At 37.0% G+C, this 72,089-nt stretch overlaps 5 protein-coding genes across 8 annotated transcripts; 1 reads left to right on the top strand and 4 right to left on the bottom strand.

Moving 5' to 3' along the window:
- The first annotated feature begins 14,703 nt into the window (after nt 1-14,703).
- On the top strand, nt 14,704-20,013 carry DRP3A (dynamin-related protein 3A). Its single transcript, XM_079051555.1, has 19 exons — nt 14,704-15,214; nt 15,947-16,229; nt 16,329-16,357; nt 16,478-16,579; nt 16,666-16,734; nt 16,827-16,886; nt 16,959-17,072; nt 17,156-17,204; nt 17,300-17,409; nt 17,503-17,595; nt 17,682-17,774; nt 17,849-17,986; nt 18,081-18,194; nt 18,307-18,402; nt 18,526-18,577; nt 18,673-18,815; nt 18,897-19,046; nt 19,213-19,365; nt 19,456-20,013. The coding sequence occupies exons 1-19, from the start codon at nt 14,828-14,830 to the stop codon at nt 19,735-19,737; spliced, it is 2,517 nt and encodes an 838-aa protein (XP_078907681.1). The 5' UTR covers nt 14,704-14,827; the 3' UTR covers nt 19,738-20,013.
- Nucleotides 20,014-23,771: 3,758 nt separating this feature from the next.
- LOC145117015 (GATA transcription factor 24-like) lies at nt 23,772-26,296 on the bottom strand. 3 transcript variants are annotated; one of them, XM_079053318.1, is made up of 8 exons: nt 25,554-26,296; nt 25,260-25,343; nt 25,031-25,164; nt 24,775-24,882; nt 24,635-24,706; nt 24,430-24,535; nt 24,276-24,352; nt 23,772-24,187 (listed from the first exon to the last, which is right to left on the bottom strand). In XM_079053318.1, exons 1-8 carry the CDS (start codon nt 26,007-26,009, stop codon nt 24,151-24,153), a joined length of 1,074 nt encoding a protein of 357 aa, XP_078909444.1. In that variant the 5' UTR covers nt 26,010-26,296; the 3' UTR covers nt 23,772-24,150. The 3 variants fall into 3 exon arrangements, with proteins under 3 accessions (XP_078909444.1, XP_078909443.1, XP_078909445.1); XM_079053317.1 differs by having other exon boundaries at nt 24,281-24,352; XM_079053319.1 differs by lacking the exon at nt 24,635-24,706 and having other exon boundaries at nt 24,281-24,352; nt 25,554-26,295.
- A 5,681-nt stretch (nt 26,297-31,977) lies between these two features.
- On the bottom strand, nt 31,978-40,832 carry LOC145115285 (KH domain-containing protein HEN4-like). Of its 2 annotated transcripts, none has more exons than XM_079051554.1 (6): nt 39,986-40,832; nt 38,780-39,223; nt 38,425-38,697; nt 38,046-38,306; nt 37,831-37,974; nt 31,978-32,239 (listed from the first exon to the last, which is right to left on the bottom strand). In XM_079051554.1, exons 1-6 carry the CDS (start codon nt 40,592-40,594, stop codon nt 32,102-32,104), a joined length of 1,869 nt encoding a protein of 622 aa, XP_078907680.1. In that variant the 5' UTR covers nt 40,595-40,832; the 3' UTR covers nt 31,978-32,101. The 2 variants fall into 2 exon arrangements, with proteins under 2 accessions (XP_078907680.1, XP_078907679.1); XM_079051553.1 differs by lacking the exon at nt 31,978-32,239 and adding an exon at nt 37,338-37,719 and having other exon boundaries at nt 39,986-40,829.
- Nucleotides 40,833-66,649: 25,817 nt separating this feature from the next.
- Nucleotides 66,650-69,442, bottom strand: BETA-UP (beta-ureidopropionase). Its single transcript, XM_079052829.1, has 6 exons — nt 69,244-69,442; nt 68,318-68,425; nt 67,943-68,131; nt 67,640-67,867; nt 67,339-67,563; nt 66,650-67,201 (listed from the first exon to the last, which is right to left on the bottom strand). The coding sequence occupies exons 1-6, from the start codon at nt 69,379-69,381 to the stop codon at nt 66,836-66,838; spliced, it is 1,254 nt and encodes a 417-aa protein (XP_078908955.1). The 5' UTR covers nt 69,382-69,442; the 3' UTR covers nt 66,650-66,835.
- Nucleotides 69,443-70,650: 1,208 nt separating this feature from the next.
- On the bottom strand, nt 70,651-71,055 carry LOC145113134 (uncharacterized). Its single transcript, XM_079049257.1, has one exon. It carries the CDS (start codon nt 71,053-71,055, stop codon nt 70,651-70,653), a length of 405 nt encoding a protein of 134 aa, XP_078905383.1.
- Nucleotides 71,056-72,089: the final 1,034 nt, after the last annotated feature.

The following is a 72,089-nucleotide window of genomic DNA, read 5'->3' as shown; positions in this document are numbered from 1 at the left end:
ATATTGTAGCAAAAGACTGGTCTAAAATCATGTCTTTATGTGAGACATCATGAATCGTGTACCATTTGCTTTGGGTACAGGATCGATTGCATGTGCTATAATATTTGTCATTTCTAAATTTTTCCAAATGACCAGAGGCATTAAGAAGGGAAAAGGTCTAGAATTGGATATGACTAAAATGATTAAGCAATTGTCGAGGACAATCTGAGGTTTACCAAAGATTGGTTGCTCAGGGACAGTTGGAAGTATAGTGCTAATTTTGGAAGGACCATATTGACATATTCTGAAAAGAGGTATCTCTTATTCAGAAGTGATAGTCAAAATGAGAATATGGAGTTGTCTCCATAGGTGGAAGTTATCTGTGTAAGATTAGAAAACTTAATGCAAGAAGCATGTCCAAAGCAATGTACTTTGAATATGAGACTTAGTTTCCATGGAGTTGATCTCCATTGGAATACCTTATAATGACTGTTGACAAGTCTTTGTGTCTTTGTACATATTCATTACAGGAGGGTCAGTGCATATAAGTTTAAAATCTAAACAGATTTCGATAAATGATAGAAATTTGAAATTCTCACATTTTTCGATAAGGATTTGGGAGTGTGAAATTAGAATCATTGAAATTATGTTCAATTGGTTTATTTCACAAAGTAAGGATCATAGACAAACATAGAGTGCATACTTGGTGTATGGCAAAGCTATTGTTTAAGAAAAACATAGTGTGCATGCTTGGAGCATGGGACAACTAGTGTTTTTAATTCAAGTATAAAGTTGATAAAACCGAAACAATGAATAATGAGTAATCAGTATGGTGATAAATAAAAGTGTTTATTTATATTCATAGGGTTTGATACCATATTTGATTCATTTATTCTTGTGTTTCACTTTGCATGTTTTGACTTCCAGAAATACTAAGTCGCTCTTCCTGAATGATTAAGTTATTCAAACCATCCACAGTTGGTCATATGTTGGAAGTAGATATGAATCAAGACTGTCATGGGTTGATTTGTAGAGGTCCAAGTTGGTGGACAAAGTGGTGCTACAACACTCATGAGTGCTCATAAGTTCTGAGTATTGGATTCAACCCACGCTCATTTGAATCACTTCATGAATTTTATCACGAGTGATCATGAGACGATAATATCTTATATTCTTAAAACCTAGAGATATGAGTTGTTACTATGAGTTGGTTATACATTGATTGCACGAAAACGCATTGGTAACTCGATGTTATAAAACATGCCTTTGTGTATGATTCAACAAGTAATAGAACAAGCCATATGAGTCGAAGTTTATCCGTTCCTTTTACCTTCGGGATAAAAGTGATATATGTGGGCCCCTCGATGATTTAGCGATGACACATGTGAGTGCTTGGCCAAGCCAGGACTGATTTGATTTGTTCAATCAGTCAGTCATCATAAATCGAAAATCAGGAAACAACAAATGGACAGAGAGAATGATTATAATCCATGTCTCAGTCCATATGATATCTAGAATGGAGGAATATATGATCCCTTATCTAATGGACAAGTCATTGACAAGGTCAGAGTTCGACAACGGCTTTAAGAGCTACGATTGCCAGTTAGGTTTTGAAGTCATACTCAATAATAATTTTAGACTTATCCAAGTGGGAGACTGTTGGATTAATGTCTAAGTCCATAACTATATTTGGTATGTACTTGACCCGACCCGGCATGGTCCATTTGGGTTGCACTTCACCGGCACAATTTATATGGATAGTCTTTTGAGAATAGTATATTTATGATTTATATTAATATATTATAAGTTCTAATATATTAATATGGAATCATATTATTTAATTAGTATTGATCAAGAATTAATTTAGAATTAATTAAGTGATCAAAAAGAACTAATTAAATATGGACTCTTATATATATGGAATGGCCAAGTTCATTTAGGTTGGGCTAAGCTTTCATGGATGGTCCATGGAGCTTTTAACCCATGGATCCTATGTAAATGAAAGGTCATGGGTATTAGGGTTTACATGGATGTAACCCTAATCCTCCATAATATATAAAGGGGTCCTTGGCTCACAAAATTGGACAAGTATGTGAAAATAAGAGTGGGCCGATTTTAGTGTGCATACATATTCTCTCAAGTTCTTCCAAGGTGTTTTGGTGATTTGTGATTCCATTTGAGGCTTCCACACTATTGGGGCTAAACTCTTAAAGCTTGAAGACATCAAGCTACATCAAAAGGTATGTCATCTAACTAGAACTTTGTAGTATAGGTGCTTCATAATATGCTAGTTAGGATGAAACCTTGGAATAGTTAATATTTGCATGTATAATAGAGAAAACATAGATCCAAGGTTTATAGGGTTGCATGTACACCATAGGAGTGTTAGAATGCTCAAAACCCAACATGACCTACCCATGTCGAGCCATTATGGGGTGCTGACTACCCTTCGGTCCTAACAACCGAACCTCGGGGACTATTTCACCCCTACTACTACTATCGCATATATCATAGCATAATCTACTGTCAGACATATCTGGGGTGTCCGACCTACCCTTCGGTCCTAACAACCGAATCTCGGGGACTATTCCCCCTCCTACTACCTCTAGCCCATGTAACATATCATGCTAGCAGCTAAACATATCATAACATACTGTTAGGCATATCTGGGGTGCCTAACCTACCCTTCGGTTCTAACAACCGAACTCTATCACTATCACATATCATATCATGCTAGCATATAACATATCAGGTAGTAGCAAAACAGATGGATATCACAAAGACAAACATCTATCATACGATTCCTACTGGTGGGCCGGCATTGTGGCCGTAGACCCACCGCTACTGGAAGGTAACTCACCTCGTAGTAGCTGCTGATCTGTGCGGGAATCCTCTGACTGCTGCCGCTGCTGCTCCGGAAATCCTCCGGCTATAATTCCCACAAAACACTTAGTCATACACTGCTAACTGTTCTTAGGGTAAAATGACCATTTTACCCCTGACCAAGTCAAAATCAAAGTCAACTTTCCAGTTGACCTGACTCGCCGAGTTGGCTTGCCAACTCGCCGAGTCCCTATCGTTACTTTTGTCCTTATACCCGTCTCTACTCGTCGAGTTAGGCGATGACTCGACGAGTTTTCCTTCTAATAGAACATCGACTGAATTTTCATCCGACTCGCCGAGTTGTATGAACAACTCGTCGAGTTCATCTTCAACTGATACACAAGTTCTGTCTTTGACTCGTCGAGTTGTATGAACAACTCGTCGAGTTCATCTTCATCCTTAGAAGATTGCCTTGGACTCGCCGAGTCCGTTCATGCACTCGTCGAGTCCCATGAACTTCCAGAACGATGGCTTAGTCCAGAACGTTGGGTCACTCCCCGGGACTCCCTAAAACCTTTCCACACTCAACTGGGTCATTTTGACCCTCAACCGATATGGGACAGAACCCTTGGACTCGCCGAGTCCAAGAATGGACTCGTCGAGTTGGTCACATCCTCTCACTAAATCTTCGATTTCTGATGTACAACCCTTGATCAAAAGATAGATCTATGCTTCTACAATCGATCTAGCACGTAAAGTTACAACCTTTACGTGCTTGCATGGGACTTTGAGCTCAAAAGGTCCTAAAACAAGCTCTTACAATGCATGGGGCCTTCTTTGAGTGCAAAAGCCACTCCTTTCTGCCTTGTAACCCCTCTAAGGACCTAGATCCGAAACATCAACCCCAAACCATGCTTGCAATCATGGTTGGTGACCAAAATGGCTTAGAAAAGCCCTAGAACTCCACAAAATGGGATCTATCAAAAGAACAAACAAGGTATAGACTTTATACCTTCTGTAGACTGCAAATGATGCTCAAAATCGGATCCTTCTAGCCTCCTCTTGATCCTTCAAGCTTTTCCTTCCTTCCTTGGGTCACAAAAGCACCAAAATCACTCCAAATGCCTTAGATTGCTTCAATAACGGCTAGGGTTTCAATGAGAGGTGTTTGGGAGCATAAAGGGGCGATGGACGTTGCATAAGGTCGTTTAAATAGGGTGCAAACCCTCGGGTTAGGGTTTTTGTCCAGACAGTGTCTACTCGCCGAGTACATCACTTAAATCTCGCGTCCCGTCCCGCTTCTACTCTGCGAGTTGGTCCCTCAACTCGCCGAGTCCAAGGCCAAAAATGCAAAATACTTAGAAAGAAATACGTACCAAGAAGCAGGTGCTACATAGTTGAAGTCTTTACAAATATATGATTTTTTTTAAATATAACAATAACGTTGTTGTTAAATTTGATATAATAATTTGTATACTAAATTGATATAATGTATTGATTATTTTGAATTATATGATAATATATACATCTATTATTAATTCATAATCTCAATCGTTTGAATGACTTCTATCCGCGAGTTACACATGAATAAAATTAAATATAATATATGGTTTAATGTTATTTATATTTGTTGTTATTATTAATTAACTTTTTAAAATTTATTTGTTTAATATTTTAATTTCTATTATTATAATTATTTAAAATATCAAATATTATTTTTTGATTTTAAAGGTAACAATATAATCATTTATATAGAGTTATTTTTAGATATTGTTATTGTAAGTTATTTTAAGCTACTTATTTAAAAAATTTTAACGATTATAAAAATATTTTTAGGAAATATTTTAGTTTAATTAAGATTACAATTTAGTTTTTGCATTTATCACTACAATTTATTATTTTTAACTATTTATAAAATATTTTTTGGTTTTGTAAGTGGAATTGAAATCTATATTTAAATTGACATTGTAACGTTATATTTAAGTTTACAATTTAAGTATTTTGTCAGAACTGTTCAAAAGTTGTAGCTTTAAACTGATATTGGTTTATATATAACAACATATTAAATCTAATAAATTAAGTACAACATGTTAAAAGTTAAAGACATAACTTTATAAGTAGAAGTAAAGATATTATTTTAAAATTGAAATTTAGTTTATTTATGATTACATTTTAGATTTGATATTTATTTAACCTTATTAACCAACTTATAATCATTATTAGAAAGACACTACAATTTACCACTTTCAACTATTTATAAAATATTCTTTGGGTTGTTTAAGTTAATTTAAAATTTATATTTATGTTGACCATGTAATGTTATATTTAAATTAATAATTTAAGTATTTTATACAAATTGTTCCAAAATTGTATCTTTAAAATGATAATGGGTTACATCTAACGATATATCAAAACTAATAAATTAAGTATAATATGTTAAAAGTTAAAAAACATAACTTTATAAGTAGAATTATAAATATTATTTTAATATTGAAAATTATTTTATATATGATTACGCTTTAGGTTTGAAATTTATTTAACCTAATTAACCAAATTATAATTATTATTATAAACAAACTGAAAAGTCATGGGAGTTTCAAATGAATGTGGTGAAAGGAAAAATGCATGGGAGTTTCAAATGAATGTGGTGAAAGAAAAAATGTTTCCTTTATAAGTATATAATGAAATGATAATGATGATAATCATATCACCATACATTTATAGATCGATCTGAATAAGGGTTATATGTGTATGTGGACGCACTACAATCATTTGACATATTAGACGAGCAACAACCTAGATCGTGAAGTATGATATTGTTCTAAACAAACCTTTGATGGTCCATTCATTGGTTGGGGACGATACATCAATATATTTAAGATTCATAAATAGTATATATCATAGAGTTGAGGTCTAAAACTGAGCAACAAGTTTCATTAAGAAATTGGTTTGGAATGCAGGAGGTAGACAAAGATATTCATAACTAGTTGGGTTTTTATTATATCTCGTAGTTGACCTTAGTTGTTCATGGAGTGTCTTCTTTTTTTGTGTTTGGAAGTATATGTTGTAACGTCCCAAGGTTCATAACCAAATAAGTTTGTTTTTATATTAAAGAACCCATCAACCAAACATGTTCGACAAAACCATAAAGTATTCAGAGAATATCAATAAACATCCCAAAAGTACAACAAATTCTATAAAGCGGAAAATCATGGTGCGTGCAATGCGATCATCCCGAGCCCTTCCATTTCGAACCGGAAGTACCTGAAACATAAACTGAAAACCGTAAGCACAAAGCTTAGTGAGTTCCCCAAAATACTGCATACCATACATATATGCCAGCTCAAGGCTGTACCAGGTCTATTTCACCCTGAGTCTATTTCAACTCGTATGTCAACAAAAGGTTGTACCGGGTCTATTTCACCCCCGAGTCTATTTCAACTCATATGTCAACATAATGTTGTACTGGGTCTATTTCACTCCCACATACATATAGAAAACAGGCACACAAGCATACAACAAGAGTCACAAAGACTACAAGAACATACAATCCCTGGTGTCCTACAATATAGTGAGTAAACTCACCTCAGTCTCCTGACAGTCAAATAAATGCTCGGGCTGTTGAACCGGAGAATCCCCGTACTAACCAATCAAATAAAACCCTAATTAATAATTGGGTCATAAACCATAATCAGGACTTTAATAAACTAATCCCGACTCTCAAGGTAAAAGACAATTTTACCCTTTCCCTCAATTGGCCCAAAAGTCGAGGCCCAAACTCAATGGAACAAAAGCCCCAAATAATGGCCCAATTCATAAAGGACACTCAAATCCCAAATATGGGGCCAAATCTAAGAAGGCATAAGGCCTAACAATGACCCAAAATCAAAAGACGTGTGGCCCAACAAGGGCCCAAAACCTTAAAGCCCAATGATGGGCCAAAAGTGTAACATCCATAAAAATCATACCAATTTCAAACTTTTTCAACCATTCAAAAACCATTAATTATTACAAAGTGTTTTCAAAATAGTTTCATATTAGAGTATCCCAGAAACCAAATCATAAAAAGCATGAGGAGGTGCACGATCACGCCTTCGTCTTTCCGCAATCATCTGAAGTACCTGAAACAAAATCAACAACTGTAAGCCCGAAGCTTAGTGAGTTCCCCAAAAATACCTGCACAACATATAACATATATACAATAACAACATACTATGGGCCTAATCAACCATCAGGTTGGAATTCCCCAAGCCCTCAACCATCGGGCTGGAATGCCAACATACTATGGGTCCAATCATCCTCGGGATGGTATACCCTCGGCCCACAACCATCGGGTTGGAATGCCCACATACTATGAGTCCAATCATCATCGGGATGGAATACTCTCAGCACACAACCATCGGGTTAGAATGCTCAGGTCTGTTGGCTCATGCACAAGCAGATGCCACAACCACCAATCAAACATGTGCACACATATCAAATAACCACATAACAGTCTACAAACAGTCAAGATTATCTACAGATCACTAAGCATAACAACATCCTATCTACCAGGATACCGATCTAACAGATCATAATCACATAGGAACATCCTATCTACTAGGATACTGATCTAACAGATCATAACAGTAACAAAACAGGATAACAATCCAAAGGGCCGACCTTGGTGCCTTAGACCCTTGAGTATAGTGAGGAAAACTCACCTCACAAGTAGCTCGGTATGATAATGTCAAACTCCCCAAATACAACTCCAACTCAAACACCTACAATTAGCATGGAACCAATTTTGTAACGCCCGTGTTTCTAGGCTAGGCATTAATGATAATGTAATAGTCTAGGTCAACCTATGTAACTTGTTTTGAAGTAATAAAGATGTACTATTTGAGTATTATGTGTTTTATACTTAATTATTATGATTTAATAAAATTAAGGATAAAAATAAGCGTCGAAAATAAATTTTAGATGAACCCGATATCTATGAAGAAATTTGTAGTGGTTGAAACAAGGATTCTAGAGATATAAAGAATACCGAAATCCGAGTTATAACGAAGAAGTTATGACATGTCGAAGTTTCGCGACAAAACCGGCACGACGATGTGTGACATAAAAATTGAATTTACGATAAAGTGCTTTTTAGCATTGGTGATCTAAACGAAAGTCGTAGTGTTTGTTAAACCGAGAGCGTGCATAAAAAGAACGCCCAAATCTGACTTCGTATGAGGAAGTTATGATTTTTCTAAAGTTTCGACTTAGCAGTATGTAGCCCGAAACTCGAATTTTGGATCGACTGATTTTTAGGCGAAACAACCTAAACGAGAATCAAAGATCTTGTTGATAGTAGTTCAACGGTAATTTGTTATTAATGTCCGCCATCAGGCCTCGCCTAGCATCGAGCCTAGGGGTGTAAACGAGTCGAGCCTAGCCCGAGCCTAACCAAGCTCGAGCTCGAGCTCGATTCAAGCCTTAAAATGAAGCTCGAGCTCGACTCGTGAACAATTTAGGGAGCTCGCGAGCCTAAACGAGCTTAAACGAGCCTATATATATATAAGCTCGTTTAAGCTCATTTAGGCTCGCGAGCCCACTAATTGAAGCTCGGCTCAAGCTCGTTTACTTCGATCTCGAGTCGAGCTTTTAACGAGTCGATCTCGAGTAGCTCGGCTCACTTACACCCCTAATCGAGCCCCGCTCGGTATACATATCTGTTTCTCCTAGACCCCGCCTGTCACTGGGCCCCGCCCGCTATACACATACAACAATATCATATAATCATGCTAACACATAAAGAATCATACACAATAATATATGTTCCAGTCCTAAGGCCTCGCCTATCATGGGCCCCGCCCCTACTCTACTAATGATGAGATATTGAACCCCGTCCACACTCAGCTAGTGATGAGATACGAGACCCCGCCCACACTCACCTACCTACCAGGCACATAAAAGCATCACAAAGACAACAAGTATAACTAAACATGCATACATTCATCGGGTACCACCCTACATCGAACCGTAGACCGGAAACATACATATAACCATTCATCGGGCCACACCCGACATCGGACCGTAATCCGGAAAGCATACAGACATTCCTCGGGCATCGCCCGACATCGGACCGTAATCCGAAAACATATGATACAGACACAATGTAGGAATCACGAATACATCAGGCATACCAACCTTCCTCGGGCACCGCTCGACATCGGACCGTAGTCCGGAACATACAATCATACATACATACATATACAGGCCGGCATCGGTGCCTTAGACCCATTCACACAAAGGGAAACTCACTTCGAATGCTGAAGCTCACTGCACGAAATCCTTAGCTGCTGTCCTGACAATTCCTCGAGCTACCAATACCAAAATATCTCCCAATTAGCAATTAGGTTCCAAACCATGTTCCATAACCTTACTCGGGGTGAAATGACCATTTCAGCCTTGGCCCAACAAGATTCACAACCAAGGCCCAAAACTTATAAAATCCATAAAAACCCATCAATGGCCCAATTTTCCAAATTGGGTCTAAACCCTTACATGGGCCTTCCCCTAAAGCCCATTTACTTTTCTGAACCAATGATTTTTACGATGACCCAAAGGTCTAAGCCCATTGGGCCCAATCAAGGCCTAACTACATTGGGCCCACTAAGGACCAATTCATCATCCAAGGCCCATTAGGGCAAGCCCAGTAAGGCAAGCCCAACCAGAAGTCCACCACTCTAAAATCCTTAGTCCATTATTAGCCCAAACCAAAGGATAAGTCCAATACCAAGCTTGTAGCACCTGGTTCTTGGTACGTATTCTTTTGTTAATTCTTTAAAATATTTTGCATTTTGGCCTTGGACTCGGCAAGTTGAAGGACCAACTCGCCGAGTAGAAGCGGGATGAAACGCGGAGTTTAAGCTGTGGACTCGACGAGTCGGGTCCCGGACTCGGCGAGTAGGCCCTGTCTGGACAAAAAACCCTAACCCGAGGGTTTGCACCCTATTTAAACACCTTAACTCGGCCTCCTTCGTCCCATTTGCTCCCAGAAGATCCCCATAGCAAACCCTAGCCGTTATTGAAGCAATCTAAGGCATTTGGAGTGATCTTGGTGCTTTTGTGATCCAAGGAAGGAAGGAAAAGCTTGAAGGATCAAGAGGAGGCTAGAGGGATCCGATTTTGAGCATCATTTGCAGTCTACAGAAGGTATAAAGTCTATATCTTGTTTGCTCTTTTGATAGATCCCATTTTGGGGAGTTTTAGGGCTTTTCTAAGCCATTTTGGTCACCAACCATGATTGCAAGCATGGTTAGGGGTTGATGTTTCGGATCTAGGCCCTTAGAGGGGTTACAAGACAGAAAGGAGTGGCTTTTGCACTCAAAGAAGGCCCCATGCATTGTAAGAGCTTGTTTTAGGTCCTTTTGAGCTCAAAGTCCCATGCAAGCATGTAAAGGTTGTAACTTTACGTGCTAGATCGATTGTAGAAGCATAGATCTATCTTTTGATCAAGGGTTGTTCATCAGAAATCGAAGATTTAGTGAAAGGATGTGACCGACTCGACGAGTCCATTCTTGGACTCGGCGAGTCCAAGGTTTCTGTCCCATATCAGTTGAGGGTCAAAAGGACCCAGTTGAGTGTGGAAAGGTTTTAGGGAGTCCCGGGGAGTGACCCAACATTCTGGACTAAGCCATTGTTCTGGAAATTCATGGGACTCGGCGAGTGCATGAGCAGACTCGGCAAGTCCAAGGCAATCTTCTTATGGATAAAGATGAACTCGACGAGTTGTTCATACAACTCGGCGAGTCAAGGACAGGACCTGTGTATCAGTTGAAGATGAACTCGACGAGTTGTTCATACAACTCGGCGAGTCGGATGAAGATTCAGTCGATGTTCAATTAGAAGGAAAACTCGTCGATTCATCGCCTAACTCGACGAGTAGAGACGGGTATAAGGTCAAATGGAAGGATAGGGACTCGGCGAGTTGGCGAACCAACTCTGCGAGTCAGGTCAACTAGAAAGTTGACTTTGACTTTGACTTGGTCAGGGGTAAAATGGTCACTTTACCCTAAGTTCAGTTAGCAGTGTATGACTAAGTGTTTTGTGGGAATTCTAGCCGGAGGATTTCCGGAGCAGCAACGGCAGCAGTCAGAGGATTCCCGCACAGATCAGCAGCTACTACGAGGTGAGTTACCTTCCAGTAGCGGTGGGTCTACGACCACAATGCCGGCCCACCAGTAGGAGTTGTATGTTAGATGATTGTCTTTGTGATATCATCTAGGTTTGCTACTACCTGATATGTTATATGCTGGCATGATATGTTATATGTGATAGTAGTAGAGTTCGGTTGTTAGGACCGAAGGGTAGGTCAGACACCCCAGATATGTCTGACAGTATGTGATGATATGTTTATATGCTGGCATGATATGTTATATGTGATAATGGTAGTAGGAGGGGAATAGTCCCCAAGTTCGGTTGTTAGGACCGACGGGTAGGTCAGCACCCCATAATGGCTTGACATGGGTAGGGCGGCACCCCAGAATGCCTGCGCGGGTAGGTCGGCACCCCAGAATGGTCGTACCGGGTAGGTCGGGCACCCCAGAATTGCCCGGCAGTGTGTATGTTATGTGATTGTATTGGTATGTGGTACGATGGGGGAACTCACTAAGCTTCGTGCTTACAGTTTATAGTTTTGGTTTCAGGTGCCTCTTCAGCGAAGGGGAAGGAGCTGGCGTGGTAGCGGCACATCATACACACACATTGTTTTCCGCACTATGAGTTATTCTGGGATTTGTACTCTGACATTATTATGTTTTTACGATTCGGTTTTCAGACACGAGACATGTTTTATGAAATGACATGATTGGTTGATATTATGTTACAAATGTTTTGCAAATCACTTAATCAAAAATGAAATTTTTGGACGTGAAAATTTGGGTCGTTACAAAGCTAGCCCACAATCAAAGAGCCCAAAACTTGCACAGGTGATGCTCACGTCGTGATCACCTTCTGCTCACGTTGTGAGATCGTGACTTTGGCCCAGAAACTTCCTCGAACACGCTCTCACGTCGTGAGGCTTCATTCCTCACGTCATGAGTTCGGATCTGACCAAAAAAATTGAGCAGTAAGCTCCTAATCCATTAAGCCTTAACATAGGACAGTCTAGAGGGTCTTCCTTGACCCCAAGGACCATAAAAATCGAAGCTTTCTGTCACATATGTCCAATACATGACTTAAACACCAACTTAGATGAAAATGAAGGAAAAAGGGCCAAAACTCAAACTTGGAGTCCAAAACTTGCACCAAAATCCAAATCCAAGGGTTCTAACACATCAAATGACTCAATGGTCCATAAAGTTGCTAACTTTATGGACCTCATGCATGATCATTTAAGATCCCATGCAAATAAGGTAACCATAACATATATTTAGCAAGATTAGAAAAGAAAGGTGGGATCTTTGAGACTTACAGAGGCTTATGAGCTTATAAGTGCCACAAGGAAGAGCTTATATTGACAAAAAGGAACCACCACAAGAGCTTCTTCTTCTTCTTCTTCTTCTTCAAGGAAATCAAGACACCAATAACACACCAATACTACCAACAATGGCTCAAGGGCTCAAAAGGGCCGAATCTAGGGTTTTTCAGTGACTTGGGAGTGAAGGAGGCTGAGGAGAAGCAACCCTAATCATCTCATACTTTTAAATACCCGAAAATTAGAGTTTTGGTGCATCAGACGCTCCTTACATCGTGAGCACTTCATGCTCACGTCGTGAGCCTTAAATGAGCTTGGTCAACAAGTCAACGATCACTCACCGGAACTACTCCAACTTCCAACGACCATAACTTATTCGTTTCAACTCCGTTTTTTACGTTCTTTATATCCACGGAAAGGTGGCGAGAAGCTCTACTCATCTATAAACTTATCATCACCTCAAAACATTCCGATCAAAAATCCAAAATTCATAAAGAGCTCGAATTGCCACTTTACCGATATACCTCTTGGCTCCAAGGCACAACCCAAACTCCCGAATCACCTCAATTGCATTATCCGTACCTAAATGGGTGTAGATCTCTCTTTTCCAAAGGCCCTAAGCCTTATGATAACCTATCTTCAGGCCACATTCCCGAATTAGGAAAGCGATTCAGAACAGGGCGTTACATCTTACGCATGAATTTGAAGCTAGTTTTTGTGTCTTGCATTTGCCTCTAAAAGAAGAAGAAGCTTATTCCTCTTCTTTCACCTTGCTCTATTTTGAAGTTTGTTTTGGTGATTAAAGTTTTTCTTTGTGTCTTCCTTTAGTGCTTATTTTGTCAAACACTTAAAGGCTTAAACAACAAAGTATAGAAAGAAGGAAACTAGCATTTCTTGGTACCTTAATCTTGGTGATGGATACTTGTAGAGAAGATCATCCTCTTTGATATTTCCATATTCATCAACACCTCAAAACCAAGTGGGTTTAAAGGCTCCAAAGGTTGTTATACTAAAACACCATATTGTTGGTTTTAATATCATTCTAACATCTTTAAAAAGATTTTTGTTGGTTTTGTTTTGAAACATACTCGAAAAATTCTAATGAATTTTTAAAGCTTCCGTTGCGGTTTTTGTGAAAAGTTTTCTTATTTTATGTATCAAAATCCATCATTAAGAACCCTGCACCCATTTTTTCGTCATGTTATTCAAGCTACTGATATTTTATAATCTTCATTTTTAATACGTAGTGAATTATGTATTGATATTATCAATAACTTTCTTGTAAGTTTACAATATATATAGTTTTAAGAAATTAAAAAATTCAACAAATTTAACGAACCGGGTACCCGGTATTGGAACCGCTAACCGCCGGTTCCGGTTGTGGTTCCAACATTTTAAGAATCGCCAGTTTTGATTCCGGTTCCGATTTTAGATAATTAGGACAGATACCCCTTATACTTATCCCTAAATTTATCCATTAGAAACTCTAAGAGTATAACCTCTCTTGTTCTTATTCTAAATTCGACTTAGAATTTGGGAATTTCCCAAATATGAAAATCCTTTTAGGATTAGGATATGTTTTGAATAGGCTTCCATTAAGTTTCAATCATTAGATCATCAACATAGTTTCATTATACTTTTACATGGACTGATTTTGAGTTTAAGTGTTATTTTGAAGCTTAACCCCGTTTGGCCCAAAATCTTTCGTTTAACCTTATTTACTTTACTTTTAACTCGTTTTATTTTGTTTATCTTTATATATTACACTAGTTATTCAAATACAAAACGTATATTACCTAATGACTACTTTATGTTTAATATTTATTTTTTATAAATAAAAAAGTAAATATAGGGCAATTATTTCGAGGCTCCAGAAGGGTATTCGAGACGGAACTTCCCACCCCCGAAAACTAAACGGGGGTAAAACCCTCACCGCTTCCGCCACCAAAACTGAAAACACTGTAAGAATAACTCTCGTATGGAAACAAGATCACATAAGGGTTTTTGAGATTTCTAACTTTGAGGTAATCTATTTAGAATTTCATGCAACTAAAGAAAAGTATGAAAGGCAAGAGTTTAGATACATGGAAGATAAGTACATCCTAGACGAGACATGTATAAATATAGAAATCTTTAGAAATTTTATTTCGAATTGAAGTTGAAGCAGATCCAAAATAAAATATATAGATTTTATGATCATAGAAAATTTATTTAAATCACTAATAATACGTGGAAAAACGACATGTCACAATTCAAATACCAATCAGTGTTGCATAATTGAATAATATTAATCTCAAACCAAAAGTAAATTAACGAAGATAAATGTATATCCTGAAAAACCAAATTCAAATTTCGAATGTTTTAAATCGACAAATTGGACAACACGACACCACAATATATCAATTTCACCCCCTATAAATTGAAAAGTTTCACTTTATTCCCATCTGCTTGGGCGGCACGAGAATCTCCCACATCTCTTTCTAAACTATTTGCAACACAAACCACTTTCTCTCCACCTCCCTCGTACCTCTAGGGTTTCACACACTCAAATTCGATCTCACCACCCAATCCAGTTCAATGGCGGACGAACCAGTAGTCCCTTCGTCGCCTCAACAACCACCATCTTCATCCAACTCCAACGCCGCTCCTCTTGGCCACAACGTCATCCCCATCGTGAACAAGCTCCAAGACATTTTCGCCCAGCTTGGAAGCTCCTCTACTATCGAGCTCCCTCAGGTCGCCGTTGTTGGTAGCCAGAGCAGTGGTAAGTCCAGTGTGCTTGAAGCTCTCGTTGGCCGTGACTTCTTGCCCAGGGGATCCGACATCTGCACTCGCCGACCTCTCGTGCTTCAGCTGCTTCAGACGAAGCGGAAGCCTGACGGCACCGATGAAGAGTATGGTGAGTTTTTACACGTGCCGGGGAAGAGGTTCTATAATTTCAATGAAATTCGTAAGGAAATTCAGGTACTTCGTCGCAACAGCAAATTTGTTACTTTTTATCATCATCATTATAGTTTTTATATTACTATCTGAGTTGACCTAGCTTGAACTGGTACGTTAAACATTTATGAGTTTTCTCCAGTGAAATTAAAAAAAGCATTTCTTGCGCAGATGCACTTTTTGTTACTCAAAAAGATTTCTCATGTATATTTGAGATATTTTGTCTTTAAAATAAAGGGCTTTGAATACTTAGACCAAAAGCAGTTTTTTCTACCTACCAAGATTAATAACACACTGCCTGAATTCGTCAACTTCAGAAAACTCAAAACTACATGTCTGATAGAACCCTGAGTGTATTTTACTGGAGCTTAAAGAACGTGACATTTTAATTGATATGGATAATAATTCAGAATTTGTCCAACTGCCTGTTAAACCTAGCAACATGAGTCTTTGTCTTTCAGGCCAGCAAAGCATCTAACCTCTCATGTTCAAGTAATTTTTGTATATACTCATAAGCTGCACATCGGCTAGGTGATCAGATTATTCAGGGTTAGATGAGATCATGAGAGTGTCTTTGGTATAGCTCATCTGAATCAATTGTATGTTTGTGTATGAGGATTCATTAAGAGCAAAAAATGTTAGAGCTCTGATAAGTTTGGATTCTTTAAGCCTCTATGAAAAAGCTAAACTTTATTTTATGACAACCAACACAAAGTCTGATCATTGACACCTTAATTGGGTGTCTGAATACTGTAGGCTGAGACAGATAGGGAAGCAGGAGGAAACAAGGGTGTCTCTGATAAACAAATTCGTTTAAAGATTTTTTCACCTAATGTACTTGACATCACCCTTGTGGATTTACCTGGTATAACAAAAGTTCCTGTTGGAGATCAGCCATCAGACATTGAAGCTCGTATTAGGACAATGATAATGTCATACATTAGGCTTCCCAGCTGTTTAATCCTAGCTGTCACACCCGCAAATGCTGACCTTGCCAACTCAGATGCACTTCAAATCGCTGGAAATGCAGATCCTGATGGTAGGCACTGATTTCATTGAGTGATTTTTGGTAGAAAAACTAGAAATAGAATGAAAGTTCACCTCTTTAACATGGCTTCTTTTCTTTTTGTGCTGTTAGGCTACAGGACAATTGGTGTGATCACAAAGGTATACTATAAGTCTATAACTAACATACATGATTTCAGTTTCAGTTTATTCTTACTTCTCTTCCATTATTTAGTATTATACTTCATTTGTGACACAATGTTGTCCTTTTCGATGCTTTAGTTGGATATTATGGATAGAGGAACCGATGCACGTAATTTTTTGCTTGGAAAAGTGATCCCCCTTCGACTTGGCTTTATTGGTGTTGTAAATCGTAGTCAGGAGGTAATATTCTTTGTTCTATTATTACATATAATGTTAGTTTTCTTTAACTTTTAATCTAACAATGGTTTCCATATTCTTAAAAACAGGATATTATGTTCAACCGAACTATTAAAGATGCACTTGCAGCCGAAGAGAAATTCTTTCGCAGTCGTCCAGTATGCAACTTTTTCCTCCACCTTTAATGATTTATATATCTCTTTTTAAAAAAATATATTTTCATATGGTTTAACTAATTTTTATAATGTAGGTGTATAATGAGCTTGCAGATCGTTGTGGGGTACCCCAGCTGGCAAAAAAGTTAAACCAGGTAAAACTGTATTAGGGTTTTATCTGCTCATTAAGGATGAAACTTTATATTAACTTATGTCCTCTTTTGTAGATTTTGGTAAAACATATAAAAACAGTGTTACCAGGGTTAAAAGCACGTATTAGTGCTGCATTAGTTTCTGTAGCAAAAGAACATGCTAGTTATGGAGAGATTACAGAGTCTAAGGTTTTTAATCTGCTTATCAATCCTTTTTTCAGACAAGTTTTTACCTTTTTACCTTCTAACATTTGCTTTTTCATAATTTATAGGCTGGCATGGGAGCTCTTCTTCTAAATATTCTTTCAAAGTATTCTGAAGGTGATACTGGTCTTGTTGTTTTTATTTTTAAAATAAAAAGTACATGTGTATGTTTGGTGAATCTCATAGATGATCTTCATGATTTCTTTAAACAGCCTTTTCTTCAATGATTGAGGGTAAAAACGAAGAGATGTCAACATCTGAGTTGTCAGGAGGAGCAAGAATACACTATATTTTCCAGTCAATATTTGTCAAAAGTTTGGAGGTGTGTCATTTCACATTTTCACCTATTAATATTTAACACCCAAAATTCTTAGTTTGCAATAAGTATATTTAATCAATCGAGTTACTACTGCAGGAAGTTGACCCTTGTGAGGACTTGACTGATGATGACATCAGAACCGCTATACAAAATGCAACAGGCCCTAGATCTGCATTATTTGTACCTGAAGTAGGTTTTATTTTTATAAACCTCTCACTCACAAATCACAAGTCACATCTCCATACTTTTCTTTAACTTAACATTTTGTTACACAGGTTCCATTTGAAGTTCTAATTAGACGACAAATTGCTCGTTTACTAGATCCAAGCCTTCAATGTGCAAGATTCATTTACGATGAATTGATAAAAGTAAAACCTTTCTCAAAATCTATCTGCTCAAATTCTAATTGGAGATTGAGTTGACTGATTTGTTTATGCTTTAGATGAGTCATCGATGCATGGTGAATGAGTTACAGAGATTTCCTGTTCTCAGAAAGAGAATGGATGATGTGATAGGGAATTTTTTACGCGATGGTCTTCAGCCTTCTGAAACCATGATTGGGCACATAGTTGAAATGGAGGTATGCATCCAGCATCATTATATGTCTCTTTTAATTTTTTATTTATTTTTATTGTGACATGGTTGAAAGTGTTGCTGTTTTTTTTTTTGGGTAGATGGATTACATAAACACTTCACACCCGAATTTTGTGGGTGGGAGTAAAGCTGTGGAGGTTGCCTTGCAGCAAGTGAAATCTTCTAAGCTTGCAACAACAGTATCGAGGCAAAAGGTGTGGTTAATGGTTAATATAGTTTATAGTTATAATCTTATGTTTTATTGTAAGTTTTGTGGTTTTGGATGTTTACTTATATATTTTTTTTGATTGATTTTGTATTTTGTAGGATGGAGTTGAGTCTGAAAAAGCTCCACAATCTGAAAGGGGTATTAAGTCACGTGCAATTCTTGCTAGGCCTGTTAATGGAATTGTCACAGAACAGGTTTTTATTCTTGCATTTAACATTTAAACCCGTTTTAGCATTGTTGTTGGAGAATATTTTAGAGAAGCAGATTAAAAAAAAAAAAAAAAAAGTTAACATAGCTTTCGAATTGCATGTTTACAGCATAATCAACCAGGGTCTCGAGCAGTTGGTGAGGTTGAGAAGCCAATAGCTGGTAACCTTTTGTTTTAACAAAAACAAGATGTAATAACTTATAGAACCTTTTAGTAGCATAAAAAAAATTAAATGAATTTATTTGTATTTTTCAAGGAAGCACAAGTTGGGGAATCTCATCGATTTTTGGTGGGTCAGAAAGTCGCACTTCTGTGAAAGAAAATCCTGCAAACAAGTTGTTTAATGATGAACCTATTCAGGCTATGGATCATTCATTTTCTATGATCCATTTGAGGGAGGTATGTGTTACGTATGTAAAAATTCCATTTTCTTCAAAGATTATAAAATGCTAATAATGTGTGATTAATTTCCAATAATAGCCCCCAACAGTGTTGAGGCCCTCGGATGCCCCCCATTCAGATCAGGAATCCGTTGAGATTCACGTTACAAAGCTTTTACTAAGGTCATATTATGACATTGTCAGAAAAAACATCGAGGACTCGGTGCCTAAAGCAATCATGCACTTTTTGGTAAAATTACCATATCCACCCTCTTGACATATTTGTTCTTTTCTTCCTGTTGTTCTTGAAGCTATATATATATATATATATATATATATATATATATATATATATATATATATATATATATGGTTGATAGTTTTGATGAATTATGATCTATATATCTATCTATCAGGTGAACCATACGAAAAGAGAGCTCCACAATGTGTTCATCAAGAAGCTGTACAGAGACGATTTGTTTGAACAAATGTTACAAGAACCGGATGAAGTTGCTACAAAAAGAAAACGTACCCGCGATATGTTACGTGTTCTTCAGCAAGCTTTTCGTGTAAGTTTTGAGTTTTCCAATCTGAATTATAAAATAATAAATATATATAAAAGTTATAAGAAGTTGATTATATTTGTGGTTTTGTTACAGACATTGGATGAACTACCACTGGAAGCGGAAACAGTGGAGAGAGGTTACAGTTTGACAAGCAACGACACAACGGGTCTCCCAAAGATCCACGGGCTTCCCACATCATCTTCATCATCATTCTATAATGATTCATATGCAGCAGCTTCACCCAAGAACCAAAGGTCAAGAAAGTCAACATCTAATTCAGGAGAGCTGCAATCACCTTTTTATGGGAATGTAGAAGCCAATGGAAATAGTCGCAGTTCCCTACTTGGTTTCTATCCTACACTCGATGATCAGTAAACCCTCTCCTCTAGTCCCTCTCTATCTGAAAGAAATGATTCGTTTAGTTCCAGTGAAGTTGTTGATATTAATTAATATTAATATATAGAAAAATATAAAGTGCATTGTTTTGCTGACAGGAATAGGGTTTATTTATCTCAGTTTTGGAACCCATTTAAGTTCCATATTTTTTTTTTCACCAAACAAATCTCATAGCGCATTAGGAATAATTACTTGTCCTTGTTTCGGAGATTTACAAAGGAATTTCATTTATTGTGGTTTTTGCTTCTTTCTATACGCACTGGAATTATTGACTTATTGTTGTTATACCTGTTATATCATAGATCGGATGGAACAGAATAAATACAGGATATATAATAATTAAATAAACAAGGTAACAAGGTAGTTATATATTTTTTTTTATCATGTTTGGTTAAACATATTTTTTAATGTTGTTTGTAAATATTATGTATACTTCTAGTTAGGGTCAATCACCACATTTTCTGACGAATACTATAAAACGATATAAGCGTTTTGCAAAAATAGAGTTCCATACTTTTTTAAATTGATGTCTGTAATGGAATCTTTATGTGAAATTAAAAAAACATTTTGTATTTTTTTTGTTAAAACTAATGATATTTTTTGTGATAATGTTCAAAATATGGTCATTTTATTTAGTTGACCAACTCGTAATTATATTCTACCAAATTTTGGTGGTGGTTAAGGAATCTTTTATTTACATAATAAATCTTATTAGAACCAAAAAAAGAATATAACAAGCTTTTTCACTTTAGACATCTAAAAAAAAACTCACAAGGCTCCCTTCATATTTGTGCTGCTCTTGAAACTAGTGCGGCTCTATGTAAAATTTCGCATGTCTCTCAAGGTTTTGATTCATGGTCGTGGTCCTCTAAGGTTCGGAGGGAGTTGTGCTAAGAAACCATAATTTTTACCATATCACGTCACCACTATGTCATTCTTATCATAAAAGTGTGGTCATTCTTATCATAAAAGTGTGGTTTCTTTGCCACACAGTAATAATTTAATTTAAATAAAAACACCAAATTGCATAAATTCAAATAAGAAAAATACAAATAAAAATTAAAATAACTTACAAAAAAACACAAAAAACTTTAAAAAAAGTTCACAAATAACTAAAACATACCGTATGAAGTCTTCATCCTAGAACTCATCTTTCGAGTCATCCCAGGTGATCCAAATTGAGATTATGTGTTGAATCCCACAAAATGTGTTTCACCAAGTCAATGCAAAGATTGTGAAATGTTTCAGTGCTACATATCATTGCTCACCTATCCATGTACTCATCGCCGCCAATTTTTATTGGTTGTCTCGGGGATGATTTCATACTCGTCATACACACATATCGCTCTTCCTTCATCTTCAATAATCATATTATGCAATATGATACATGCATACATAATTTCTTGAAGTTTTACCTCACCGAAAAGAGTGCTGGTTTTTTCAGTATGTACCAACATTTCTTAAGAGATTCAAAGTCCTGTTCGATATCCTTCCTAACACTTTCTTAAGCTCTCTTTAATTTTTTCCGTCTAGAATCATGTGTACACGAAAATGATTTAACACACACAACATACTCATGGTAGATCCCATAAACAAGATAATAACCATACTATATGGTTTTCAATGCACTTGAAAAGAAGAATCTGGTGCAGATCTGTCATAAATGTTATTAAATATAGGTGAAAGATTAAGAATGTTGATGTCGTTAATCGAACCGAGAGAACAAAAAAAAACATGTCAAATCCATAAATCCTGTGACGTCATCGCTTCAAGTATGACCGTTGGGTGACCATGATCACCTCGGGTAAATTGACCATGGTGTGAGGTAGGGAAATTTCCCATGCCCAATGGAGAGAATCTAAACTTCCTATCTATCCAGGAAAGCCATGTACGCTAGCATGATGAGGGAGCGAAACCTGGTGTACCTCTAGCAACGGGACGTTGTTGGAAGAAAGTACACTCCCTCGTTAAATTTTGACTATACGTTTATATAAATGTTTGAACATTCTGAAGCGCCTTTAGAATTAGTACCATTGAAAAATGGTATTCTCATCAAAGTAATCTTGTATCAAGTGTTGTTGGGCATCTTCACGGTTTCTCTGAATATATCTTCGTGTTCTCCGTTGTGAACTTTCGGCTTCGTTATACATAGAGCGTTATACGTTTGCTCCACTATTTGAGCAACACCGACAACAACATCAAACATAAATTGAAGTTCTTCAGAAGACGAAGATGACAATATTTTCTAGTGATTTTCAGAGAAATAGAAATTAAAAGATATAAGAATTCGATTTAGGTTGCTAAAAAAGAATATATATATATATATATATATATATATATATATATATATATATATATATATATATATATATATTCCTCAGCGCCACTGTGGCAAAACCACGGTCTTACCGCACCCACTTTGTTGGGTCTAACACTCCCTAGAGCCCTAGAGGCACTCGTATTGTTGTGTGGGACCCTCAACATGTTGACATGATGTTTTTAAATAACACCGACGAGGTCATGCATTTTCTTATTAAAATTCATAGCTCCAACAAGAGCCTATTCAGTTCCATTAGACTAGGGGGAGTGGGTGCGGTTTCACCTGCGGTTCCGCCACATCATCACCCAAAACACCGCCCCCTCCCTGCGGTAAGAACCACAGTTTCTCTTTCTTCACCTAAATAGTGCTTCACTCCTCCTACTCTCTATCTTCTCTATTCAATTGTTTCTCTCTCTCTTCTCATCCTTTGGTATACCCCACCTTGCGTGCGGCAAATAACCACACTTAATGTGGTAAAATTGACATGACACTTATGTGGCGCCTATGTGGCAGAGGAGGGAGTGCGGTTCTTATGACATCACTCCCTCGAGTCTTATATCATAATAACCATATGCAACGTTGTCCCCTATGGGACTCTTTATATCATAATAACTTATGCACACGTGGGACTCGGTTTGTCCCCAGAACCATATGGTTAAACATTCTTTTTGGTTCATCATATGTTGTTTAGACATTAAAGACAACACCGCAAATGTTTCTAGTATTTCTCGTTATGTGAAAGATTTTCGTGACTGTGTCAATCAGATTGATACTGAGGAGCTCAACTTTAAAGTCATTTTTTACACTTGGACCCAAAAGCCTAATGGTGATAATGGACTTCTTAAAAAGAATACTGAAATCCCCATTTCCTCTCTTCTTTCCCTTCCGCTCTGTTGTCTTCCTCCCTTACTATACCTCTGACCATAGCCCTGTTATGCTTTCTTTCCCCTCTCACTCCTCATTTAAGCCCAGGCCTTTTAATTCCCAAATTTCCTTACCCATAAAAAAGATTTCAAGCAGGTTGTTGCATCTTAGTGGGATCCTAATATCTGTAGGCATCATATGTTCAAGGCTTCCTAAAACCTAAAACGTTTGAAAGACCCTATTAGGAATTTCTTAAAGAGCCATGGCATTCTTTCTACAAAAGTCCCTAACCTTCGAATAGAGCTTGATATTGTCTAATTTGTTATTTATAGAAATCATGAAAACATGGATCTGCATCAAGAGCATAACTCGTACCTCCAGGAACATTATTAATACCATTTAAAATGGAGATGGTGTATGGGTGAATAGTGATGATGTCCCCGATCTTCCTCTGTTTTGCTTTCATTATTTTCTCAACACTTGTCACCCCACTCAACCAATTCATGCCTCTCTTCTCTTTTCTCAAAAAGCTTACAAAAAATGAGTTGGTCTTTAAGGGCCACCTAGCACCCGCATTGAGTCTCCATCCATAGGGTTGCTTTTTCCCTAGCATGTATGGTTATGTATGTGTCTTTGTTGTTCGTGGTAATTTAAGTTTATGTTTGTACATAACTGTTCTGACCTCCTTTCCTTTTGTTGTTTTATGTAATATCTTGGCTCATAGGGCTTGTACAAGGGCCCCTTTTCTTTACTTTAATCCTGTATATTATACTTATTTTTTTCTATTAATAAAATTTTAACTGGGATATCATCCTCTATCCAAAAAAAAAAAAAAAGCTAACGACCCGAATGTATTTCATGTTCAATGAGGTGAGCAGTGAGCTACCAATGTTACAAATCGTGAATTTAGAAGTTACATTGCGACCCTATAATTATAAAAGAAAAAATGCTATATATATATATATATATATATATATATATATATATATATATATATATATATATATATATATATAATGCAACTCCCATTTCCCTCAAGACGTAAACCAATATCTACAATCTTTGTAAACAGTAACTACTCTCTTATTTTACACCTTTTTTTTCCTTCAACATATCTCCATTGGCTTTGGCTGCTGCAACAAATAACTGAACAAGCCCTCACCTTTCAGCAGTCACAGCTGAACCATGTCCTCCATTAAAAACCACATTTACACCATCACTTCCATTCCCTTCCCCACCCCCACTCTGCAAATAAACCAAAAACACATCAACACAAATGCCAAATGATATTATTATTATTATTATTATTTAAATCTGAAAAATAATTGTGTACCTCACCTGCACCTGCTCAATAATAGTCTTTCCAGTAGTAGGGTCTGCTAAAACCTTGTTAAGATCCCTTAAAACCCCCTGTACACATTACAACTCAATAAATCAGTTAAGAACTTCAACATCAAAATTAATTGATAAGAAACTAATTCACAAACCTTGTTAGCCCATTTCAATCCACATGCATTGCACAATGTCCTTGGCCCAGAAGGCCCACGACGCATCATTGGGGTTGAGTTTGAACTGATCCCACAGTGCCTACATCTGTAAAAAGTAACACAAACAACCAAATTACTGCTGTTTCTTATGCAGTAAAAGACAGGACATGACAATGCACAACAAAATAGGACAAAAACTGCAAACTTCTGTCCCTCTTCATCCTCGTAGAATGTTTGTTTAGTCCCATGTAACAAATGGACTATTGTCTTATTGAAGCTACAAAATAAAATAAAATATTAAAAAAAAAAAAAAGTAAAACCATTATGAAAAAAAAGGCTGCTTACGTTGTTTCTTCATCTTGACCAGGACCACCGTTCCAATCTGAAGAAGGTAAACCTGTTTCATCAGAATTGGCCTTGGATGATGTAAACTGCCCTTTTTTACGCTGCATTCTGGGAGTATAAAATGTGAATCAGATATAATATATCCACCTCAACTTATAAGCATATAATAGCTGCATCAAACTTTAGTATATATATATATATATATATATATATATATATATATATATATATATATATATATATATATATATATTACCTAAGAGCAACTTCCTTCCGTACAGTGTAACGGATTTTCTTATCAAAGCATCTTTCTTTTCTCTTCTCCCTGAATCGACTCAAAGAAGCAGCCCTTTGTGGTTGACTTGATCTTCCAGGGAACTCGTTTAAACCCTATTACATTTATACCAAAAAAAAAAATCTCTTAAAACAAACATGAAAATCAGAAGTCCAAACTTGTATGTATGAACAATCTGCTGTACTCATACCCTTTGATTTTGAGGGGGGATCCCTAAAGTAGGGGCACCAGTTGGTACTTCATAACCACCCAAAAGCAATAACACACCTTGCACCTGTAAATTTGTGGCAGATCAAGAACTAAATCAATCATCAATATCATGATTCAATCCTACAGATGTAAGCATGCATTGGTAATATCATCCCAAAAAGAGGGAAACCACAATAAATAATGGAAATTGTTCAATTAGGTCGGTAATGAATAACGAAGGCGGCATTTTCAATATAAGCAAACAAAACCCTAATGCCATAGAAAGAGAATAAACCTTTTCAGGCGAAACGGCATCGAAGACGTAAACTTCGCCCTGAAACGACAGGGTAAGCTGATCCGCACCTCCACCTCCACCTGCACCTGGAACTCCACCGCTAACAGGCTGAATTTCAGCGTCCTGTACATACAAAGCATGAGGCTGAACGCTCATATCCTCCATGCCGGTTTCGAGACTGCCGCTGTTCTGTAAAGTATTATGCTGGTGATGATGATGGGAGTTGTGGTTGTCGTAGCGGATCCGACTAGGGTTGTCTATAGACTCTTCTTCGCCAACGGCAACATCATCATCTTCATGTACAACCACATCTTCAACTACGTGATGTTGATTATCGTTATTATTGATGCTAATTCCCTGTTGCTGATGATGATGCAAATTAACGGGTTGCAGATTAACGCCCTCGTAAATCGATGCTTGATGATGGCGTTGATTATTAATATTGGCCTCCGACATTCTCCAAAACCATCAAACAAACCCCAAAAATGCAAAAAAATTTACAGAATTCTACGATAGATACATATGAGAATGAGATCCAACAAATAAAACCGAATAATCGAATCAGAATTAAGCTTCTTGTGAAATTAAGAGGAACGTAAGAAAGGGCGTAAGGGGGGAAAACAACCTTTTTGAAGTACAGAACGAACCCTAATCGTAGTAGGGATTAGGATTACGAGAAAACGGATGAGGCTTTCACAACATTCGATTAGGTACTACTGGTATATGCACTCTGTGTGCCATAGAACATAGAAGGTAGGCTTACAAATATGACGTCACTCTTTATGCTTAATGACTTGTACCTTGTGCAGCTTAGCATTGTTTGTTTCGTTGGATTATAATAAAACGATTAATATATAAAAATTTAGACTAAATTACATAAATGGTACTGTACTTTACAAAAGTCATACACTCAACCCTTAAGTTCTTTTCTTGATGGGATAGTCTATTTTTTTTTTGAATTGTTGTAAATTTTGTCTCTTACCCATGTAAAATTACTTTTAAGCTTTCGAGTTTTGATCTATCAAGAGTTTAGAGCATACGGTGTGAGTCGTGTTGCTTCTTGTTGTGGCTGAGTTGGCAACCCATAACGCCGTTATAATATCAAAAACACCGCCCCCCCTCCTTGTTGCATCTTGTTGTGGTGCTTCTTGTTGTCTCCATGACAAGAAGAAACGTGATCACCTATTGGCTGCCAAATTATCTCTCTCTATCTCTCTCCTCTTAACATGGTGTTATAACACCATGAACACCACCCCCTCATCTTGTTGCTTCTTGTTATAACACCACTTCAAGTTGCCCATACCATATGCTCTTAGAGGCGTGTGATGCATCGTCGAGAAGCTCTGGACAAGTCGAAACTTTTGACAAACTGTTCGTTTAATTCTTAAATTCTACTTTTCTCAAATTTTTATTTTTATTTTATTCCGCTTTAATGACATAATATTTGTTTTCATTTCTTTCTAATTTTTTGTTTTTATTTAGGAGCTTAATTTGAAGATTTTAATGTCAATTTCAGTTTTTCAAATTTTGGCATATCTTTCAAACTTAGCTCGTTCTATATAAAAATGTTTTGTAAGCCTTTCATCAGTATTTTGAAACTAGTAATAAATCCTCAATTAGTATTCTTTATTTTTGATTTTATTTTGCGTTAGAAAATACAAAAAGATAAAAACTTTTAGACCAAAACCAAAAATGTTGAATCTAGAGCCATAAGCCATTTGCATGATTGCACTCTACCATGAATTTATAGGTAACCTTCTACTCGACTTGCTTCATATAAAAATCAATATTTTGTTGCAGCATGCATGTGACATCCCCATTTTCACGGTCAGAAAATACCGATTTTGTTTATGCTTTATAAAAATCAGAGTACCTCTTTTAATAAAAATGTTGCGGAATTTGTTCCCAGTAAAACATGATAAATACGTTATCAAAGCATTTCCGAAGAAAAGTATTTTTATTCATTTTAAAACATTTGGGATGTCATCGTCAATACAGAAACATAAGCATAAACAGAACTTACATTCATTATCATTAGTGATTTATATCTCCTTAATCTCTCAGTGTAATGTGACTTCATATCAACACCTGTGATATAAATAAACTGAGTGAGTCAGGTTGGGAAACCCGGTGAGTACATAGGGTTTTCAACCCACAATAAATAAGTTTATTAACTTTATCAAACCAAACAAACCCGATTACCCATTCCCGTTATCCTCACTTTACGTCCCTAAAACATCTAACACAAGGGACCTAGTCTAAGGGACTTTCATCGGGGTGACAACACATGCTTCGGGGGTTCCTCAGCAATTCATGTCAAATAAGGCAACCATGTGGGGGATGGAGTACTGCTGGTGAGCACACAGTTCAAATAAACACCTACAGGTTGCGAGTCTGCTAGCGTTCCACTGGACTATCTAGAATAGTCCGTGGTCGTCATCTATACTCTACTAGATGACTGGATCATCAATAACATCTATATCGAGGCCTCTCATTATTTTATTTGGTCACACAACAACTATTACATCTACCCATGTTTTACCCAACACGTTTTGTAGATATAAAATACATATACAATTTAAATCATTTAAAACGTGTATAAAAATATTTCACCCAGCATAGACAACAAGTATTCAGACAATATGCACACATAGCACGTAATTTATATTAAATACTTCATATCTATGTGTAAGATGAAAGGGACCATGCACTCACTTGAAAAGGTGGTGATTCCGAACTCAGACAGCGCTTCGCTTCTTAAAAATAATTTCCTTCGACGAAACCTACTATTATTACCACTAGAGTTTAGTATATTATTCGCCGAGACTAATTAATAGTCTAGCTATTATTACTATTATATAAGCGTAAAAAATACTTATATAACCCATAATAATAGCCCAAGTACTAATTATAAGTTCCTAATAACGTTACTATAATTAAATAAAAACTATATTAAAAATAGCGTAGGTGTAGCTCACTTACAGCGAATTTTATAGAAAACCGGGCTTTGCTTGGAGTAGCGTTCCCGAGCCGAAAAGCTTTTCTTCTCGGAGCCGTCGAGCACTCCGGGGCTTCCGCCTCGTGCTAGGGAGGTTCCCTAGGCTTTTCGGGGCTAGAGAGAGGTTCTAGAGAGAGAGTAAAGAGAAGAACGAATGGGAAAGGTGTAAAGAAAATGAGGGTGGGAGAGGTTCTATTTATAGGGTGAAAAATGGCTGAACTTGGTGCCACATGTCACCATCTAGTGGCAAGACTTGGGGAGAAAGCAATGGCCAAGATTGTGCCACATCACCCATTTTCGCACAGCACACTTCCGACTTCTAAAATCCGTAACTTTCACATACGACCTCCGTTTTTGACGTTTTTTATATCCACGCGTAGGTAAAAATAAGATCTACAACTTTCATTTTGACTCTGTCGGCTAATTATCGACCGATCTTAAATTTAACAGTACGAGGAGATTATACTGTTAAATGTCCGCGTAAAATTCATAACTTCTACATACAGACTCTGTTTTCGTCTGTCTTTTCACCGTTGAGTTCCTATTAATGAGATCTTCAATTCTCATTTAGGTCGCGCAGGCCAAAAACCGCTCGATCTAAAATTCGAGTTTCGGGCTGTGCACTGTTAAGCCAAATCTTAGAAAATTCATAACTTCCTCATACGAAGTCAGATTTGGGTGTTCGTTTTTTGTATGTTCTCGGTTTAACGTATACTACAACTTTTGTTTAGATTTCTAAGGCTAAAAATTCCTCCATCGTAAATTCACTATTTACGTCTCACGGTGTCGTGCCGGTTTTGCCGTAAAACTTCGACGGACCATAACTTCTTCGTTATAACTCGGATTTCAACGTTCTTTATATGTACGGAACCCTTGAGACGTATTCTAAAACTTGGTTAAGATTATTTATTCTAAATAATCTTTTGTCAAAAAGTCATTTTCGACCCCTATTATCTCTAAATTGACTAGCCCGGATCTACGGGCGTTACAATGCAGGGTTGTGCTAATGGATAGGACAACATAGACCATGACCCAGTGCTTCCAAATTTATAAGGTCCCATTTTTATATAACTTATTAGGCTAATATAGAAAAAACCAATATACCATCTATAGCGACTGAGCGGAAAAATGAAACCAAAACAGAATCAACAGAGAAGACTACGCGATGTGTCATTCTTCTGGAATAATCATCGCATTAAGCTTCTCACCACCATCAATCGAAAGACTATGAGTTAATTTTGATTTTTTCAACAGTAACAAAATAAAATAAAATTGATTCATAATAATTCGATTATGGTTTTTTTTTTCACGCAACCTTTTGATTTTCAATTTCGGTTTCTGTTTTTTGATTTCCGATTTCAATATTTCTTAATACATCAATTATGATAATATGATTTCACACATTATTCAAAAAAAAAAAATTGATCTTGCATTCGTGTTAATATGATTTCCGACAACCTCACTAATTCTGATTTATGATTTCATATTTAAGTTAATATGGTTTCTAATTCGTGTAAATTGTATGATTTCGTTATGGTACACTTCTTTCATATTAGTCTTCGGATAAAAAATTAATTTATATGCTTTTATTCTATTTTTTTTGTAGATAACTTAAAATTTCAATATTACAAGTTTTGAAATCCTTGTTGTCGGAGCTTAGAAAACGAATCAAAAACCATTATCTATGTTATTGGAAAATGATTCACATAAGAAGTTCTCAATTAGGTGTTTTCGTTTCCTTTACTTGTTTTTCTTTTCTCATTGTTTTATAAGTTTAAAATAATAACACATTGCCTAGAAAATATTTATCTGGCTGCGAGAAAAGAAAAAACAAGAAACTAATACTATTACAAAAACGATATAAGAATAAATTTATAACAAGGGCGTAATTTAAAAAAAAGCAAAAACAATAAAGCTACCCTCATGCATTATTTTTTTGGATTGTAAGACCATCCCCATTGGCAACCAAATGCTTGGTTGGTTGCCATATTTCAATTAAGAAAAATTAAAAAATCCTTTAAGACTCACAACTAGGTCGCTCCACCAAACCTCAAGTTGTCATTTTTATTTATTATTTATTTGTTAAACATTATGTTGTAATTAGTTTAATTTTATTTTTATTAAAAAAATAAACAAAACACACTAAAATACGTAAAATAATTTTGTCTACAAATAAAAACCAATATTGATATATTTTAAGAATTTTTTTTTTATAATTTTTTTATATTGTCTATATAATCTTAAAACAGTAAAAAAAATTGGAAGGTATAATATTTAGATTGTATAATATAATAAAAATCAATTATAAATAATATAAAATTTTGGTTTGGGTTGGGTTGCTGATGGGTATGAAAAATTGGTTTAGTTGGATTGTGTAGGTGGAAGAAAGATAAATTATTTTTTTAATTGATTGTTGGGTTGGTTTTGGTTGTGAATGAGAGTAGTCTAAGGGCCTCATTTTCTTTATTTTACCATGAACCTCAAATCGGCTTGGACCACTCTGTCAATATGCAATTGGAAAATATAACAAAAATAATGCGACTTATTCATCGTGCATATCCTCCTAGGAATGTTGGTGAATGACATTTGGTGATATCATTGGACGTTAAAACTTTTACACATTGGTCATCATGTAGTTTAAATTTAAGAAATACATTGAAGATATAATATTACTCGTATTATTAATTTGTATTCCCAATATAACCATATAAATGGTTCTATGTATGTATTGTGATTTGTGAGAGAGACAACACGAGATCCCCTGAAAAGTGAAAACCAAACAAACCAAAGCTTCAAGAAAATCATGAACGTAGATGAAGAAATTGAGCAACTCAAAGAAGAAATCAAACGACTTGGCCACAAACAAAACGATGGATCTTACAAGGTAACCTCACCCACCAAATTCACATACGTTTTCTTCATATGTTCTTCATATTTACATCAATGTTCAGAGAATTTGATATGAAATTTGGTGTAATTGAATTGTTGTTTGCTAATGGCGGATCTATAATGTGTTTTTATTTATCTATAAATTTAGTGCGATAATGCGTTATATGCTTGCACATTATAGTTTTTTCTATTGATATCATGATTGAACCTTTCAATCAACAATTTTTTTTCTCATTTTTGATACAAAATTTTGATTAAAATTGATGATGAAGGTGACATTTGGCGTGCTGTTCAACGATGACAGATGTGCAAACATCTTCGAGGCGCTTGTAGGGACACTAAGAGCAGCCAAAAAACGTAAAATTATGACATATGATGGAGAGTTACTACTACAAGGTGTTCATGACAATGTTGAGATAATACTAAAAGAAGCAGCATGATTCATCCATATAATCACAAAGTCTACATTTTTCATGTTTTACTTTTCTTGAATGTTAGACCAAAACCCTCCAATGTCTATAATACAAGATGCTATAACTTACGGGATGTTTATAGTTACTTTGAATTCATTGGGGCTTAGTTTCAAAAAGACAAAAGATGTAATGAAATTACTTTTTTAACTTGCTGTATGTAAAATAAATTGTGTGATTTTGGTTGTTTGTTATGATTGGTCTGCAAGTATGAATGCTTGAAGGAGACTCTGAGCAGATTGGGTTTCATTGGGAGTACCCGAAATAACCACAATGTGATCACTTGTTCCTGAACGTGGCTCATGCACTACCACTTTTGCACCTGAAATCTCTAGTATAACACTTGTATAGTATAGTAATTGTATAAACACAGACCAATATATCAAAATAACTCTTTGATTTATAATTGGAAATATCACTCAAAAACCAATTATAAATCAAAGAGTTATTTTGATATATTGGTCTGTGTTTATACAATTACTATACTATACAAGTGTTATACTAGAATTGGTATCAGAGCTCAAGAACAGGGGCTTTGAATTCATACCTGGTGATCAAGAAGGACACCAGTAAAAGAAAATGTCCGATGTTGAAGATGATCGAAGTGGGGGTGCTGCTGCTCCTCCGACGAGAATCAAGGAAGTCGGAACCACATCAGTGGCCTGCCCAATGTTAACCCAGACAAATTACACTGTCTGGGCTCTACGCATGAAGGTCGTCCTGCGTATACACAAGGTTTGGTCAGAAATCGAACCTGGAACAACTAAAGTTGAAGAAAAAGACTGCTTAGCAGTAGGCTTACTATATCAAGCAATTCCCGAAGCACTTATGATGCAAATTGGGGATGTCAGCTCCGCAAAGGCTCTCTGGGAAGCAATCAAGGCCCGTCACGTTGGCGCTGATCGGGTGAAAGAAGCCCGGCTTCAAACCCTGAACACCGATTTCGATCGGTTGAGGATGAATGAAACGGAGACCATCGACTCTTTCACTGGAAAGCTCTCCGGTTTAGCTTCGAAATCTGCATCGCTTGGTGAAACGATAGACGAATCGAAGCTTGTGAAGAAGCTTCTGAAGGTCGTTCCCAGACGATTCATCCATTTGGTAGCATCACTCGAGCAGGTGCTCGATCTGAAATCCGTGGGCTTCGAGGACGTAGTCGGACGTCTGAAAGCTTACGAAGAGAGAATAAGAGAGACAGATGATAGCGGAGATGGTGGCGCGAAGGTGTTGTTTGCCTCAAGATCGACTGGCGGCTGGAGCGGTGGTGGAGCGTCTGGTTCGTCCGGAGGATCGTCGGGAGGGAAGGAGTCGAATAAGGGAAGAAAAGGGGGTTCGGGGGGTTTTAATCGAACCGGGTCAGGTGGATCCGGTGGAGCCGGGTCTTCGAATGGATCCGGGTCAAAATCAACCCGACCCAATTCGGCCCAAAACAATAATAAGCCCAATAACCGGCCCAATTCTAATTCGGACTCGAACAGTAACCCGAAAAAAGATCTGTCAAAAATTATTTGTTACAGATGCGATAAATCGGGCCATTACGCATCAAAATGTCCGGACCGAACCCAAAAATTCCAAGAAAGTAATTTTACTGAACACGACGATGCCGATGAAACAGTATTTCTACACGAGTCCGTATTTTTGAACGAAGAGAAGGTGATACCGTCTCGATACAACTCACAAGAAAACGATGTGTGGTATTTGGACAACGGGGCAAGTAATCACATGACAGGAAATCGTTCATTTTTCTCCGAACTCGACGAAGGAATAACCGGAAAGGTCAAATTCGGTGATAATTCGTGTGTCGAAATAAAAGGGAAAGGCTCAATTGTTTTCCAAGGAAAATCGGGGCAACAACGATTGATAACGGAGATTTATTTCATTCCGGATTTGAAAAATAATATTTTCAGTCTCGGACAAGCAACCGAAGCCGGGTGCGATATTCGGATGAAAGACAACTATTTGACAATGCATGATGCCGACAACTGCTTATTAATGAAGGTACAAAGAACTCCAAATCGCCTTTATAAAATACAGTTGCCTATTGGAGTACCTATTTGCCTTCATAGAAGACTGAGTGAAGACACGTGGCACTGGCATGCAAGACTTGGACACATCAATTTCGAGTCAATGAAAAAGATGTCCAAGAAAGGTCTAGTCAAAGGGTTACCCCATTTTGACAGTGAAAATCAATTGTGTGAATCTTGTTTGGTGGGCAAGCAAACAAGAAAGTCATTTCCATTAATGACGACGTACAAAGCAACACGGCCATTGGAGCTAGTTCACGGTGATTTATGTGGTCCGATAACACCGTCAACGAAGGGTCAAAATCGATACATTTTCACACTAATTGACGATTTTTCACGGTATATGTGGATTTTTCTCTTAAAAGAGAAAAATGAGGCGTTTTTACACTTCAAAAAATTTAAAGCTTTGGCGGAGAATGAGCTCGGAAAGTCTTTAAAGGTGTTTCGAAGTGATCGAGGAGGTGAGTTTACTTCGCTCGAGTTTAATTCCTTTTGTGATATGAATGGAATCAAACGCCATCTTACCGCCCCATATTCACCATAACAAAATGGTATTGTGGAACGAAGAAACAGAACACTTATGGACATGACACGAAGTATCATGAAGGCGATGCATGTTCCAAACTATCTATGGGGAGAAGCGGTAAAACATTCCACAAACCTGGTCAACCGTGTTTACACAAGAGTACTTGGTGATACAACTCCGTACGAGAAGTTGTATAAAAGAAAACCTAATTTGGAGAACGTACGCATCTTTGGGTGTTTAGCGTATGCAAAAGTTGAACCGGTAAACGTGAAAAAATTGGATGCAAGATCAAGACCATTGGTTCATCTTGGTTCTGAACCGGGTACAAAAGCCTATCGGTTATTTAACCCGATTACACAAAAAATAATCGTAAGTCGAGACGTTATTTTTAATGAAACCAAAGGATGGAATTGGGTTAACGAAGCTACACCTGACAATGAAGAACCAGGATCATTCATAGTACCATGGGATTTACCGGAAGATAAGGCAAACAACAACCAAGGAAACGAAGTAAACAACGAACCAAACGAATCAGATCACGAGATTGAAGACGGAGTGGAGGTACAAGAAAATGAGCAACCAAGTCCGATCAACAACAACGTGAACAATGTTCAAAACCAAAGGCCCACAAGACAAAAGGTGCTTCCAATTCGATTACGAGATTATGTACTTTATGTTGATGAAATTGAAGAACTTCTCCTAGCAACCAATGACGAGCCGGTATCGGTTGAAGAGGCGAAGAAAGAACCAGAGTGGGTCAAAGCCATGAATACAGAGATCAATTCAATCAACAAGAACAATACTTGGTCTCTCGTAAACAAACCTATGGGGGTGAAGCCCATTGGACTCAAATGGGTGTTCAAGCTGAAGAAAAATGCAGATGGCACCATAAACAAACACAAGGCGAGGTTGGTTGCTAAAGGGTACGTACAACAACCTGGTATTGACTTTCAAGAAGTATTTGCTCCGGTAGCTCGCATCGAAACCATACGGTTTCTCATTGCCTTAGCCGCTACCAATGGATGGGAGCTTCACCACTTGGATGTCAAGACGGCTTTCTTACATGGAGAGTTGAGAGAAACCGTCTATGTGTATCAACCGGAAGGCTACATAAGGAAAGGCGACGAGCACAAGGTGTACCGTCTTTCAAAAGCACTATATGGTCTTAGACAAGCACCGAGAGCATGGAATACAAAACTTGATGGGATTTTGAAAGGAATGAAATTTCATAAGTGCATGAAAGAACCATTGGTGTACCGGAAGAACGAAGGATCCAACTTGCTAATTTTAGCAATCTATGTTGATGATTTGTTTGTCACAGGTACAAATTTGAGCATGATCAAAAGGTTCAAATTTGAAATGTCCAAGAACTTCGAGATGTCTGATCTTGGAAGATTAACTTACTACCTGGGCATTGAAGTCAAACAAGAAGAATCAGGGATTACTATAAACCAAGAAGCGTATGCTAGACGCATTCTAAAAGAAGCCGGTTTACACGATTGCAATCCGACCCACATTCCCATGGATCCAGGAACCAAAATGTCGAAGGCCGAAGATGAACCCGAAATCGACCCGACACAATACCGAAAGTTGGTAGGATGCCTTAGATATCTCTTGCAGACAAGACCCGATATGGCATATGCGGTTGGAGTTGTTAGTCGATACATGCAAAATCCAAGAGAATCACATGGTGTTGCAATCAAACACATCCTAAGGTACTTACGTGGAACAACGTCACATGGAATCAAGTACGAGAGGATGGGGCAAAACCGGATCATTGGTTACAGCGATAGTAGTCACAATGTCGACCCGGACGACGGAAGAAGCACAACCGGTCACATTTTCTACTATGGGTTGTCTCCAATAACATGGTGTTCTCAAAAGCAAGATACTGTTGCTTTATCATCTTGCGAGGCGGAGTTCATGGCTGCAACTGCGGCTGCATGTCAAGCAATATGGCTTCAAGATTTGCTAGGCGAAATCATGAACAAAGCACAAGAGAAGGTGGTCCTAAGAGTTGATAACAAGTCAGCTATCGAACTCACGAAGAATCCTGTTTTTCACGGAAGAAGCAAACACATTCACACGAGGTTTCACTTCATTCGTAAGTGTGTTGAAAAGGAACAAGTGGAGGTGAAGTACATTCCAGGTGAAGAACAAAAGGCAGACATTCTCACAAAACCATTGGCTCGAACCAAGTTCAAGACAATGCGGGACTTGATCAGGATCGAAGACATCTTTAGAAGGACTTAAAGATTGGCGGTGATCGGGAATCTCTAGAAGGACTTAGAGATTCGGGGGTGATTGTTGGAATCTTAAGTCATCATTTCCCTCCACCCATGTCTTCCACTCCTAAAAGGCTAACACAATTTCTGGAACAAAGTAAGGGACACCAACAAGTGGTTGGGTCTCATGTGTATTAATTATAGGATTAAAATGATTCTATCAATCCTATATATTCAGTGTATTACCAAGAGGGTTAACACACACCAAAACACAGCAACATACATAGACATATACACATATATATGTAATTGGTTTTTGAGTTATATTTCCAATCAATTAAAGAGTTATTTTGATATATATATATATTTATCTATAAATTTAGTGCGATAATGCGTTATATGCTTGCACATTATAGTTTTTTCTATTGATATCATGATTGAACCTTTCAATCAACAATTTTTTTTCTCATTTTTGATACAAAATTTTGATTAAAATTGATGATGAAGGTGATATTTGGCGTGCTGTTCAACGATGACAGATGTGCAAACATCTTCGAGGCGCTTGTAGGGACACTAAGAGCAGCCAAAAAACGTAAAATTGTGACATATGATGGAGAGTTACTACTACAAGGTGTTCATGACAATGTTGAGATAATACTAAAAGAAGCAGCATGATTCATCCATATAATCACAAAGTCTACATTTTTCATGTTTTACTTTTCTTGAATGTTAGACCAAAACCCTCCAATGTCTATAATACAAGATGCTATAACTTACGGGATGTTTACAGTTACTTTGAATTCATTGGGGCTTAGTTTCAAAAAGACAAAAGATGTAATGAAATTACTTTTTTAACTTGCTGTATGTAAAATAAATTGTGTGATTTTGGTTGTTTGTTATGATTGGTCTGCAAGTATGAATGCTTGAAGGAGACTCTGAGCAGATTGGGTTTCATTGGGAGTACCCGAAATAACCACAATGTGATCACTTGTTCCTGAACGTGGCTCATGCACTACCACTTTTGCACCTGAAATCTGCTTTACATAAAACAAAAATGCTTATTATATATTTATTTATAGCAATCTACAAACCAATTTTCAATGCTATAATAGAAAAGAAAATGGAAGTAGAATTGTAACAATTACCTGTCTTAAACGAGTGAGATTGCTTCCATTCTCCCCATAAACCAAAGCAATGACAGTTTGGGGTACTAGAATTTCCACACTCATGTTACTCACTATAGCAGATCTACCTAAAGAAGTTGACCCTGTGCTAATATCCTGTCCCACCTGCAATAAATAAAGAAACAATTCAATTCTCAAACATCAAAAATAGGAAGAAAAAAGAAATTGAATATTACCGGAAGGTGCCATTGTCCAGGTGTCAGAGGACGATCTATGCTGCTACTTGAGACTTTGAGATTATCCATAGCTTGAGTTAAATTAGTATTATGCTGATTAGGATAATGTGACGTGGCAACACAAGATTGATGATGTGTATATGTGCCCTTGGTTGTTCCAGTTCCATGGCTATTTGACATTTTATTTGAGAATGAGTTGTTTCTTAGTCTTCCAGTAACACTGTATAAAGCATCTCGTACATTTATCATCTCTCCTGTCATCTTTTTTTTTTTTTTTTAAAATAAAAAAAATAAAAATGAAGTTTCATTTAATCTATAATTACAACAGATAATTTGTATGTATATAGTAAATTGGTTAAATGAAAAAAATAGCGCTCACCAACACTACTTGATCAGTTTCAGGTGCACACTTAGGAACTTGATGATCACCAACTATCTTTATAAAAGCACCAGTCACCTTTCTCATATCTGCAACTATGGACCCACCTTTACCCAACAGACAACCCATTTGGTTTTGTGAAATCACAAGTCTAGCAGAAACCTGGGCCCCACTTGATGCCATATCCATCCCCTTTTGAAACCCAGACTCAACAGACCTATTGAATACAAGAATCACTGCATTTTGTGCAGCTGAGTTTCTTGACTCTGCACTCTTCTCACAATACAAAAAGAAACAGATTAAAATGATAAATTATATAAATCATAGTATGAAAGTAAGTAAGTAAGCAGCAAACCTCCATTGCAGAAATGGTGATCAATCTTTCATCACAATCAGAAACGGGAGCTCCAATTGCTATATGGGCACCTGATTCGTTTTGAATGGCTTGAATGATTGTCCCTGATTTGCCTATCAAGCTACCCACTTTATCACTGGAATACAGAATCCTGAAAACTATTTCCTTCTGGGATTCCATGTCAGCATCTATGGATGTTGGGGGGTGAGGGTGAGGGTGAAGGTGAAAACCTTGACCTTGACTTCGTGGTGGAGGCAAGTCAAAGTCTGAGTGTGTGTGTGTGGGGGAATTGGAAATCCCATTGGGTATGAGATCCCATGGAGCTGTAGTGTGGGTCCTACCTACAACTCCCCTTGTCTTTTGACTTTGAGCATGGGTGCAATCTTGAATGCAACGAGTCACAGCAATAAGTGCCTTTTTAATGGCCAAAATATCACCCTCAATCTGCAACAAACATATGAATTATTAAATTTAGATATATTGAATACAAATACATGTATCAACTCAAACTTGAAGGACCAAATTACACATGAACGTTTAAAACCAAATTAGGTGTTATACAGAGACTAGATATCTATCTCTCGTGTGTGCAAAAGAGGTTAATGCCATTCTAATACTCATCATAAAAAGTAGTCCTAAAAAGTTTGTTAATCCAACTGAGGTTGAATAAAGCAAATATTAACACAAAAAAAAAGATAAACTAATTGTCTTGTCTTAAAGCTTTTCCATGCATTTGAAAAATAGAAAATTGTGGGGTTATCTTAAAAGCAAATGTCTCCAGACAAAAATTAGGTAAAAAGATATTCAAAGAACACCCAAGATTTGAACTTGTGTTCGGATTGGTACTGAGGGAATATTGTACACCCATCAATAAAGAACATTCTTGGCCAAAATACCATAAAAAACATTACTCTAGTGAGCAATTTTGGAAAAAAAGTGCTCCTTTTGAATTTAAATGTTCCCAACATGCCCATAATGGGAGTCTTTTTGCAAAGAACAGCCATTGTTTCTACATCTTCATAACAATCATCAATGATCCGTAATGTAAAGAAGACAGTGATTTCAAGAAATTAATCGCAAACAAAATGCAAAACCCGTCACATCAGTGAAAATTCTGCAACAATGAGTTTGATTAAGAATCTAGGACTACTTCTCAGTGGGGCATAAAATCAAACAGTTTAAAGGCAATAGAAACGAGATGCTAACCTCGACCATTTCATCTGTAGGAAGTGCACATGAAGGAAGCTTATCTTGAACTAAAATCCTAACCCTACATCCAGTATCCTTCCTGATCTTCTCGATCACTTTCCCCCCTTTCCCGATCACAGACCCGATAACACTCTTATCGGCTAGTAATCGACACGAAGCTACTCCCCCAGGGGCAAAATACCCTCCATCGGCCTCCGCAGCAACAAGTAAAATCCTCTCAAACACCTTAACCAACGCCTCCTGTGCTGCTGAAACCTCACTATATCCACTACCTTCATCAGAATTTTTGTTTAGTTGATTATTATGTTCAATGAATGATATTGTTTTGTTCGCTGCGCTGTTGGCGATGACAGTGATCACACGGTCGTCGGAATCAGGAGGCGGGTCCTCGACCCGAATTTTGGCTGAGGTTTCCTGCTGCAACTGTTTGATGATAACGCCGGATTTCCCGATGACCCCGCCAATGCGAGAAGCATGGCAGAGGAGGCGGAAGCAGGTGCAGCCGGCATGGACGGTAAGAGGCGGCTGTTTTGATTTGTAGCGCTTGGGACCACCGTTGACGGTGACGGCGGCGATGGTGGGAGGACTATTGATGGGTTCGAACATTGTGGGTGCGGCGCGGCGGCGATTGGATGGGAAGGGGAAGGGAGAAAGGTAGGTCCTACTCCTACTACATCAGAGGAAGATTGATTCGAATCTTTAACGACTTGAGTAAAATCAGCATGAAATCTTTTTGATTGATTCGAGTCCAGAAATAGATTGTTGATTTTGATAATTACGCAGATTTCTTCGTTTCCATTTCCAGGAAGGCGATGTCCCCTTTCTCATACAAATCCAGTTTTTATTGCCTTACTAAATTACTAATAATAATAATAACTAGAAAGGTTACCCCCTACGCGGGGCAGAAGCTTTCAATATTGTTTGCGAATCGATAAATATGACAGACATAGAAAGTGCAATGATGAAAAGCTCGGACTTTGCCCCGGACCGTTTTTTTCATGTTTTTATGAAAAAATGTAAAAGTTTTGACTGCAAGAACCAGAAGTGTCAAAATGGCTAAAGAATTAAAGGGGTAGAAATTAGCAACTTTTTAGAAAATGGATCAAAGTTGTCAAACCGTTAAAGTTTTGTGGCCAAACTTTAAAGATTAAAAGGTTTCTAAAAAGTGTAAAAATATTGATTGTAAGAACCAAAAGTGTCAAAATGGTTAAAGAATGAGGAGCAAAGTTGCCAAAAAACATCCATGAAAAAATATAAAAGTTTTGACTGCAAGGACCAGAAGTGTGAAAATGGTTAAAGAATTAAAGGGATAGAAATTTACAACTTTTTAGAAAGGGATCAAAGTTGTCAAACCGTTAAAGTTTTGTTGTCAAACTTTAAATATTAAAAGGTTCCTAAAAAATGTAAAAATATTGATTGCAAGGACCAAAAGTGTCAAAATGGTTAAAGAATGAGGAGCAGAGTTGCCAAAAAACATCCAAATTTATTATTCTTAACTTTGAAGCCCAATAATAATACAGGAATCAATTCTGCCAAAAAAAAATTAACAAATTTACTATTCATTTTCTTCGTAACTTTAATATATATATATATATATATATATATATATATATATATATATATATATATAAAATAGTAATGGGTGCTTTTAGTGGCATTAATGAATGGCAAAAACATCCTACAATTCAATGATAACTTAATAAATTTATTCAAAAGTGGTGGTGCAGCTTGTTTTAGTTATTCAATAATCTCCTTTAAAATGATCATTTTTAAATATAAAAATTGTTATTTGATCAATTTCTTGATATTTAATAAAACATGTTTTAACAAAACGGTGTTCACATATGGATCGGAATGCATGACACATTTGGCCTTTGGGCATTATTAGATTAGCTAATCACAAACATGGCATAAAAAACTTAATGAACATTTAAGTCCTAGGAAATTACGAGAATTGGCATTATTTTCATAAAAATATGATCGGTAGATACGGTCAATTATATGTATGTATTTAGAATAATTTTGTGATTCAAAGGTATTTATTGATTACAATGCAGACTTTATGCTAATAGTAATATTAGAATATGAAAACTATATCAAACATAAATAGGGAAACTATATAAACTTAAGTATAGAAACTATGATAACATCGAATACTAATATATTATCTAATACATCCTTCAACCGTAACTTGCAACATGAGTATGACGAATGCTCAAACTGTTTTTGAAATCTTCAAACAATATTGGTCTTGATCTTGAATGAAAATTGATTAAAAAAACGATCTTTTGAATTTGATGTGATAAACTTGGAACAATGTTAATTTCATCTTCTTAGAAATGTGGTGGATGTTGAATCTTTAAAGGAATTTAATCTTTGAAATAAGCTTTGTAGAAACTAGACGTGACCATGCCTTTTAATCTTTGACATAAACTAAATCGTGTCTTTAGACTTCATTGTCCTTAGTTGTGACTTTGATCTTGTAGACATTTTGTATAGAATCTATCGGTTCAGGAGGGAAAGAAAGAAAGTAAAGAAAAATAGTTGAAAAAGGAAAACAAAATTAGAATCATGAAAATATTATGTTGCCAATAATTAGGATAACATTTTTCAAGTTATAGCAGGATCAATAAATTAGATTCATTAAAAAAACCGTTAAAGGGATTATTTAATTAGATGTCAAAATTGTTAGAATAATATTAGAATAATAAAGTGATAAAAATATTAAATGATCATTGGAAATGCTTTTATTTATGGAGCTTTTGAAAATGTTTTAAAAACCGACATTTTTAATTGAACCGATATGGTGATCAATTTTCGGTTCGATCATTGGTTCAACCGGTTTGACCGCTTGTTCAACCAACAATTTTCATATGTCTGGCGGTGGTGTGCATTGGCCTTCGAATTGTGCACACTTAAAAAATGTTCAATTTGCTTTGAAATGAACTATTTGTTTAAGAGGCTAAGGAAAATCAAACTATACAAGCCCATTATACAAGTTGAAATGGTTTTTTATTGGTTCTATTACACCAGTTCAAACCAGTTTTTGAAAAATCGTCTGGTTTAACCCGGCTTAGAAATTGACATAAAATCGGTCGTTGTTAAACCATTCTCGTCCCCGGTTTCTGTCGATGTCGGTCAGTGAATGAGTGTCTGAAATGTTGTATTAAGCTATGAATTTTGTAATAGTTTTATTTTGATGCTTTCTCCCTTTTGTTAAGGTGTGAATTTAATGTTTAAATATCTAATTTGTTGTTTGTTTTTGTTAATCTTAGTTTTAACTGCTATTAAGTTGTGAATCTAAGTTTGTTTTCTTATTTGCTATAATATTTGCATATAATATTAAGTTGTGAATTCACTGCTATTAAATTGTGAATCGAAGTTTGTTTTATTATTTGTTATAATATTTTCACATAGTTTATGCTTTATGGTTTTTATATTGTGAATTGAGTTTAAAATGTGTGTTATTATGTTAGTGTTTTCTCAATATATATATATATATATATATATATATATATATATATTAATTTAGGTTTTTAAGTTGTTATTTTTATGTTTTAATGTTTTAGTTATTGTCTTAAGCTGTGAATTTTGTGTATTAAGTTGTGATTTTTGTGTTTTAAACTGTAAATTGACTGCATTAAACTGTGAATTTCCTGTTTAAACTATAAACTGACTATATTAAGCTGTAAATTTTATGCATTAAACTGTGAATGTGTTAAGCTGTAAATATTGTGTATTATATTGTGAATTGACTGTATTAAAAATTTTAAGTTGAAAATATGGTTGTGAATTTATATTTATTGTGTATTAAATTGTTATTTTATTGTATTAAGGTGTGATTTTTGTGTTTTAAAGTATGAATTACCTACATTAAGTTGTGCATTTTATGTTTAAACTTTGAATTGACTATATTAAGTTGTGAATTTTATGTATTAAACTGTGATCTTTTGTGTTTTAAATTGTGAATTGATTGCATTAAGCTGCGGATTTTCTGTTTAAACTGTAAACTGACTATATTAAGTTGTACAATTTAATGAACTTTGTGTTAAACTATGAATGATTTGTATTAATTTTCTTGTGAATATATTTATTTTTGTGTTGTATAAATATGTAAGAATGAATTAGTTTATATAATTATTTAGCATTAAACTATAAATAAGTGAATTAATTGGTTTATTAAAATGTGAATATAATATTTTAGCTGTCAATTAATGATTTTATATATAGATATTATTTGGAAGGTATAACATCCCGAAAATTATGAGGTAAAAAATTCATTTTTAAGTCAACCAAAACATTGATTATATTTAAGTCAACATTCAATATCCTTTTTCTAAATATTCAAAAGTATTTTATAAGAAAACAGTTATCAGAATACAATCCCAAAATCATCATAATGCGGAAACATGGGTGGATGCGTTGCGATCAAGCCGGACCCTTCCCTTTTGAACCGGAAGTACCTGAAACTATAACCATAAAAACCGTAAGCACAAAGCTTAGTGAGTTCCCCAAAATACCACATACCATACATAATAATCACATACTGGGCCCCCGCCCTTCCTCGGGCCTCGCCTGGTGTCGGGTACCGCCCGGCAACGGGACCTGCCCGATATCGAGCCCCGCTCGGTATACAAATTTTTCGGTCATCAGGCCCCGCCTAGCATCGAGCCTTGCCCGGTATGCATATAAACATATACTTATACGAACACATGCGATAATCACAAAGACAATAGCATATAATACAGTCCTCGGGCCCCGCTCGACATCGAGCCTCGCTCGGTATACATACCAACGCATAATATATGCAAGAGTCGTGCAGACATCTAGCATCATAACATAATAAACCATAGGCCTGCATTGGTGCCTTAGACCCACTAAACACAGTGAGGAGACTCACCTCAATCCGTTGATAATCAAATGACTACTCGGGTTTCTGAACCGGATATCCTCGTGCCAACTAACAAAAATACAATCTTAATCATTAATTATCCCAAAACCCAAAATCCAAGGCCTACTCCATAAACCAACTTCCTAAAGGGTAAAAGACCATTTTACCCTTTTCTCATTTGGCTTAAAACCAAGGCCCGACCAAATTACACAAAAAGCCCAAAATGGCAACCCAAAGCCCAATATGGCCCAACTTCCTAATTGGGCCTAAAAACTCTCATGGGACCAATACCAAGAAAGTCCATAGCCTAACCATGGCCTAAAAAACAGAAGCTCAATGGCCCAACAAGGCCCAAACTCAAAAAGGCCCAAAATAGTTGAACTGGGGAGTACGCCATGTGTACTCGAGACGTACGCCCCGCGTACTCAGACCTGAAACATGAAGTACAAACGAGTAATGCATAATCCATCATTACGCTGAGCGTACCTCCACGTACGCCCAACGTACTCGTCTGTCACGCCCCAAAACCGGAACGGCGGAAACGTTCTGGGGTGGAGGACGTCATGTTTAGTATCACAAGACATGTATCATAGTAAGCAAAGTAATGAACAACCATTTCATTAGAAAGAAAGTGTTTACAAAGGGTGTGTTCACAAAACATAGAATACATAAGCAAATAACAATCAAGACTTGGAGCTATACTGCTCCATCTTCTGAATCCCAGTGCGAGTACCTGTCTACTAGGCTCCTGAGAATACAAGTTATTTGAAAGAGTTGATCAGCAATTAAGCTGGTGAGTTCATAAGATTTTAGTGATGTAAGTTTTAAAATGTTGTGGTAAACTGCTATTGAAAATGTAGTTGAAAAATGTAGTAAGTTGTAAGTTCTGTTTAGAAAAGCTCGCCTGTTCCTCCAGGAAATCCTATATTTCCTGCCTTGAAGAAAGATGCGTAAAAATGACTCTACAATCCTTTCTATGTGTACTAAATGGATACAAGTTACATAAAACTCAGAGTAACAAACAATCGATTGTGTGTATCCGCCCTAAAACCACAACCAAACAAGGAACATGAAATGAGGCAGATGACACACATCCCATTGGTTGTTAGATCCTTATTGTATATAACCCTGGTGTATTCCTTTGGTACTCACGGAGTTAACTGTAATAGTTCCTTTGTATTTGAATGAAAAGATTCTTTAAGAAAACCCTTATTTCTTATAATAAGATGGTGACCACAGTGATTACTTCTATAATCACTTAGTTTATACTGGCTATATATAATCTAATATCGATTAGATAGTTAATTGGGTGAATCTGCCCTAAGCCCACAACAAAACAAGGAACAGGAAGTAAGGCGGAAGGCACACATCCAACTATCTATTGGGTATTAATGATATATAACCGTACTGTATATAGTAAAGTATTATAGGGTTAGTCACCTAAGGTCCTTTGAGTTTATATTGGTTTAATAAAATGGATTAAACCCTTAACTGGTAAGTTTCTAGTTTTGTATACCAAACGTTCTGATTTGGAAAGTATGTTTTGTACTAGAAAACTGTGCATTGACTCTGTGTCCTATTACTTGACCCATACCTGGTACCCTTATGACGACTCAATGTATACTAGGCATATATATCTAGAATTGAATAGATAATAGACTGGGTGAGTCTGCTTCAAGCCCACAACCAAACAAGGAACAGGAAATGAAGCGGAGAGCACACATCTTATTACCTGTCGGATCCTATTGATATATATGTATCCTTTGATGTATACATTAAGGAATCATAAGGTTAGCATTATGGTCCTTTCTACTAAACGTAGCCTTCTACCAAGGCCTCAACTGTTATGTATGTTTGTTTCTTGTATGAGTGTGTATTTTCCCGAATGAGACTCTCATTAACTAAATATAATTTATACATTAATGACTATGTGAGGAGATCACAAAGTAAATGTAATAGGGAAAATAATGTTTTGCCTCAGCAGTGACACTGCTGGTTATGAAATACAGACTCCAGGTAGTATTAAATGTACAATACACCTCGGGGAGTCTAAAGTAGTAAAATACAGACTCCATGTAGTATTAAATGGACAATACACCTCGGGGAGTCTAAAGTAGTCTTTAATCCCAAGTTGGTTAATTAAGGGTTTAAATGTGAACTTGTATGTTACCATGCCGATCGACGGCTGAATAACTCATGACCCTCCGGTGTCATATGTAGTGAGGTAACATTCTGTCACCCCTTGGCCTTATCGGCTGGGACTGTAGCTAGCAGTCGGGGTGTGGGAGTGTCTGTCCCGTATAGATCTATACACACAATGCCCTCTCTCCCTCCAGGAGACTCTGGTTACAAGGTGATACCACAATGAAGTGTTGTATCGAGAAGTAGTATGTCACATTCTAGTTATAGTATTCAAATGTTTGTATAGTGTAGTAGTGTTCACTCTGTACTAGTATATAATATACTCTCTTGTATAGTGTATAGTGTGTATTGTTTCTCATAATAGTGTGTTCTGACTCGTGTATGAACTGACTCTAAACTATACCTATTATAGTTTACTAGTAATGTTTTCCTTGAACTGTTATTGAAAAGACTCTTTTATCTACTAAGTTATGCTTGCACTTTAAAACGGAGTTTTGGTAAAACTATAAAGTAACATAAATTTAAAAGAGTTTTTGAAATGTTTTGACAACTTATAAATGACATAAGTAGTCCTTTTGAAAATGTTTATAACAAACAATTACACAAATAACATTGTGTTCAACTTGTATCCCCCCTTAAAACATTTAAAACAGTTAAAAGATTCATTACGGGGTATGAACTCACCTGATGCGGGTGATTCAACGAATACGCGTGTAAGGATGAAAAGTTCCACGAGTGAAGTCCCCAGACACAACAAGTCCTAAATGACATACATTGGCATGTATTGACATAAATATAGTGCTTGGAAGCAACCAAATGCAAGGAAACACCTCACGGGACTAGGAAACACTTTGGCCAAGTGTTGGAATCACATGTGATTCAACTAAGGAGTGTTTAAGGCCATGGTTTGGTGTTTACGGCCAAGGGAGTTTACGGCCGTAAACTCATGGTCAAAGATGCATATGAGGTTGTTTGAAGGCTAGGGAAGCTTGAGGGACTTTTGCTCTACACAAGGATGTGCAAGACCCACTCTATGGAGAGTGTTGAGGTGTTTACGGCCAAGAGAGTTTACTCCTGGGCCGTAAACTCTCTTAATGGTCACATTTAGGGTCTCAAAGGTAAGGAGTTCCAAAGGCTTGAATGTCCCAAAGGTTAGCAAGGCCTAGAAGTGTTTAAGGTCCAAGACTTGACCTTAATTGGAGTTTACGGCCAATGGTGTTTACTCTTGGGCCGTAAACTCTCTAAATGATGAGTTTGGGGATGATTCAAGGTCTTACAAAGCACATGGGAGTGTTCTAGCCTCGAATCTAAGCCTTAGGAAGAGTTTAGGGCCGAAATGACACCTTTATAGGGGTTTACGGCCAAGGGAGATTGCTTGGCCGTAAAATCCTTCTGGGTTTGCATTCTTGATGATTTCAAGGTTCTAAGCATGAACCTTAACTAGATATCAAGTATAGGGAAGAGTACTTACGATATAGAAGCTTGAAAGGGTCGATTTTGGCCAAGAACACTAGTGTGTGTTCTTGGTGTTCTTGGTGAAACTTGAAGATTTGAAGATCTAGTCAAAATGGATGTTTTCATGGATGAAATCAAAGAGTATGACTAGTAGATGAAGGGTAACAACAAATCAAGGGAAGAACACTTACGTTTTTGAAGATCTAGGATGAAGATCGGGATGATAGTTGAGAGAGAATTGGAGTGTTCTTGAGGTTGGAATGTGAGAAATGGATGAAAATGACCAAGGACCACATATATACACTTGAGTTTACGGCCACATGAGTTTACGGCCGTAAACTCATTGGCATGGTGGCCGTGAACTCCTTGCAATGAGGTTAAGGCTTGATTTGTTGTACAATGTCTCTAGCATGTACATTCTAACACTCATTCCTTAAGTGTACTAGGCTTAAAACTCCTTAGAATGACCTTTATCTTGGCTAGAACTCATTACAAATGAGTCTGACACTCAGTTGAGTTGACTGTCTGAGCTTTAAAGGCAAAAAAATTTCGGGTTGTCACATCATCCCCCCGTTAGAGGGAATTTCGTCCCGAAATTTACTTTATTCTTAGTATTACTAGGGTTGCGCTTCTCTGCTTTGCAGAATACCTACTCATGGACCTGGTAACTTTGCCCTGGTGTTCATGATAGGATTCGTACTTGGTCCATCTATCATTACCTCGTGTATACAAGTCGTATATAATTAGGATTAGCAAGACGGTCGGATGTGCGACTCTGCCCCAGGTCCACAACCAGACAAGGAACATGAGATAGGGCGGAAACACACATACTAAATCTGTGTAATCATAATCATATACCACCCTCGCGTATCCACTGATTAGTGATAGGTGAGACGTATTTATCCTTAGCCTCTGTGCTCGAACTTGGTATGTTGGACGAGTGGCATTTCGTGACGGTTTGTTGATATCTGTCGATAAGACTTCGAAGGACAAAGTACTCTTCGCACGAGTACTTCGGGGTTTAGAATACGAAAGATAAAATTGAGGTTTAGGTCGGACTGTCGATACGAATGACGGAGGTTTCGAGAACTTGACGATCGATGCGATAGAAACATATGAACTTAGTATGGCAAGGGCCACGTCAATTCATGACGAATGATAACAACAGACTCTTTATTGAACAAAGTTTGGCCGATTGGAAAGAGATGTATGTTATATGAGGATGTATCCCTAGCGTGCTCGAAAATGTACCCTTAGTGTGTTCGAAAATGTACTCTTAGTGTGTTCGAAAATGTACTCTTAGTGAATGTTCTAGTGCTTTCTGTTTTCCCATTGATGTTAACACTTCTTCGTATCGTACCGCGATGTGCGCGTACATACCGCGAAAGTGTGTTGTTAACTAGTATCGATGCTTAAACTAAGATCCTCCTTGGTACCACTACGATCGCCCTGAATATACAAGTTATGAATAATTAAGATGAATTGGACGGTCGACTGAGTAACTCTGCCTCAAATCCACAACCAAACAAGGAACAAGAATTAAGGCGGAATCACTCATTTTGGGTCTGCAAAATCTTAGCTATGCACAACCCTTAACGTACATACTGGTCATCATAACTTCTCAAAACGGATCTCTTAGTTCTTTTTAATGTTGTGACTTATTTCAAAAAGTGAGTTATTATAATTACTTTTAGGTGCTATCCCCAAGTTTTAATCTTATATAAATATAAATTAACCTTTTTTTTTAAATAATAACTAAGTCGAAAGCTTACCGCTGCTCGATGGCGACTCCGAGGTCGATTCCCCTGCGGTGATCATCAGAATTCGTCCATCCGCTCCCGAGTTCTTTGTCATCGGGCAGTCTTCCTGATAGTGTCCATTCTCACCACAGCCATAGCAGGCTTGGTTTTCTTCAACTCCGGAGACTTGGGAGATCGGTCGAGTCGGTGCCCTGCAGAAACGGACTGTGTGTCCTTTTCTGTGGCAGTTCAGACACTGTATTTTCCGACATACTCTGATGTGGTGGTAGTTTCACTTCCCACACTTTGGAAGGGTTCCATCATATCGACTGGCCGGTGCTGGAGTAGCAGGTGTTGTGGCGGCGTACATAGTACTCGCTCACTCCTCCTTCCTCTTGTTCCCCGACTTCTGTCCATAGTCCCCTTCCCTCGATGGCTCGGGGACCGGGACTTCTACGCCATGGTGGACTTCATGGTCGATGATTCGCTGAGCCAAGTGCTTAGCACTATCGAATGTGGCTGGCTTAGAAGACAACACATATCCTTGGGTCGGGGCAGTCTGACCCCAGATGTATCTTTCTATCTTCTTGCTCTCCGGGATAACCATCCCGGGGCATAAGGTTGCCAAGTCGCTAAACCTGTCAGTGTAGGCCACTATGTCTGAGCCAACCATCCTGAGCTCCCATAGCTCTTGTTCCAGCTTTTGTACTTCGCCCCTTGAGCAGTACTCTCTCATCATCATTTCCTTCAAGTTTTCCCAGCCCATAGAGTCTCAAAGGTAAGGAGTTCCAAAGGCTTGAATGCCCCAAAGGTTAGCAAGGCCTATAAGTGTTTAAGGTCCAAGACTTGACCTTAATTGGAGTTTACAGCCAATGGTGTTTACTCTTGGGCCGTAAACTCTCTAAATTATGAGTTTGGGGATGATTCAAGGTCTTACAAAGCACATGGGAGTGTTCTAGCCTCGAATCTAAGACTTGGGAAGAGTTTAGGGCCGAAATGACACCTTTATAGGGGTTTACGGCCAAGGGAGATTGCTTGGCCGTAAACTCCTTCTGGGTTTGCATTCTTGATGATTTCAAGGTTCTAAGCATGAACCTTAACTAGATATCAAGTATAGGGAAGAGTACTTACGATATAGAAGCTTGAAAGGGTCGATTTTGGCCAAGAACACTAGTGTGTGTTCTTGGTGAAACTTGAAGATTTAAAGATCTAGTCAAAATGGATGTTTTCATGGATGAAATCAAAGAGTGTGACTAGTAGATGAAGGGTAACAACAAATCAAGGGAAGAACACTTACATTTTTGAAGATCTAGGATGAAGATCGGGATGATAGTTGAGAGAGAATTGGAGTGTTCTTGAGGTTGGAATGTGAGAAATGGATGGAAATGACCAAGGACCACATATATACACTTGAGTTTACGGCCACATGAGTTTACGGCCGTAAACTCATTGGCATGGTGGCCGTGAACTCCTTGCAATGAGGTTAAGGCTTGATTTGTTGTACAGTGTCTCTAGCAGGTACATTCTAACACTCATTCCTTAAGTGTACTAGGCTTAAAACTCCTTAGAATGACCTTTATCTTGGCTAGAACTCATTACCACTGAGTCTGACACTCAGTTGAGTTGACTGTCTGAGCTTTAAAGGCAAAAAAATTTCGGGTTGTCACATCGTCAGAAGCCCAAAACCAACTTTAAGCTCTTAATAGGTTAAACCAAGATGTCCAAAACATAGATATGATCCCTAGGCAAGGTCTTAACCAATAAAGTTGCCAAGTTTACTCTCATACATGCCTCAATGGGACTTAACACTTAAAAAGGAGCTTAATAAGGGTCTTAATACTTTCATGGACCAAAATCTTCCATAAAGTTTCCATTTGTATGAGCAAGGGACCTTATTGGAGCTTAGATCTAGCATTCACTACTTCTGGAGTAGATCAAAAGCTCATCTTTACATTAAAGTACTCAAAATGCCAAAGAAACACCATAAAGTAGATATAACCTAGATGATCATCAAGGTATAAGCTTTTTACCTTAGAAAGCTTGCAATTGAGAAGATACTTCTGGATCTACAAGCTCAAGCCACTCCTCCAAGTGTTCCTCTTCTTCTTCTTCACTACAAATCACCCACAAATCACTTATCAAGCTCAAAAATCACCAAATGCACTTAGGGTTCGAATCTAGGGTTTAAAAGGGATAGAGGCTGAAGATATTAGGGTTTGGTGATGAGATAAGAAACTTAAATAGGGTCCAAGACCCTAAATTAGAGTTTGCATGAAACTGGAGTACGCCCTGCGTACTCACATTATGCTCATCATACTCCTCAAGGGTGTCGTGATCCTCTTCCCTAGTACGCCCCATGTACTCCCTATGTACGCCCCACGTACTAGGGTTAGTCTTAAACCCTACCATCTTCCGAAGGCCATAACTTCTTCGTTATAAGTCTGTTTCCGACGATCCTTATATCCACGGAAAGGTAATGAGAAGATCTACGCTTCTACCAAATCATACTTACCTTAAAACTTCCCGAACAAAAATCCAATTTCCATAAAAACCCGAACTGACACTTTACTGATATACCCTTTGGCTCCAAAACACAAACCGAACTCCCGGATCGTCTAAATTACATTACCTACACCCAAATGGGTCTAATTCTTTTTTCCCCAAAGGCGCTAAGCCTAATGGTACTCGATCTTCGGGTCACCGCCCCACATTATGAAACTATTCGGAACACGGTGTTACAACTCTGTCCCACTTAAATTAGATTACGTCCTCGAAATCACTCCTTACCACCCCTTGGAAACCAACGCTCCGATCAAAACCTTCTAGTGCTGAACAAAACACTGATCCCATAACTGTCAATCCAACACGATAATGCTAAAATTCCGAGATCTCATACCTTGCCTAACCTCCACACAGGTGGAACCAATCCAAAACACAATCACAAAAGTCTTTTTCTATCATCAAAACTGAAAACACCCTTTTTAACCTTGAACCTTCCAACTGATAATCCGACATACAGATTCCTTAATCCATAACCTTCTGAGGCAAAGATCTTGCATATACATACACCATCAACTCCCAACGCGAGTCTCGACCAAAAGCCAACTCGGTACATAACTCATAACCTGAGATCCAAGGATTTACACTTGCATTTCACCCGAAATCCTCTGATTCACTGCATCCATTCACTAAACTCCCAATCCACCACTGAGACTACCAGCCTCACACCTGGTCCAGCTACCAGGTTCCTGAGAGTCCAACTGATAAGGCTACCCTAGCCTATTCACCACACTATTCCACTCCCTGGCCACATGATCATCCTACTGGAACCATAATCCAATGCCTTAACCCCACCGGTCTATACCAGGTCTCACCTGCATTGTCATATTTACACGGGCCTCGCCTACGGGTCTCACCTAGTCTATACCAAACAACGGGCTATGCCCACGCATCTCACCCCATCGAGAGCTGCATATGCCTAACCTCGCCTCAGACCCCAATGGTCCTCCTCCCATAACAGAGAGATGCTCTCTGACCCCACTGTCCGCCTTGCCCAAGGCACGAGTTGATCCTCCTTTATCCTCACGACCACCCTAACGATAATCTACCTCGATCCGGTGAATGCTAAGATCCCATCGCAGACTTACAATACTTGCATACTATCTGTCAAACCAGTGAATGCCATGGTCACCCCACAGTCTTACGACACGTCTAACCCGCCATGGTTACCACCCATGATCTTACCATATCAACCCCAATCATCCTGAATCGAACCCGTATCCAACTTGTAACATCCCGATGATAAGGTACTTCTAATTTTAACCATATAATTGAATTATATTGCATTTTCGTCCCTAAGTAGAAGGAAGTGTGCTTTGGAAGCCCTAGTGACATTTTCGTAATTTGGGAAGTTTGGGAGTACGCTATGCGTACGTGTGTACGCTTAGCATACTAAGGCGCGCCTTAGTACGCAAGGGGTGTGTGTCAAGCATGCAAACCCTAATTTTTAGGGTTTGGCTCATATTTAAACCCCATTTAGGGATGTCAAAAACTTCCGTGGGACCCCGATTCCATACGGGACTATTTTTTTTAAAAAATTGGGGGCGGGACCAGGACCGGGACTGGGGGCAAGATTTAACCTCGTTTTACTTTCGGGGTCGGGGTTGGGAGTGAACACTTCCGTCCCGAAATACCCACGGGGCCCCCGGTGTATATATACATATATTTAATATTTAATATATATATATATATATATATATATATATATATATATATATATATATAACAATAATAATAATAATAATAATCTATTTTTTTGGGTTTAGGTTGTTTAGAGCCTTTCATCATCGACAACTTCTCTGCTTCTTGCCTCAACTTCTTAGTTCAGCCGACACCCTCAAATCTCAATCCCTAATCGCCGTCTCACCCCTCGTCACCGGTCGTCTCCCATCGCAACCTCATCCTCAGCCTCAACCTACACCTACCGAAGGAGACGAAGCGACCATTACTCGGTCCTTCGGTAACGCCATTCGTCAACAGTCACCGACTTTCGCCTGTCACTGACGACCTACCGCCTCCCATCGCAACCACCGACTTCCGCCTGCCACTGACGACCTGCGAATTAAACTTGATTCTTCTTTGTTCCGGTTCAAACGAAACTATGTTGTTGGGGAATTTTTGATTTGTTTTCATCTGATGTTTGTTATGTTATTCTGATTTATGATTTCTATTCTATGCTATTACGAATTTGTGATTTCTTATGTTTGCTAATTGTTATTATATTCCGTGATTTAATTTTTGATGTGGTGTTTGCTCTTATTTCTTTTCAAATAGGTTATGCTTTTGATTTCTTTTCTGATTTATGATGTTGGTAATTGATATGAATTTTTTTATGTTGCTGTGAAAATTTTGATAATTTTCAGTTTAGGTAATCTGATTTGCTAATTGTTATGATGTTTTGTTGTCATTTAAGTTTGGATGTTGCTGTGATTTTGATAATTTCCAAAATATAGCATTTTTTCACAAAAAAAAATCAATTTTAAGTCTATAAACGGGGGAACGGGGGCGGGATCGGCCGATCGGGGGCACTAGAGGTATTCGGGGGCGGGATCGGGGGCTAGATATCTGGGGGATTCGGGGGCGGGGGCAGCTATTTCCACTCCCGTTTGATCTTGTTGACATCCCTAACCCCATTATAGCGTCATTTCCGCTCACCTCATCAACATCCACCCTCTTGATACGTTTTTGCAACCCTAATCCCTATTGTGAAGCATTTCTAAGCTTGAGTGTGTGTGTTTTGTGCCTTTGAAGAAGAAGGAAGGAAGAGGAGACCACCTTGAAGGAGTGAAGCTCTCTAGATCCAGGATCACACCACCATTTGGCACCATTTTGAGGTATCAAGTTCTGAACTCGGTGTAGTTTCTTGTAGATCTTGTTGTGGGCTTAGTTTTAGGTTCTTTTTATCCCAAATGTGGTGTTTCATGAACAAAGCATGTTCTTAACCCATTAAGTTGTCCTTTCAGACCCTTGGAAGGCTCTTGAGTCATAAAAATGGGTTTCAAATGGTTGGTTTTGCCCCATTTATCTTGTAGAATGTCTTAATGGATTTAGAAGTTGAGTTAAGTACTTAATGGGCATGTAAAGTCATAAAGTTGGAAACTTTATGACTCTTGAGTGTATTTTAGCCATGGATCTGAAATATGGACGTAAGAGCTTAAGCCATTAAGCTCTTAATGAGTTTCAGCTCTTTTGGGAGTACGCCTCGCGTACTTGGAGTACGCCCAGTATACAAGTTCGACCACCCCAACAGTGGTCAACATGCGAGTATGCCCAATGTACCTTCGGAGTACGCCCCGCGTACTCACTCTGAGTTAACTCGGTTGATTTATGGATTTTGACTTAGTTGACTTAGTTGATTTATGGATTTTGACCAGTTTGACCTTGACTTTGACCAAGTTTGACCTTAAGGGTATTTTGGGTATTTTGGGATTTTAATGGAAATTGGTCATTTGGTTGGAATAGGTGTCGGTTAGCGAGCTGAGATTCGGAGTCGAGACCTCATCAACTTTTGTCCAGTTTGTGAGGTAAGTTTTCCTCACTGTACTTGTGGGTCGAAGGTACCAAGGTCGACCCTTTGGATTTGATATCATGTTATGTATGTTATCATGTTGTAGTGATCTGTTAGATCGGTATCCTGGTATATAGGATGATGCTATGCTTAGTGATATGTAGATCTGCATGTCTGTCTGTAGACTGTTATTATATGTTATCTGTTATATGTGCACATATTTGGTTAGTGGTTGAGGCTTTACTACTTTGTGCGTAAGCCAACAGGCCAGGGGCATACCTACCCGATGGTTGATTGGGCCCGAAGGTATTCTATCCCGAGGATGACAAGACAATGTTGTAGATTGTCATTCCAACCCGATGGTTGATGGGCCTGGGATATTCTAATCCAATGGTTGACTAGAACCATAGTATATTGGCATTCCAACCCTATGGTTGACTGGACCCATAGTATATTGGCATTCCAACCCGATGGTTGATTGGACCCGATATGCTGTTGTCATATATGTTATTTGTTTATGTGTTGGTACTTTGGGGGAACTCACTAAGCGTTGGCTTACAGTTTTGGGTTATGTTTCAGGTAGTTCAGATGACCGCGGGAAGGCGAAGGCGTGACCGTACACATCCTCTTATTTAGAACTTATGATTTTGGGAGACTCTGATGTTTGACAATGTTTTGAAAACAATGATTGTAAACAATTTATGAATTTGGTTTGGTTTAAAAGTTTAAATTTCTAGTGATTTTTATGAGTGTTACACAACTGAATTCCAATCAGGTGTTCGGGTCATGCTTCGAACCCCAAAGTCTTCATCAAACAAGAACAGGCGGTGAGGCTCTAACACAACCCTAAACCTGGATCCATCCACATGCCTGCTATACATCACAAAGAGGACGCCAACCAACTGTTGGAAGTTTCATGAACTGCCAACTTACACAACTTCAATCTAGACGGCCACTTGAGTCGTCTTCCCTCCCGACTGGGATGTGAAACTCACCCTACTTTCACACCTGATCCAACTCCCGGAATTCTGAACGATTCTCCCCCACCTGGATTTGTCGAAACTCTCCCAACCCACAAAATTTGATGGATTTCCTACTCATCTTACCTTCTTATAACTCGAACCGTTGACGACCTGGGCTTAACAATACTAGCATTCCATTAATAGTCAATCTCGATGATCGCACGACTCTTGAAATCCAGGTGAATACTCCCCAAAATCTTAGCAAGCCCGATAACCCCAATCGATTCCCATTGTACAACACCAAATGCTTAAGTCCTTTATGCTAGTGACAGAGACCAGAACCCTTGCTATGAACTGGCGAATCTTGACTCCAACTTCCCATCCTCAGAAGGATCCCCGAATTCTAACCATCTTCAACCTTTGTGATTAAAAAAATTTCCCCTGGCACTTCCAAAGACCAAACAAACTCATGCAATTGCCACCTTCATCTTCTTGCTACCGCTCCTTCCCTAGCAACGGTAGAGATTGGACCCAAAGATCCTACCTTAGACGACTGTCGATCCTTCCTGAACAAATGCTATCACATCCGACCATAGACCTTCCAAACGATACCCCCGAATTGACCCCATCAAATAACCGGAACAACAACCGAACAAAGTGAATCCCGCTTAGCAAGATACGAACCACTAATGACTCTTGGCATGCAAAATGGCATATCACGATTCTTGATGATATAACCCAGACAATAACAGAGAACTAAACCAAAGACGATGCTTATCCAAACCCAAACAAGATTCCAAAGCAATATAAATATTGATAATGATCAAGAAGAAAACAAAAGATAACATACCCGCAATAGCATCTGATGAAACCCTGACCTCCCCTGACCGACACTGCAATGCCCGACTCCTTGTTGTTGGGGCTCCTGCCCTACCCTCACGACCGTCAGTGATCCTCAAAGTAATTAGAGTAGGTGCACTCACTGCTCCACCCCTCAACATCGGACAGTCGGGCTTCTTACGACCCTCCTGAATGCAGTGAAAACACATCGGAGACGACCCACAGAGGCAATCCCTACTAAAATGATCCATCTGACCACAACTGAAACATCCTCGACCTGTCTCCCGACATCCTCCCTCATGGGTCCTCCCACACTTGGCACAACGACCCCGATCCTGATAGCCTCTCAAACATGAATCCTGAGTCTTGGGCCTCTTCACCGGGCCCATTGAAATCTGAGTCTGCTCTGGCTTTTGATGGGTTTTGAGCACTACATCAATCCTATAAGATCAGATCTAGATGATTACCTTTACAAGAATGGCTTGAATCTTCTTGTCTTGGAGTTTAGAGTCACAAATGTCACTCCTCTAATGGCTTACAAACACCACAAGCAAGAGAATGACTTATGAGAGGGCTGAGGAGCACCAAAAACGACTAAGATCCCTTAGGGATTACTTCCACCCGTTTTTGTGGCCTTAGGGGTTCCTTATATAGTGAGACTATTAGGGTTTTGAACTAGGAAACCCTAATCTGACTGCTTAGGCCCTAAGCAGCCCATGGACTCCCTCCTTAGAAGCCTTGGACGATATCTAATGGGTTTCCCCATAGATTTCGTCCACTCCAACTTCTATGGAGTCCATCAGCCCAATATTCAACTATCGCACGATTGACAGTTCTAGTCCCCTTTATTTAATTAATGTCTTTTAGCCACAAAATTAATTCTTATTAATTCTTGACTAATATTAATTAAACAATATGATTTCTCCTTTAATATATTATTCATATAATATATTAATAAATCATAATAACCTCTCTCTCTCTCTCTCCATAAATCATCCTATCAAGTTGCTTTAGTGAAGGCAACCCAAAAGGACCATGCACAACCGGGTCAAGTACATACCAAATATAGTTACGGGCTTAGACACTAATCCAACAACTTTCTCTTCCCGAGGTGCTCAAAATCAATCTCATGCTCTCAGGCTCTAGCAATCATATCATTCAGGGTCTCGCACCCTAATAAACTCACAAACTCCCTGATGTCATCTCTCAACATGTCATATATCTCACTTTCTTCACCTCTTCGTCCGCAACATACTGCAGAACTATCAAAGTTCTCTCCCGGAACTTGACAGTGATCTCTGCCACAGTCTCAGTCGTCCGACGAAGGTCCAAAAACTTCCTCGCCAACTGCTGCACCTTAATAGTTGGTGCAAACTCGGCCCTAAACCGGGTCACAAACTCATCCCAAGTCATCGTCTCCAGGGCTTCGCCTCCCAAAGCGAAGTCTACCTCCTCCCACCAATCTCGGGCTCTGTCTTTCAGAAGATAGGAGGCAAATCTGACCTTCGACCCCTCGGGGCAGAAACTCGTCCTGAAAGCATTAGCCATATCCGCTAACCATCTCGTACTGGCAATGGGGTCCTTCTCCGCAAAGAACATGGGAGCTCCACAAGCACGAAACTCATGGAAAGAAAGAGTGCGAGCTCCAACAATAGTCATAACCTCAGTACGGAATGCACCCAGACGGTGTGAATACGACCATAAAATTACCATTGAATTTGGTATTAGTTCGGCAGCGGTCCAACGGTGGTCCGACGTAGTCCGACAACAGTCCAACAACAAGTGACAACTAATTGTAAACTAGGGAATGCATTTTTTTTGCTTAATATAATATTAATGTTTGATTTGTCCAAAAATGCCCTTAATGAAAATATTTTAAAAATTGGTTCCTAGAGTTCTTAACTTTTTTGGGTTCTTATTTGAACCACACACACACACTCTCTCTCTTTCTCTCTCTCTCTCTCTCTCTCTATATATATATATATATATATATATATATATATATATATATATATATATATATATATATATAGGTTCAAGTTCATTGGAGACCATGCTAATTTTGTGAGACCGTGAGATGCAATCTAAAAATAATTTTAAAATGAAAAATAAAAGGAAAAATCCAAAAATTCTTTTTTTAACTATTATTTTCGTCTTTTTATTTATCTAAAAACAATAAATAAATAAAAATAAATAAATAAAATCTACCGTTTTTTTCGAATAATACGTGAAATATTCTAATTGAATATTACACTGTAAATATTCTAATGTGATTTTTAGAATGTTAGAATATTCTAGTATTCTATTATATTTGTCAGATATGTAAAATATTCTAATATTCTACTAGAATATTCTAATATTTTACTAGAATATGTAAAAAACGATGATTTTTTTTATTTTTAATTTTATTTATTTAATTTATTTTTTGGAAAATATAAATAACAAAAATAATATTTAAAAAAAATTCGAAAAATTTCAATTATTTTGCATTTTAAAAATGTTTTTTTTTATTTACAAAATGAGTGACTAAGATTGCGTCTCACGGTCTCACAAAATTAGGCCGTCTCACATGAACCTAACCATATATATATATATATATATATATATATATATATATATATATATAACATGTATTTATATTTCTTATATTTTAATTATTATAAAGTTTATAATTTTATAGCATTTATAAAATTTTAAAATGTTATCTAAATATTTTTATGAAATTAAAAAAACATGTTATATATTTAATCTTAAGAAAAATTTAATAGTTTTATATTTATATTTCTATAAAAGTAATATAATATTTTACATTTATTGTTACAATGCATTAAGTTTTTATAGAAATTTGTGTATATATATATATATATATATATATATATATATATATATATATATATATATATATATATATATATATATATATATATATACCTTAATAAGTATTTAACATGTTTTGCTGAATATTAAGAGGTACAAAGTAATCAGCAGTATGTACAACCATTTTAAGCATTAAAAAGTATCTAATCTTATCCGGTCAAAGTCAAAAAGTCAATACGTAATTCAAAAGTTTTGAAATTCAAATTCATTCTCAAAGTTTCTAGGCTTTTGACCAGGTCTGCGTGCTTAAATTTCTACAAAAATGTCTCATTTCTGGTTTATCTTCCCGGTACACGTTATAAAGCATTCCCACTATATATATATATATATATATATATATATATATATATATATATATATATATATATCATCCTCTCTCAACCACCGTTTCCCCTGGTTTGCTTTCTCCACTGGTAAATCTTGATACATCGCAACCCTCATAGACCCATTTTCTCTATCTTCTACCACCATAGAAGTCTTCCAGCGATCAATTGTAGGTAATTATAAAAAAATCTCATCCCTTTTTCCTCTCATACTCTTATTTCACAACTATTTTTTTTGTTTTGGTTATTCAACTTGAAATTGATCGTCTTTTGTTGTTTGCATCTCTACCATCCTAACAAAGCACATACCAACAGAGCCCTCATAATTTATTCTCCGCCGTTTGAAACCCTAAGGCATCGTTTCCACCACTATAAACACACCACCACCATCGCACCTCTTCCTCCCTCTATCTCTCTCTCGAAAACCATTGCACCATCGCGATTTTGAGTTTTGTTGTTCTGATCTGGGACACTCACAGGCTTCACATTCTTCACCAATCACAACCATGACTACATATCTGGTACCGTCCATTCAGCCGATTGAATCGGTCAACATCATACAATCTATAAGGCATTTCCTCTCTCTGCTTCCCATGCTCTTCCTCCAAAATTCGTTCATGGTAAACCCCTCCCCTCTTCTCAAGATTCCGCCTATGCTAAATCGCACCTCCACCATGAGAAACTCTTCCAACCATCCACCTTACCGCCTCTGCTAAACCATACCACCACCCTAATCACCTCCTCCACTACTTGCCTCTTCCATACCGCCACAGTCGAACCACCACCACACCATCGCATCACGAACACATATTCACACCGGTCACCACCTCCAAAAATAGTAGCCACACCATTAGGTATGCCATCTCTCAGCTCTGTCTCTCTCGCTCACAAACCCTAACCGCACAACTTACTCTTCTTCTATTTCTATGACAACCTAAATTCCATCACTACGACTGCCATTTGTTACCAGATCTCTAAAGCCAACGTCTTTTTATGCTCTGATTTAGGTTTAATCTAGTGGTAACATATGTTTAATTTTCTTGGATTTGTTTTCTCATGAAGTATTTCGTCAGTTGGATCCTAATGAACATTTGGTCTCCATTGATAGATCTGGACTTGGAACATAAAAAGGAATAAAGAAAATGGATTTGTCAGGTGATCTTCACTACACCAGATCCATATACATTTGTTTACCTTCATCATTTATGTTTAGTAACTTTCAGGTTGCTGTTATGGTGATTTTCAAGTTGTTCATTCTGTTTTTTGTTCATTAAGGTAAGTTTTCTTTTCAAGAAGTTATGCTTCAAGTTCATATTTAACTGTATATGATTTTTCTTTTGAAACTACTAATTATATGGCTTTTTTAGTAATTGGAGCTTGCTTGGAGACAAGGCCCATGCCAGTTGACTAGGAAATAACATGGCAGTGGACATTTTTTCTTTTGCTCTTGCTACTGACTTCACATGTTTGACAGGTTCTTGTGTTGTATACAAATATTTGTGTACATTTGTATGTATAGTTATGTAGATTTTTCAGTATTTGAGTGTATCTGTAGGTAGCTGGATGTCTATCTATAAACTATTAAAAGGCTACCATATGTATTCGTTTATGGTAACAGTTGTGCATGCTTGAAGGCGATAGGTGGTGATACCAAGAGATGAATAAGGTTTATAGCTTCTTAAATGTTTTGGGTTTGTTTTGAAGCTGACTTATTTGTCGTTTAAATACCCTTTTCAATTGTTGCGGATGTAATGGAGATTATTCGATTTTACCCCTACACATGAAGACCAAAAGTTAAACCTATAAATATTTTCCCATTTTATTTGTTTTTTATTTCTCATCTTTATTTTTTTGATTTCCCTGGAAGTTTTGTTATTGCTTTTTATTTTTTGATTTCCTAAATGAAGATACAGATTGTTGCAAATGTATTTTTTTCATCTCTCATGAAGATGTTTTGGTTTTGCAGGTTTGATGGCTTAACTGTTTCTATTATTGCATATCTATTGGAAATGATTGAATTTTGCACCAACATATAAAGACTATGGTTAAACTCTTAAACCACTTCTCATCTATTTTAATCTGGTCTTGATTCTCATGTATTTGTTTTTGGTTTCCATCATTTTTTTATTTATTAAATGAAGACAGATTGCTTTGGTTCTATTGGATCTAATAGCATAATTAAATAAATATATTGTTTTGTTATCTATCTCTTTTGAAATGTAAACCTATCTTTGGTTATATTATAATATGATTGTGTCGGTTTGAATGTTGGGGGAAATCACAGCCACTCCACCAAACGAGGGAAAAGGTAAGTTTTTATTTTTAATGCATTTTATCTAATAACCCTTTCCACAGTTTCTATGATCCACGTCCAACCATGAGTCTAGATCTTGCAAAGATTTCTACATAATATTGTTATCTTGAAATGGTTATTGGTAAAGAATATTGTGTTTTCCCGGTGTTGGTTTATAATTCTGTTCATGGAGTTGTGGTTTTGTAGGAAAAGTCATGAGAATCTTTATTTCTATCTTTTAAGCATAATGACTAACAATTTGAAGTTTTTCGTAGGCAAATAATCTTAAAATTAAACTGGTGTGACTGGTTATATGGGAAAGATGAAGAAAAAGGTCGTAGAGCTTTCATTGGGCATTGGAAAGCTCTTTCCAAGTTCACCTTTAGTATAGATTTTACTCATGTAAGAATTTCAAAATTGGATATTGTCATGAAATTAAAGAAAATAAAACTTATAAATGTTGATGTATTAACTGATTAATTTTGCAAGTTTTATGTGAAAGGTTGTAGTCCACACTTGCATTCATAGCATTTGTACTCCCACCTAATAAGGCTATTGATACATGAAACATCGATTTCCTTTTCACCCAGGTCTGGTATGGTGAGGAACTATTTTGCACTCAAGTTATGATAATTTAACTTAATATTGTTTAGTTGATAACAATTTTTATTGTTTGTTGGAGCTTAGAGGCATGCACAATGTAATATACGTTTTCTGCTTTTATGTGTATCCGGATCTGAAATTAAAGGAACTAATCAATTTTGATTTGTTGGTATGTAGATGTTACAATAGTTAAGGCCTTAAGGGAAAGGAGTCAATGTAAATTTTAATGTGATTTTGGCAAAGTTGGAAGCCTCTAAACATCAAATATGTAAGCAACAACAACAACAAGGCTTTCCAAAGTCGCCATAGCAAACTCCAACAATATCTTCAATATTTACTGCCTCCCAAGATGAGGGGTAAATCCATCCAAAACTAAAAAACACTAATTTTTTAACATCTGCATGTAATGCAAATTGTAGTGCCAAACCAACAAAGACCAGGGGCAAATATTCCCAAAAACAAATTTATATGATCCCCAACATCTTCAAGCAACACCAACCTGACCTAATCTTTATTTTTATACTTCAATTTAAATGATTAAAATTCAATTTTTTTTATGTAGCACAAATTGTAGTTCAAGACGGTCAACATAATGGGCAAAACTATAATCAGGGGCTGATGTTATATAGTAGTTCCATTATGTTGGGCATCATTATGTTTGACTTTGTATTTATATAAAGCTGTTTAACAAGAACATGAATATATACCGTGAGTGTTCCCACTAAATTTGTTATTTGGAATCTAAACTATGTAATGTACATGATATTATAAGAAACATGGACACGAGGCTTACAAAAGTGTGGTTATAAGTGAATAGTGTGTTAGTCTTTCACATTTTTAACATATTTTAACTTCTTTGAATTTTAATTTTCGTTAATTTTAATATTCGTTTAATTACTTTTAATACATTTTCCATCATTATTTATAAAAATTAAATGGCTAAAGTTATTGTTAACGGACAAGGGTGCAAACCATGTATTTTTTATTTTATTTTTATTTTAATTAAGTTGAAACAACATTTTTATATTAAGATATAATAATTTAAATACAATAATATATTATTTTATCTATTTTTATATGGATATTATTGTTTTTCCGGAAGGGTAAACTAATATATTCTTGATTAACATATAGTATATTTTAAATGAGACTTAACTCATTAGATTTTTAAATATTTTTTTAAATTTTATTAATTTCGTTTCTGATAACATAATTTTTTTTATAATTGTTTAGATGTAGCAACTATTTATGCAAAAAAAAAAAAAAAAAAAAACCAACAAACTAGTCACATCTAAAAACTAATTTCTGAAAAAACTGTTTGTAACCTTCGTTTGGCGCGGGTAAAGTCTATATATATATATATATATATATATATATACTCTCTGGCTGAAAATCAAGAAACCGTTCTCTATAACCTAGATTTAAAATGTCTTTTCTGATAGATGGTGGTTTCGGTCTTCCAACAATTCCCAAACCTTAAGAGGAGGTGATATGAGGTGAGTAATGTTGGAGGATATAGACTATAGAGGATGAAAGGGTGAGAGATTTGATTTTGGGGGTTAGAAGGACTCATGGGCGACGGTGATGCAAAAAAATAGAAACGAAGTAGAAGAAAGGGTATAAAGAGAAAGGGGGTGGGATGGGGTGGAAGTGAGCCATTCTTTGTTTTTAAATAACTAAAACAACAAAATAAATGGAGTGTTTGGTTTTATATCATAAAACTTCATAATTTAATGTCTAAGTGTTGTGATCAAATATGTTTTTTATATTGTTATAAAATACGTTTTTTGTAGATCATAATATTTCATACGTTTTGTGTACATCATTCTAAGCACTATGTTTACAAGGACCTAGTTTATTCCAAAATCGGACAATAAACAAAATTTAAATAATGTTTTGAAAATAAAAAAGGATGAAAATCGAAAGTAAACCGTAAATAAGAACATTATAAATATAACATTTGAATATATAATAATGATATGTATAGAAACCTTATATCGATACAAAACATATAATTCATAATCATTCCTTATCTGACACAATTCAACAACATATAATTTAGAATCCTAATCCTTAACTAATACACAATTCAACAACACATAATTCAATCTGCTCAACGTGAATTATACCGTAGATAATATTTTTCTTATAAATAGACCCTTTCAATTTCATTTTCATCATATCAAATTTTGAAAAACAATCTATTTAAGTAACGGAATGGGTTACCCGAATATCCGACAAAAATAAAACCTCTAGTTCGTTGAGTTTCTTGTTGGATCGGGTTTTCACCTATAACCGAGTGCTATTAACATGACCTGTTGACTTAATTGATTAAAGAGTAGACATTATTTACAAAAATGTTATTCTTATAGCGATATCTAAAATGACCTACATTGTCACATCTCATCCCATGAGCACTCGACCTTTCTACAAATATACCACCACAAATCCAACTGCTACGTTTAAACATTGCTCAAAAAAAAAATTTAATAACAAATCAACCAACTGCAAATCACAATATTGTTACATATGAACACTAAACCAAATTTACTTTTTTTTTGCATAATAATTTAACATCCATAATAGAGAAATGATTTTTTTTTCTTCACAAGCATGGATCGGCATAATACATGAGAAATAAACATTTTTTATTTTTTACACATGATTCTTATGCAACAAGGGATCGGAAATGACTTGTGGCTCAAAGTCGGGCTTCACATATCTCGAAAGCATGTCGGCATATACCTCATACCTAGCTGTCATACGGAATCCCCATTTGTCCTTTAGCTGTCTGCACAGGTTAAGATCCATGTCTGATATCAACAACCCGTCTTTATTCCTTGAAAGTGATGGGGTACACGATGCATCTGGTCCCGAAACGTGACTCGATCCATAGAAATGACCAAAATCTGCATGTGCCGGTTTCCCATCACCCGATGTAAACGGGTTCGGGAACACCTCCGTCCCCACCCGATTGATGGACCCCACAAAGTAACTATTTGCTATTGCAGCATTTCTTGCCTACAAAAAAAAAAAAATCCACATGCATAGTAATTCAGTACAACCTATTTTGTCAAACACAGTCAGTATAACCTGTTTGTTCTGTCCTGTCCTGTCCTGTCCTGTCATGTGTACCAGATAAGGCATAAAGAGAATACCTCGATGGGCCACATTGGCTCACTGAGTTCACCGACTGTAGCAGAAGGATTGAAGACAATTTCTGCACCATTTAACCCGAAGGCTAACCAGTTTAAAGGATGATGCCTTCCATAGCATATATTCACACCAATCTTCCCAAATGCTGTTTCAAACACAGGGTGACCCGTATTTCCCTCCATATAATATGTACTCTCATTGAAATCCCCAACCCGAGGTATATGATTCTGCCATTTCATTTGCAACAACTTTATTTCTATTATCACTCGATAAGAAATGGAAATAAATGAAGAAACAATTTACCTTCCTGTGCTTGCCTATGATGTTACCATTGTTCCCAATTATAACTGCAGTATTCCACATAGTCTCTCCATGTTTCAAATCTCTCTCGAGTATTGGGCTTACTATGACCATGTTATATTTCCTTGCAAAACCTTGAAGAAATTGTGTTGATTCTCCATCTACAGGCTCAGCAAATTCACACCATCTTTTCTCACGGGTGCAAAATGCAAAAGGCATCGTCCATGCCTCCTGTAATTCAGTGATGATTTAATGATTTAATCCAAAGATTAAAGGAAACCAGGAATTATTATATTGAAAGCTTACTTGTAGACATAATATGTTGACCCCTGAAGCACCTGCTGCATCGATAATGGGCTTCAGTTTTTGAAATATGGCTTTCTTTTGATCAAGAAAGGGTGCAGTTGTTGGTAGAGAGATTGAGTTTTGAATGAGTCCAACACGCACTATACGAGGTTCTCTTAGTAATTCCTTGTCAGCATTGAACTTGAATGCCTGCAACATGAATTGAAAAATGAAAACCATGTATGGATCTTAGATATATAACTACATGCAGTTCAATTTCCAATCAGTGTCAAAAAGGTTAAATTCAGATTTATGCATCAATGCTTCAAGTTTTGCCTTTTTCTCAATTTATACAACAAAGTGGTTTTGTTTATACGAAATATGCAATGACTCTACCTGAATATCAAAATCATGTTGTGAAGATAATCCTTTGGCGATTTCTATTATTGGCAAGGGCTCAAGTGGCTTTCCACAATTCATTCCAATAAGCAAGCGGCTGACTTCCTGAAAAAGAAATATGATGTACAAAAGATTATCACTGCAAACTAATTCATTTCTTTCATATTACCTTTGATCCCGTAAATAGATGAATGTTTTACTTTCATGGTTAAATTAATTATATTTCTCATCTTCAAAATAATATAAAGTCTCGTTCAAGACTGAAAATGAAGCCAAGTGCTTGAGATAATAGCCATAGGGCCAGAAGAGTACACAAGAAGTCAAGAAGACAACAACTCAGCACTGATGATGTTGAAAGGATGGATTCTCCCTCTACCCCACTAAGAAAACAAAAAAATAAGTCCACAAGTGACTTTTCCGATTAAGAGTTTTTTTTGTCAGATCTAGTTTCGATTATAACAAAATTGGATAGTGTTTTGCAGCAAACGTAGCACACGATTGCTTCTTTTTCAGTACAGGTTATGAAATCTAATTAATTACAGAGTGATTTCAATAAAAAAAAATTAGAACCGTATAACTTTTGAATGTCAAAACCAACTCAGTTGACTTCATACGTCAACGTGACCTGTTATTAAAGGTACTACTTCCAATTTCAAATTGGAATGAACAAGGAAGAACTTAACATCAGCTTGTAATCCGACTATGGGATCATAAACTGGTCAACGTTCAACTTTTTGACCTCAATTTATAAGTGATCACATCAAAACAATCTTCTAGTTTCACCAAATCCACTGAGATTAGGGAACAATTTTTTCTATACAGCCAAAATAAAACATAGGAAGCTACAATCCATCCGACAAACAATGAAATTCAAACAAATCAATATGATTTTCATAATCAGTAAACGCAAACGCACAAATTACCTTGAAAACTTGAGGAGAGAGGGACGATTCGAGGAGGCGATGAAGAGATTCGAATCCACAAATCGAACCGTCTGACAGTGTTCTTAATTCTTCTTCCGAATTTCCATTCTCTTTTCCAACTTCTTCCTTCCTCTCCATTTTTTTTCTTGCAGATTCGTCTTGAAACTCTGGTGGACGATTACGTCTGGCACTCTTCCAGTTCTAATATATTTTGATATGAATTACATCAATGGTCCCTAAACTAATCCTAGATTCACATTTTGTTCCTCCAATAATTCTTTATCCCTTATTTAATTGTCAAAGTAGTAGCTGAAATAATAAATAAGTCGTATGAGATATTAAAACCTTATAAAATGTTGAGTGGAATCAATAACAGTTCAGTAATTACAAAATTGAAGATGACACAATAAGTATTTTAATTAATATTTATTCGTTTCTTTGAGATAGATTCTTTGGAATATGTTTTATTTTGTATGATTAATTTTTATTACTCCTCTCTATGCACAATTTGTTCATTAATAGATTCATTCTCACCAAAGGGCCTTTGACCTAGTGGTAATGAGTGACTCTCTCAAATGAGAGGTCATGGGTTCAAGTCTCACTAAGAGACATAGGTGGTGTTTATATATGTTAGCATGAAAAGCATTAGTTATCATCATACAACAAATGAGATGACAAACTGGTAACAAGTTGCGCCGTTAAACCTTTTTGTATGGTAAACCTCCTTTTTGTATGGTAAACCTAATTCTTTTGAAGATTACATCCATATATCTAGAAGATATAACATTGATATGCATGATCTATTGTACTCTATTAAGAAGCTCTACCGCATTTGCTTGTAGCAGCTTTTAAAGCAGCATCTCCGCTGTGAAAACCCCAACCCTTAAGTCCACATGCGTGTTTCCCTCCAACTCAAAAAATCAAAACGTTAGTCGGTCTAAGGGTTGACCTTCCTTCTGCCGGGTCAGTCTAGAAATTCACAAGTGTCTCTTTCTTGGTGAACACCCAGACACGCTTAAATATGTCAAACAAAACATCTCTAACCATATCGTGTCTGTATTTGAACCTCGGGAGTTATTTACAGTGAACTGCATGCTTTCCATAAGAGTCCAAACATGTCTTGCGACACACCTGACATATCGCGTTAGCTGGGAATATTGGGATCATGGGAATATACAATAAGAAAAGAATAAAACCGCAATTTCATTAGTTCAACTTCCATAACAAAGTTAGGTTTTAAAGTTCACCTATGCGCTCTTTCACTTTACAAAAGCGAGTAATTACATTTTCAGTCTTAACATCCTCTAGTGCTTCATTTTCTACACTACAAATCAAAACACCATTCATAAAATACTCACATATTCTATTACGCAAATCGGTCTTCAAGAACTTCATTGTAGAAAACCATCATTCAACGGTTGCGGTTGTGACGGGCAAAACCAAAGTTAGTTTTAATAATCTATAAACCAAAGGAAAATAGAAGTGCTTCCCAGTTTCCACCACCAAATGAGAGATGTCTGCAATTCCCTTCAAATTGAAAAATCTCTCATCATGGAGCAAAGAGTGATAATAGATATCAAGTTGCCCATTAAGTTGCACCCTTTCTGAATCGTCAAAATCATTTTTGTATATCTCGCTTAGCTTCAACAACTTTGCTTTATCAAAAGTAGAAAATGAGTCACAAGGAATTAAAGCCGCCATGTTCTCCATCAACTTCGTGCCAACTTCACTAAATCTATCCCCAAATTCTTGAATTTGCATATCCAAAACCGTGTTAAAAATCACAACTTCAAAATGATGTTGATTATTCATATTGGTCCTACGATTCCGTGGGGGTAACATAATATTCCGACATGTCCACAATTTCAATATTATGCTTTTCACAAAAAGCACATACGTTCTTCCAAATTTGTGGAAACTCATCTTTTCTAAAAACTAGCAATGTTTTCTTTGTCCCTTTTACTAACGAGACCGCTTCCAAAATATCTTGATCTTTTTTTTTGAAGATGCTTTGACAAGGTATCCATGAGGCCTATAGTTTCCAACATCAAATGTAAAAGAAACACGAAATCAAGTGTCTTGAAATATGAAAACAAAATTTCAATACTATGCTTTTCACAAAAATCACATACCTTCTTCCAAATTTGTGGAAACGCATCTTTTCTAAAAACTAGCAATGCTTTCTTTGCCCCTTTTACTAACGAAACCGCTTCCAAAATATCTTGATTTTTTTTGAAGATGCTTTGACAAGGTATACGTGAGGCCTAGAATTTCCAACATCAAGTGTAAAAGAAACATGAAATCAAGTGTCTTGAAATATGACAAAATACCCTTTGCTTGATTACGACTGGATAAAGTAGACCCCTCCTCTTTGACATATTTAACGACCGCAACAACTTCTGCAAACAAATTCAACAAACTTACAATTGTTCTATAATGTGAACCCCATCTAGTATCTCCAGCTCGAACAAGAGAAATCTCTTGATTCAACCCTCTTCCTGTTTCAGTTTCACCAATACCAATTCCGGCTACAACTCTTTTTTCTTACATCTATCGTCATATATTTTCTCTTACAAGAGCCACAAACGACAGTAACCACCAAAGCTAGTTGTTCAAAGAATTCTTCAACATCATCATGTTTCTTTGCAACCGCCACTGTAACGCCCCGATTCTCAGGTATCGATTTTGTATAAGAATTTCTTTGATTCAAGGTCTACTCGACGAGTTGGTTGCCCTACTCGTCGAGTAGCAGCGGGTTGGTCCACGTATTTTAGTGACCTACTCGCCGAGTCCAAGAAGGGACTCGACGAGTAGGAGCTGGCAGATGAAACCCTAAATCCCGGGGC

The sequence above is a fragment of the Lactuca virosa genome, chromosome 5, assembly GCF_052849685.1.
Source record: "Lactuca virosa cultivar CGN04683 chromosome 5, Lactuca_virosa_CGN04683_v6, whole genome shotgun sequence".
Taxonomy (NCBI): Eukaryota; Viridiplantae; Streptophyta; class Magnoliopsida; order Asterales; family Asteraceae; genus Lactuca; species Lactuca virosa.
This window is presented reverse-complemented; position numbering and strand designations above follow the sequence as displayed.

What these genes read in the sequence shown, in the direction of transcription:
- LOC145115285 (XM_079051554.1), bottom strand. Translation starts at nt 40,594, where the DNA reads ATGTTCGAACCCATCAATAGTCCTCCCACCATCGCCGCCGTCACCGTC. An exon ending in TCACCATTTCTGCAATGGAG is followed by an intron (nt 38,698 to 38,779) that starts GTTTGCTGCTTA and finishes TATTGTGAGAAG; the next exon opens with AGTGCAGAGTCAAGAAACTC. An exon ending in ATCTCACTCGTTTAAGACAG is followed by an intron (nt 32,240 to 37,830) that starts GTAATTGTTACA and finishes GTTATACTAGAG; the next exon opens with ATTTCAGGTGCAAAAGTGGT.
- DRP3A (XM_079051555.1), top strand. Translation starts at nt 14,828, where the DNA reads ATGGCGGACGAACCAGTAGTCCCTTCGTCGCCTCAACAACCACCATCT. An exon ending in GGTTGAGAAGCCAATAGCTG is followed by an intron (nt 18,578 to 18,672) that starts GTAACCTTTTGT and finishes GTATTTTTCAAG; the next exon opens with GAAGCACAAGTTGGGGAATC. An exon ending in AAGCAATCATGCACTTTTTG is followed by an intron (nt 19,047 to 19,212) that starts GTAAAATTACCA and finishes TCTATCTATCAG; the next exon opens with GTGAACCATACGAAAAGAGA.
- BETA-UP (XM_079052829.1), bottom strand. Translation starts at nt 69,381, where the DNA reads ATGGAGAGGAAGGAAGAAGTTGGAAAAGAGAATGGAAATTCGGAAGAA. An exon ending in AACATGATTTTGATATTCAG is followed by an intron (nt 68,132 to 68,317) that starts GTAGAGTCATTG and finishes TTCATGTTGCAG; the next exon opens with GCATTCAAGTTCAATGCTGA. An exon ending in TCAACATATTATGTCTACAA is followed by an intron (nt 67,868 to 67,942) that starts GTAAGCTTTCAA and finishes ACTGAATTACAG; the next exon opens with GAGGCATGGACGATGCCTTT.
- LOC145117015 (XM_079053317.1), bottom strand. Translation starts at nt 26,009, where the DNA reads ATGTCGGAGGCCAATATTAATAATCAACGCCATCATCAAGCATCGATT. An exon ending in GGTCAAGATGAAGAAACAAC is followed by an intron (nt 24,707 to 24,774) that starts GTAAGCAGCCTT and finishes TTTATTTTGTAG; the next exon opens with CTTCAATAAGACAATAGTCC. An exon ending in CTATTATTGAGCAGGTGCAG is followed by an intron (nt 24,188 to 24,280) that starts GTGAGGTACACA and finishes GTTTATTTGCAG; the next exon opens with AGTGGGGGTGGGGAAGGGAA.
- LOC145113134 (XM_079049257.1), bottom strand. Translation starts at nt 71,055, where the DNA reads ATGAATAATCAACATCATTTTGAAGTTGTGATTTTTAACACGGTTTTG.